Source organism: Calidris pugnax, unplaced genomic scaffold (genome assembly GCF_001431845.1).
Source record: "Calidris pugnax isolate Ruff unplaced genomic scaffold, ASM143184v1 scaffold225, whole genome shotgun sequence".
Classification (NCBI taxonomy): Eukaryota; Metazoa; Chordata; class Aves; order Charadriiformes; family Scolopacidae; genus Calidris; species Calidris pugnax.
Window position 1 is genome coordinate 2169699 of NW_015091072.1, and position 56167 is coordinate 2225865.

At 46.5% G+C, this 56167-nt stretch overlaps 1 protein-coding gene across 2 annotated transcripts; it reads right to left on the reverse strand.

Moving 5' to 3' along the window:
- Positions 1-2728: 2728 nt before the first annotated feature.
- Positions 2729-51831, reverse strand: SIDT1 (SID1 transmembrane family member 1). 2 transcript variants are annotated; one of them, XM_014957175.1, is made up of 26 exons: positions 51579-51767; positions 31721-31842; positions 30549-30719; positions 30056-30101; positions 26997-27098; positions 25748-25831; positions 25037-25130; positions 23737-23808; positions 23233-23326; positions 21773-21816; positions 17127-17198; positions 15758-15906; positions 15018-15091; positions 14402-14468; positions 13658-13731; positions 12974-13097; positions 11915-12032; positions 11094-11230; positions 9276-9384; positions 8850-8864; positions 8336-8412; positions 7135-7181; positions 6217-6322; positions 5786-5896; positions 4932-5045; positions 2729-3990 (listed from the first exon to the last, which is right to left on the reverse strand). In XM_014957175.1, the coding sequence occupies exons 1-26, from the start codon at positions 51765-51767 to the stop codon at positions 3928-3930; spliced, it is 2475 nt and encodes an 824-aa protein (XP_014812661.1). In that variant the 3' UTR covers positions 2729-3927. The 2 variants fall into 2 exon arrangements, with proteins under 2 accessions (XP_014812661.1, XP_014812662.1); XM_014957176.1 differs by lacking the exon at positions 8850-8864 and having other exon boundaries at positions 51579-51831.
- Between the last annotated feature and the right edge of the window lie 4336 nt (positions 51832-56167).

Sequence of the window (56167 nt, forward strand, 5' to 3'; positions counted from 1 at the left end):
CCTGGTTAGAAACAAATCCAAGCTTGGAACAAGGTCTGAGACTACAGAGACTGTGGAAGAAATGGGGAAAAGGAATATCTGTTATGAAATTGTGTGTCCAAAACTGGACAGATTTTGGGGCACACAAGCTGCTCTTCAGTCCAGTAAAGAAGTGATATTCCTCCCACCCCAACACCTTGGCTATGTCCTTGACTTCTGCGCCCTGCAAACTCTTCAGTCCAGTAAAGAAGTCCAGTATTCCTCCCACCCCAACACCTTGGCTATGTCCTTGACTTCTGCACTCTGCAAAGTACACCAAGAGCAGAACATCCTTGTACAAGAGGAAAAGCTGCTCATCTTTCTCCACACCTGACCACAGGGTAAGGGCAGTCCTGCAAGTCAAGAGCCCATCCTGCACCCCTGCACCGGGGGTGTGAAGGCAACACAGTGAGCAAAGAGGACTTGAGGTTAGACTCACAAACAGCAGGATCCAACGCTGGATTCTCCAAGTCTCTCTCCCCTGCAATACCTGCTTGTATTCTGGTGATCTACCAAGATCTGGTGATCTACCAAGATCAGAAGGTTTTTGAACCAGCGTCTCTCTTCTCTCCATTCCACTGGCTCACAGGGACTGAGGGAGGCAGCATTTGCTAATTCTAGCAAAAAACTGCCCTGAGTCTCTGCCAACTAGCCTACTTCATCTAAAAAATATTCAGTGGGCCCCTGGAGTGCTTTGCATGGTGGAATTGCAGCTGCATGGTGTGATCGCAGCGTGGACACCAGAGAAACCAGGCAGTAAAAAATTTAAGGCTGGCAAAGTTCCTACAGGAGGCAGATGCTGTAACCATTGAGCCTCGGGCAACAGCAGGTCAGTATCTCCACTTCAAGCCCCTTTAACGACCCCACCATAGACTGAATCTACACATCTCCCTCCAGGTCCCAGAGGAGCAAGGCAGCCCTTGCCTCAAGTAGAGGGTTCTTTTGATTTAGCACTTCATCAGTGCTGGTGCTCGCAGGCAGTGTTCAAACCCGGAGTGTCCCCTACACTGAGGGATTTATCCTGCCCACTGCAGCACTGCTGTCCTGCAAGCACAGCCCCACACAAAGCCCTGTAACCCACCCTGAAGGGGCACAGAGGGCTTGACCTGAACTTCTCCAGGCACTTACTAGAGCAAGAGACTGTTCACACAAGGCCCATAGTCAGGACTCCTTCAGGAAAATTTTCTCCCCTCCTCCTGCTACCTCCCAATTCCAGCTCCAAAGCACTTGCTCCCTCACTCACCTCAGCAGCAAATGATGTGACCATCACATGAGAACATCACCTCCCAACAAATTTACCACTGCAGCTCTTCATGCGGCTCCCAGGTGGCACCAGGCAGCCATGCCTCAGATCTCTGCTGCTGGGGTGGGGACTAGGGAGGCAGAGAGAAGGGAGGGAATGGATGGTGCTGGCAGCAGTCCTACCACCGTGTTTCCACCTGCCCTCCAAGTAGACCTCTGGAAAGAGCACACCCTGCCCACCCCAGATACTATTATTACAACAAATTTTGGTTTCACTGGTCAGAGAACTGGAAGTGCAGCACGTGGGCACTGCAACCCTTGCATTTGCATGTGTTGCAAAAAAAAAAAAAAAAAGCTGTTGGGTCAAACATTCATACACCTCTGGGTACAAAATCCAAGGTGGTTCCATCTGACAGCTTGTTTATAACCACGCTGGGCAAGACAGAGCACCACAGCCCCTCCAGGAGCCCCCAACGGGGGCGGCTCAGTCTTGGCAGTAAGGATTTGGGGTGAGTTTTTAGCACCTCAGATTTTCTGGCAGCCTTATTTCCTTATGGGAAACAAAAAAGAAGCTGCAGACAAGCCTGTGTAGATGATATTGGATTCTGCCATTTTAGGCAGACCAAGGACATATGGCAAGGCTGCAGGGTGGCTGACTGGAAAATATGGATATCCTCAGCCTGATACTCCTCTCCTGGTGCTACTCAGACAAAAGCAAGTGCCATCTCCTTCCCTACAGCCTATGCTGACGCTGTTAAGGAAGAGGAGCTCATGCTTCTCAACAAGCCTGAGAAACCTACCCCTATTTCTAGCATCACTGAACATTCACAACTCCATCTGCGTGGCAAACCTGCAAGTCAAGCCCAGAGACACAGAGACCACCACCTTCTGCATATTCTGGAGCACTCTGTCTGAAACATGGGCACATCTCCATAGGAGTGCAGCTCTGCTCAGGAAGATAGCATTATTCCTCCTCCAGCCCTCCCTGCTCTCTGCTGAAAGGGCCACAAGTGACAAACAAGAGTGGTGTTCTTTATTCCAGTTAACCCCCAAAAGGCAATTTGGTTAGAAGAACAAGTATATCATCTGTGCCAATGGTCAGGAAACTCTCTGTGAGGCTCATAAGGATGACAGGAGCTGCGTGACACCACTGGGAACACCTCTGCACCTAGTGCAGTGTTCTCTTGCTCAAGCTGAGAGCTGGAACAAGAAGAATTCAGGCCAACCTGCAGAGCAGGAAGGCAAGAGCATTCATTTTATTGACCATCTTGATAAACTCCAACTTAGGAAAAAAAAAACCCAGCTAGTGCAAAATCTTTCTAGGAGATGCAGGCTTCTTGGCGTAGAAAATTTCCATAGTCTTCTGCTTTGGCAAGCGTAACTGGAATGGAGCCTTTGCATCACTGGGTACATCCATACAACCAAAGGAAAAACGCTCAGACAATGACAAGAATAAGGACAGCAGGCCTCAAAGAATACTTTTTAATTCAAAATTAGCAAAACAGGTCACATTTTAGACGCAAGGCCTGAAATAATTCACACCTTATTCTTGTTTTTTAAATAACTGAGAATTCAGGAAGAATGCAGAAACTGTTTAAAAAAATTACTTCAGATGCAGAAAAGTTGGAGAGGAAAGAAGTTTGGTCCAGATCTTTAGCTGAGGAGCTCAACCCCAACTGCCCCAAAGCCTCCTCACACTCCCAGCCCATAAAGGAACCTGCTTTGCCAAGTTTGCCCAAAGCAAGCTTCTGGGAGGAGAAAGCCTGAGGCTGCTGGACAAACCTCCCTGTTCCACCTCACCCCTTGAGCAAGGCCACACAGCGGGAGCCAAGGAGCTGCCAAGGAGCTGCCCAGCACACCAGGCTGTGGCTTCACCACACCATCTCTCTTAGGGTCACTTGAGGACAGCGCTTCTGGCACTGTGAAGGAGACCATCACATTGACAAGCGCTTGCGTAGGAGCCACCAGAGAAGTGAGGCTGTTCAACATGCATAAATGAGAGGCCACAAGAGCAGGGCAGGAGGTTCTGCCTCTGGGAGAGCACTCATGGGCAGCTCCAGTCTACTGTCTCCCTCTGACACTACAGCCCCCAGCCAGCGACAGGAGGAGCCTCTCCAACAACAAAAAAAACGAAGCCAGTCCACCACTGCCACCTCAGCTTCAAGTCCTTTGCTCACTTGGCAGCTGTGGGACAGGAACCAAACACTCTCCCTGTGCTGCTGAAGGGACTCTGAGGGCAGCAGCCTGCTGGGTACAGGCTGCCAATGCTGAAGGAGCTGCATTGCACTTTTCAAGCCTGCTCACCAAAGAGGAAAGGGGGGGAACATCAGCAGGGAGGAAGGGAAGCAAAGGTCTCAAACACACCTCCTTGTTTCCTCCCTCTTCACTGGCTCCAGCACCTGCTGCACCTACGAGCTGTGCACTGGCCGCAGCTGCCGGGTCGTGCCTGCCCCAGAGGATGCAGTGAGAACGGAGCAAACGTAGTCTTCCCTCCTGGTCCCACCTCGGTTACTGCAGAACCCCTTGGTGCTTGCTGTGGGATCTGGCTCCCCTGCTCCCACGGGGTTGTCGGCCACAGAAGCAGGCTCATTCCCCACAGGTGCCAGTGGCCTGGTGCCTTTGGCTGAGCAATTTGGGACGCCCCTGCGCCCTCTGTCCCCTGGGGACTCAGAACACTGGGATCTTGTCCCTGCGCACCACGTCCAGGTCATCATCCAGCGTCAGCAGGACCTGAGGAGGAAAGTGCGAGGCAGCTTCAGGTCTCACTGACCAGCCTACAGCTGCAGAGAATGACCAGCTCCCGATGGCATCTCATCATAGGGCCACCTGGGCCACATTTTCAGCATGTACAAGAGTCATGACGACAACTCATGTAGTCATGCCAGATTAACTTTGTTTCTGTAATGCTCCCAGCAAGTCCTTTTGGCAGCACAGCTGACAGGTAGCTCTGCCAACAGTGCTGCAAGGACCTGAGCAGGCAATCCAGACCCAACCATGACAGAGACACTGCTTGTGAACTGGTCCCTCAACACCAGTCTCCAGGAGGCAGCAGGGTAGGAATTGCTTGACCACTGCTCAGGCATTGCAAGTGGCCAGGCAGCTCCTTCACAAATAGTTTGCACTTTGCACAGCTAGGGTTAAGGTCTCCCCCTCCATGTCCCCAAAACACTATGCTGTGACCCCATCACCGAGGATGCCTCCATCTTTGCCACCACACAGATCGTCAGGCCTGAAAAGAGATATCAAGTGGAGGAGCACAGGAGACAACTACGGAAGTGATGGAAAGCCCAGGAGCAAGCTAAGCTCCACACCAGCACCCAACCACCCAGGTCAAAGGGAGTAGAGTCCCTTTCTGGGAAATGCTCACAAACCCACAAGAGGGTTTGTCACCAGCAGACCCTCAGCTTTTCCACAACAGCTGTGTGAACCGCAGCCCCAGAGGGAATTTCAGGCCAGGAGACACAGGGAGCAACCAGCCAAAGGAGAAAGCCTGATCCCACTGACAAAGAGCGTCCCACCATGAAAGATATCTGAAGGCAGAGCCAAGCAGAGGAATTTGGGCACTTTTGTGGGGTCATCAAGCAGTCACAGCTCCATGTGGATAGAGAGTGACAAGCAGGAAGAAGAGAGGGGGAGGCCATACAGCAGAGTGGAGGTTCAGCAGGACTCACCAGAAAGGAGAAGAACAAGGCAGCCGCGGAGAGGAAGTGCCAGACATCATGGTCATCAAAGAAGCCCAGCAGGATGCACGGCCGGTTCTTTTCCCGGGACTCTGCTGGAGTCTCCTAAGGAAGCAGGCAGGGGGTCAGGACCTGAAATCCACTCACACAAGGCCCTGGCTGGACACATTGGATCCTCTGGAGATCACCCTGTCTTAACCCTCCATCCAGGAGCCAGGAAAAAGCACTGTGCTGACTGGACACGTGGTGAGAGCAGGGCAGGAATGCAATGTCATACTTCGACCTTGAGATGGATCTGGAGCCACAACCCATGGATAGGGGGACCCCGCTGGTCTTCAGATCTAAAGTCTTGCATCACACAAGCTGTGCAGCCTCCACCAGACCACCCTGCAGCAAGCCCCCCACTTCCATGGAGAGGGACACAGTATCATGTTAAAAAGCATCCAGTCAGGATTTAAGAGCCTCCCAGGCCACGGAGAGCCCCTGCAACCTCAGGCAGGTTATTCCCCATTGGCCATCTGCTCCAGGGAGGAGTCTGCCATCCAGCACTAGTCGGGGTTTCCCCAGTTTTACTTTCAGATCCTCAGCTCCTCCTCTGTCCTCTAGTGAGGGCCAGTCACCTCCAGATCACCTGGGTCTCCACAGCTGCACACATACAGTCATTTTTGGCTCATCACAGCTTCCCATACTCCCTTCCCAGGTTCCCAAAAGAGTTAAACCCTTTCAACTCTCCATGAGCAGTCCAAGACTCTTTCCCAGAATATTTTTCATGTAAAACCAACAACAGGGAAGAAATATGACAAGACACAGAGACGGACAGAAGGACAGTAAAAGGGGAACTTTACCTCCCAGCTGCTGAGGGTCTGGAAGAAGAAGTAGAGGGCAGCTGCCCACACCACTGCAGTGGCCACAATGCAGAACAGGGGGATGGGCAGGAGCTTCTCAGAGCTGCGGAGCTGCAGACAGGGACATAGTCTCACAATGTGCCCCAAGTTCTTCCTAGGGGCAGAGCTGTGCACAGGGCTGACATGCCAGCCTGAACCATCATCATCTGCAAAGGGCTGCCCACCCCAGGGAAACACAGCTCAGCCACTGCCAAGATGTCTACACAACATCCCTCCCCAACACCAACACCTTGTCCCACCCTGAGCCCCACATAGGCCCCTCCACATCCCTCTGCAGCACCACAAGAACCCAGACCGCAGCCAAAAAGGAGGCACATCCCTTCCCCTTTGGAGACAGGCACCCCATGGGCAGACACAGCTGCCTCTTTTACCTTCATGATGATGTAGAAAGCCAGATACAGCAACAGGTTACAGATAAAGATCCCCAGTATGTAGGAAGCAAAGTCTCTGGGCCGATACACCAGCCCAAAGATAGCACTGAGAGAGAGAGAGAAAAAGGGACATTAGACAGCCTCTTTCACTGGGGACAGGGTACATCCCCAAACTGACCGCCACCCACCGCTCCTCCCAGACCACAGGACACAGCAATACTGCCACACCCTCCCAGTTCCCTGAAGGAAATGCACCATTTAGATCTGCTCCCTGCTAAGAAGCAAAGAAGAGCAAACTGGGTCATGGTCAGCTGCTGAGAGCAACCAGAGACCCCACAGAACAGGCAACGACACTGGATTGCTTCCAACCCACGGCCAAAAGCATCTCGCTCAGTAGGAGTTGGCTCCAGATCTGTACGTTTAGCAGAAGGCATGTCCCTGAAAGGCAGCTTTAGTGAAAAGCAAGGGTCTGTATTTTAGGTCTCACCAAGAGCTCATCCCTCCATCCATGCAGTTACAGCTGAGCCAGGTCTCTGACTAATGAGCATCTGTCAAGTCTCTTGCACCTTGGCTGCACCAGAAACGTCCCAGCTACCAGGGAAGCACTTGTCCAGCACAATGCAGCACTGTGGTGCTTGGCCAGCCCTGCACAAGCTGGCTCAGACACAAGCCATGAGACAGCACCAGCCGAACCGCTTAGGGATGCCTCATGGAGCTCTGTAGTGCTGCACCGCATCCTATGGATCTGCCTACCATCCTGTGCTCACCAGGTCCAGCTCCTTGCCAAAACATGTCAGAAAGGTCTGTTTCTTAGACACTGCTGCATTTCCTCATCACTTCAGACCACCTGTGTGTCAAGACTGAATCCTGCAGCCCTCGTGCACAAGTATGCATGACACCCAACGCCCCACTACTTACAGGGACCAGTTGACCAGGTTTCCAACAATGAGCAGCACCATCCTGTCCTGAAGAGAAGACACTGACGATCATACAAAAGCATAAGGAAATGCAAAAGGAGGCCTTAGCCTCAGAAATTCGGGGTATCATTATGTGAGGATGAGGAGTCTGGTTCCTGCAAACACACATGCACCTGGCTCTGAAGTTTGCTCTGCAGGAGCTTTTGCCAGGTAGAAACTGCTCTGGCCCTCACAAATTTGAGGAAAGTGTTGTAAGGAGACTAAACACCTGAAAAAGGACAACTCCAGCACATAAGCATCAGCTTCAGGAGTTTCTGCAAATCTTTTGACTGTTTCCACTGTTTTTCCACTTAGATTCCTTCCCTCCCACCATTTTACAGAAAAAAAACCTATTGCACAGAGCAAGGATGTGCTTGAAAGAGGCAGCAGGGAAAGCTTTGGATAACATCCTGACATAGCTACAGAGCCTTTTTTCACCCATCTCATCATCAGCTGGGGAAGCACTGTAACAACAGCAGGCAGAAGGGTGGCATCTGTGGGGCATGTGCATTTATGCTTACAGCTGCTTTCGTGATGTAGCTATTTCAGGCTGGCCAGGCTTACTTTATGCCTGAGTGCACCCAGTTGGCTTGCAAAACTCAATCTGACACTTATCCAAAGATGAAAGAGTAAATAAAATAAAAAGGATGCTCATGGATAAAAACTTCATTTGGCTTCAAGCCTCTATTAGGACTCTATACCAAGAAGAAAGTAATCAGTAGGACACAAGGTAACAGCTACTGTTTCTTACTTCTTTGCTTTCTGCCCCAAGGTGCTGCAGAAACAGCAATAGCTGTTGCTTAAGCCACAGAGCCAAAATTGCCACTGCCTTCCCCAGAGAGGCTGCACTGTACAGACCCTCATACTCATTGCTTTGAACACATGCCCCCAGAGAGGAAAAGCAAAGGCAAATCCTATCATGCTAATATCTCCTTTGCTCTGATGTTTTATTCACCAAGACTGAGATCAGGGGAGGCCTGAGAGTACGGGGCAAACCGCTTCAGTAGAGATCTACACTTACTCAAAAATTCACTGGGGGGACAGAAGGAGAAGAAGGGAAGTAGGGAGCATCACTTTTTCAAATAGCTACACCTCTTTCTTCTGCACATTGTCTAGAAAGTGAGCAATTGCTGAGAGAGGTGCTGAGATGAGAAGCCACCTACCATGTACATTGGTCGACTGCACTGCTGGATACAGTCCGTGTACAGCACCATCGCTGCCCGTCGGAATATCCCCATGTCTGTCAAAGAAGAGGAGAAAAAGCCACAACAGCCAGCAGAGTGAGCGCCAAAATGCCTACAGGGGAAAGATGCAGATACCCACTGGCTGACAACAGAGAACCCAGCCTGCAGATGCTCAGGGTGCCAACAGATTAATTTCTTGCTCTTTCATTGCAGAAGCTTCAGTGGGGAGCCATCAGTGGCGATGGAGGGACATGCATGCACACACGCACACACCCACCCACCCCATAAACACAGAGCTTGAGAAGGCTCCTGCACCAAGATCAGAGCTCTGCTGTACTACACACCCTCCTGCTGCTGGCAAACTGACTTCACTTCTCAATAGCCAACCCCAGGTGGCACACGAGCCTGCCTCCCCACACACATCCATGCATCCCTGGTTACTACGCTGCTGATCAAGCGGTTCGACAGAAAAATGAGAGCTGCTGACAGTTACCTGAGTCAGGGCCATCTGAGGCAGACAGGAGCAGAAGAGGAAGGAGAAATATGTTTGTAAGCAGAGCACAAGAGCCAAGTTCCCCACCAGAACCTCTCCTCCCTCACCCGTTGACAGGGTTTTTACATAGCTCTGAGCACAGCGCTAGGAAGAGCCATAGCTGAAGGGCAGGCTCCCTTAGAGCCCAGCTCTTCTGCCACCACAGAGCAGATGGGTCCTGCTGACTCCCATGCGACTGGGAAGCAGCAGCACAAGGACTTCAGAGGCCAGGAAAAGCATCAGATGGATGAGAGGACAGGAAAAACCAAAACACAAACACAGGCCATGGGACTGTGCTCACAGATGCACTGCATAGGTGACTCCTGCAGGTGAGGACAGGAGGCACCTGCACACCCTAGAGGAAGATGGTTCAGTCCCAGCACTTACCCATCTTGAAGCGGCCCATGTAGTAGATCTGGGTGCTGAGAGCCAGCGAGGCCAAAACATGGATCATTGCGGAAATAACCCAAAACCACATGTCATTTTTGCCAAACACCTGAAAGCAAAGACATATTAAAAGCAAACTGGGCCCTGCGATCAGCAGACTAATCCTTTCCTGTCTTATATCACCATGGGGCATTAGACAACCTACTGAACATGGAAGGGAAACCACTAAGTTTTCCAACCTGAAAACAGATCTATAAATCCAAAACAAAGTCCAGAGAAGCAAGAGGAGCTCAGCATTCTGGAGAGGAAACCATTCTTTCCGAATGCCCCTTCAGACAAGGATGGCAGCTTGGAAGGACAGCAGCTGGTCCAGGGAGCAGAAATGCAGAGAATCCTAGGCCAGGAAAGCTGTCTCTGCTGAGCTGGGCAGAGCTCTCTGGCCAGGAGCTGGATTTTTGGAAAGGCAGTCAGGGAACCAACCCCTACTTTAACAACTGCACTGTAGCAGACCAAAAAGGATAAAAGTGCTCTGTAGGCGATTGCTCCTATTGTACAGTTTTGCTTTATTTAAGGACTGGAAGTAATCTACAAATGCAGGTCAATGCTATATTAAAACCTCAATTCTTCAATTTTACATTAATGAGTCCAGAAACTCTGGTTTGCCATCAGGCTATGACCACACACTTCTCTCCCCTGGGGCATAGCACTTGCCTGAACTTTTCCTTTTGTGTGGGGAAAAAAAAACCAAACAAAAAAAACCCAAAAAAACACAACAGAAAGCAAGCAGAAAAGCCACATCTACTTGAATGGAACAAGGGAGACATGCAGTTTATAAGCTCCACAGAACTACTTGTGGGACACTTTGAAGCTAAGTCACAGTATCCCATGATGAAACCCCACTGTTTTGAACCTGGGTGTGCAAATCTACCACAGCTATCAAGAGACTATTGTAAAGTCTCACGTTCACCAGCTGCTCCTGCATGCTTTTATCTCACAGTCAACTGCCCAGAGACCTTTACAGAATCAACTGGTACTCTGCATTATGTGCGATAGTGAGGGGCTGACAGCCCACTGGGATCTAGCTGCTAGTTCAGAGCAAGAGTTCAATGGATTTTGCCTGCTTACTGCTGAATGAAGAGGTACCTCCAAGGTAAAGCACAGGCTGGGGATTCAGACAAGCCCAGCTCAGTACTTGCAATACAATAAGCAAACGTGCAAAGCCTTGTACCAGTCTGACCTGTCAGTGCTACTGCTGCACAAGAGAGACTCTGGTGACTCCTGCTCCTGCCCTTCTATAGAACTACTCCAGAAACTTGCCTGGGTGCCCCCAAGCCATTATTCTAGCCCTGCACCTCTCCAAAAATAGTAAGTTCAACTTCAGGAGCTGTGCCCAGCAACCCGGAATTTTCCAAAGGGGAGAAAGAGGCACAAGCAATTAGGTAGACAACACTTGCCCTGGAAGCTCAGCCAGTCTCACGCTCCTCCTCCTCCAAGGTGAGCCACCCCACAGGAGACCAGCTGCATGCTTGGACACAGACACCTGGATGCATGAATTTTTCCTCTTGAGCAGGAGGTCATGTAGTGAGCAAAGCCCAAATAGAAGCCCATCTAGAGAAAACTGCTTTGCTCTTCCCTTCACTGCAAGCCCAGGGGAAAGGAGGAGGAAACCCCAAGAGTACTGGAATTCAAGCACTAGCAGCTGCTTAACACACCCTTATCCTACCCTGCTGCTTTCCCCAGTCATTTGCCCACTTAAGCTATGTTCCCAGCCACACCATCTCCTTCTCAGAGAAGCAAGTAGGTAAGAGGGAGCCATACCACTCCAAGGACAGCCAGAGAGATGACCACAGCAAATGAAGCATAGGCAGAGTAGGCGCTGGCATTGATGTCTGGGTGGCGGGTCTGGTAGAGCTTGAGCATGCACAGTCCTGCAATCATGTACATGAAGGAGGTGTCTGTGGAGGGAGCACAACAGAAACAGTGAAAACAGGTACTGCCAGTGGGCTGAGAAAGCTGCTCTGAGTACATATGAAGAAGTGCAGCAGCAGCAGGGCCAAACCCAAGGCTGGCAGGCACAAACCCAGGATGCTGCACTACATTGTGCGGCGCTTTGTGCTTTACCATCTAGCATGTTCTGAAGCAATAAAAACCAAAGGGGCTCAGAAAATAAGCGCCCAACAGAGTCAGCACAGAAACAGGTAGGGAATCATAAAATGGCTGAGGTTAGAAGGGACCTCTGGAGGTTGTCCCGTCCAACACCCCTTGCTCAAGCAGGGCCAGCTATCAGAAGGCTGCTCAGGACAGTTTCCAGTCAGGCTTTGAATATCACCACAGAACAAGGCTTCACAACCTCTTTGGGCAACCTGTTCAGTCTTTGACTTCCTCAAAGTGGAAAAAAAAAAAAATACATTTTTTTTTTCTTGTGCTCATATGGAATCCCAAGGTCAGGAAAGGAGGCTGAAATGTGTTAGTCCACAGCATCCAAAGCCTCATGGCTTCCTAACTGAGCCCTGGAACAGGCAGACTCCAAGGAGGTTTGCAAGGGTTGAGGGATGGGAAAAGCCAGCAACTCAGCAGGAGACAGAACATGACAAATCCTACTACCTTCATCTCAAAATGAGAAAAGCAATGCAGCTTACCAAACTGGAAGTTGGAGTAATTAGGGCAGACATGGTAACAGGCACTGAGGACCCCTTCCATCATCAGAGCGATACCCATAGCGTAAAAGAGACCAAAATGCTTTGGGATCCCATAGTCCTGGAAGAGAGCAGTAGTGTATAGTAACTACCCTTTCCATCACTTCATCCCTCCTCACCCCTACACATGTCCTTCAGTCACCACTGTGTGTCTGGCTGAAGTCTCATCTGAAAGTCCATAAGCAGCAGAACCCTAAAATTGCTAAGGCCTTTACTTGCTATCAACCCAGTGAAAACAGAGCTGTCTCCAGAAAACACCAGCACCACTGCCCATAGGGATGCAGATTTCCTCCATCCTCTCCCAGAAGATACTGAAGAGGCTATAGAGAGTCTGGTTACAAGCAGCTGTTTCCGACAGAGGCAACCAAATTCTTCTGTATTATTATAGGCAGCTGTAACCCCTCTTGCTAACAGAAGAAATAACTCTTTATTGTATAAGGCAAATCAAACTTCACTATAAACAAAAGCATCTCAAGACACTCCTACTTTCCACACACACCCAAAAGAAGTTTCAGCAACAAACATTCACAGAACAGGATACTAATTACCAGGCTGTGCTTTTCACAAGCCCCATTACAATCCTTTGTTCACAGGAACCTCCTTCTGTCCTTTCTAGAAAGCAGACACTACTTCTTACTGCCTGTTTCCTCATAGCATGGGTCAAGGTAGGAATCCATACATGCTCCCACCCAGCTCATCCATCCCAGTTCCTCCACTGTAGGAAAAGCCACAGCCAAAGAAGTCATTCCCTCTACTCATCTCCCTGTCTTTGCAAGACCAGGCTGGGTCACCATGGTAGTATGGACATACCACAAGCAGCAAAGTACTGGGATGTGCAAGAACATAAGTGTCCCACCTACATCCTCTTTTGGGGCAGGAAAGAGAAAGATTTAATCCCCTGGCAAGGAAGACAAATGGAAACCCACTGTGTATCAAACTGGTTTTTAAATTCTCCTTGTCGTTCCCTCCCTCCACCCAGCCCATTGCAAACACGTTTCCTACCAGGGTATAGATATCTTTCATTTCCATGGCCCGACGGTGAAGAATGTCTCTGCGCAAGACAATAAGGAGGAAGAGAAAGCCCAGCAGCATGTGGCCCACATTGCTGAGGATGTTGTTGAAGGCACTGCAGGGAAAAACATTTAAGACAAGGGCAGCACAGCAGCAGGAAGTTGAATCGTGTGCCACAATAAGCTGAATCCATTTTACTGTCATTCCCCACCACCACCCCAGCCTGCATCCTCCACTTTGGCAGCTGCCAAACATCTGCCAGTTTTACACCCTGGATGACAATTTCAAATTAAGTAGTTCACCTGCCCCAGTGGATTTAACACTTTCTCTGCAAGATTCCCAAATCGGGGCTTTCTTTGCACTCAGAAAAATACTGCACTGAAAGGACTAATTTGAACTACTTTGCAGAGCTGCTGCTCCTTGGATTGAAGCACAAGTGTCCAAAAGATCATGGGAGCCCTTCATTGCTGCGTGGGTAGGTTTGCTGGGGGCGCAGAGGTACCATAAATTCATGGGCACATGTGTCTCTGCAACAGAAAGCCGCTGCTGAGCAAAACAGCTCAGAGTCCTAAACTCTCAGTGATCTTATCAAGACTGTTACTCAGAGCCTGGGAAGGGTAAAATCCTGACCTGGGCACAGCATGAACACTCAGGAGGACCGCAGGGCTCACTCACCTCAGCACCCCAAGGGGATGAGCACACAGAAAGTTGTAGTAGCAGATGTCCTGATTGCCCGTCACATTCACTACCTGGACAGAGAGGAGGTGGGAGACCTGGTATTAGCAAATCCTTTCTGTTCTGGGGGGGTTTGCTCCACGCAAACACTGCATGTACACAAGGTATACCAAGACACAGCCTAGCTCTAGCACTGGCACAGGGGAGTGCTGACATCTACAAGTGAGGCTTTTAGCGGGGGACAAGACGTTGCCACAGGCCACAAACCTGATAAATCTTCAGAGGAAACATACTGTGCACTCTCAACCTCACCACTAATATATCTGCTTGCAGGTATCTGATTAACAGCAGGATAGAAAGGATGGGGCAGGGAGAAGGGCGGAGAAATCACTCGTATCACAGCAAACCCTACTTGCTTTCAGTTGTCTTTTAGAGATAACAGCAGATTCCTCCTGCCTCCAAAATGAAACAGGCCCCAAAAGAGACATCAGATGATCAGGAAAACATCTGCACTCCTGCTTCCCAAGCAAAAATAGCAGAACTGCAAGCTCAGTGAGCCAAACCAGCAGCAACACTCAATATAGGGTACAGAGGGAGCAGGTAAGATAAACTGCCCCTCAGACAGAGGAGGTTTCCTGGGTGATCCCAGTTTCACTGTGACTGTAATCCTTACACTGTGCAGCCATGGAACAAGTTTAAAGGCAAGAGGACCCAAGCACAGGGCACAGCCAGAGTCCAACGCACCGTCTGGTAAGTGATGACGAGCTGGATGACTGGCAGGGCATAAAACACTGCAATGGTGATGATGTTCCTGCAGAGGAGATGAAAGCAGCAGTTACACATTACACACACCAAAACAACTGGTGCACACCCAGGACACAGCCCCAAGGTGCTTGTGGAGAAATGTGTACACCTCCACACCTAAGGGTACAGACCCCACTCTCCCAGATGGAGCTTTATACCTCCTGAAGCAGAAGAGCAGATGAGCTAATGCAGACAGGAGGCAAATGCTAGGGGCATAAGAAAAGCCAGGATATGGACCACAAGCTCATGTGTTTGAGTGCTAACTTCTCTCCTTCCTCAGTATGTTCCAGCCCACTGGATGTCACAACACTTAAAAGCAATTATGCAAATTAGAATCCACGTGCCAGGAAATATCCTTATTTGTTCACAAATATCCTTATGTAAGATATGTAGGATCTGTAATTACTAGTTAGAACAGGGTCAGAATGTGTAACATTAAGGCTCAAAGAATATCCTCAGGTCTAAAGTGTGGTTCACAAGAAGGGCATGTGGACAACACTCCACAACCAGAGACTAGGTCCAGAGCTTGGGCCCTGCCAGGTTGTCTTCTCCTTACCAGAAATAGATTTTGTATTTTTTGCTGACAATCCTTCGGTCCTTCCTGGACAGGTCTGATAGATAGAGGAACACCTACAACATTAATGGGTGGGGAAAGAGGGGGGGAAAAAAAACAGAAAAGAACTAATGAATACTGCAGAAGCCAATAGAAGATCTTGAGGTATTTGGACAATATGCAGCTTGGTGCTACGTGGATTTATTCCACACCCCACACACCCCCCCCACATACAGCAAGCTCGTTGTATCCCTTGATTCTGTGGGGAATGAGTTCTGTGAAACCCTCTGATCCCCAGGAATGGCTCTGACCACACAAAGCAGTGCAGGGTGACAACAGGAGGCAGTTTGAATGTTGCTAGCTTAAAACCCCTCTGTACATCCACTGCAGTTATACTACTCATACCAGATAACTACCTACTATTGCACATTATTTTCTCCCTGTGCTGTCCCACCTCCTTGGGCTTTCTGCTACTCTCTGGGCTTCTTCCTCCTTTCTCAAAAGTCCCCAATAGATTCTGATTTTCCATATTAAAATCACTCATTTCAGCAGCAGACTTAGCACAGCTGGAAAACTTTCTAGAACTCTGAAAAAGCATTAGAAAGCACATTCGGCTTTATTAGATTAAATCCACCTAAAAGGGAAGCAGAAACTTAAAAACCCTGGCAAGTGATTAGTGCTGGTCCTAGCCCAGATGTGTCCATGGCCCAGCACCATGGCCACAGCTGCAACGCCAGCCGTACCTTAGTGCGGATGACATTCTTATCACTTTCAATTTCTGGCATGGTGTCAAAGTCACTCTCCTCTTCCACAGAGCTGTCTGTGTCAGAACCAGCTGGTGGCCTGCACCCAGGGGAAGACAACTGATGCCCACCACTGGAGCTTGACTCATCTGGAACAGAGTAGGGAGAAGGAAACAGGCAGGGTAAAGGCTAAATGCCCTCTATACAAAGCAATAAAAGCTGCCCCAGATATCAGCTGCAACATCCTCGGACAAGTCAATACAGCATTTTCAGGGAACAAGTTTTTCCATAATCACAAATCTTCCCAGAAGTCTCAGATTATCAGCTAAGAACATTTTGAAGGACCATATTCCACTCTATGCAGCATTTTGTTTTTTCCCCTGCTTTTATTCTATTACTTCTAATCTCTAATGTTTTCTACTCTTTACTAGCCTGGGATCTGAAATCTGGAAGCCCGAGACAAGCCAGAAAGCTCTGGTGAAAGCAGCAGACTGTTCAGGGGTCAGAAACAGGCTGACCTAGTTAGTGTCCAGATTTTATATAAGCTTTTCTAAAAATATTGTAGAACAAAAGAGGAAGTCGGTCAATTTTTCACAGCAAGCAGAGCATCAGCTTTCTTTCTGTTGCATGCACAGTTTTGGTCACCTGCAGGTCAACAGGACCTGCCTGTACTTCCCACAGGCTGGCCAAGCTCCCAGCCAGCCCACTGCCCATACCAGCATGAGCAGAACACAAGTTTTTCTTATTTCCCAAATGTTTTTAAAGTAATTCCTTGGGTATTGGGAAAGGGAGTAGAGTGGTGTTGAAGCCTTCAACTCTATTCCAGTACTTCAATTCGCCTGATATTTTTCCCAAACCTCATGAAATTTTTTGGGGTTTGTGTTTCTTTGTCGAGCATTCTGAGATAGCACACCTTCACAGTCCAACAACTGGGTGACATCTGGAGTGTCAGGGCTGTCTTTAGAGTGAGCAAATGCATCCTGAGCTGGGATCGAAAAATCACCCAGAGCTGCTCTCCCCTCTCATTTGCCAGGACCTTTGTCAGCCCCTAGTCAACATCCTGCCTGAAGTGGCACTGTCACTAGCACCTATCAGGTGACTGTGGCTTTGGCTAGCTAAGACAAATATTTTCAATGACAGAGTCTCTCTGGGCACCTCTTCCAGAGATTTGCCACCTTTTTGGTGTAGATTTTTTGCCCTAACGTACAACCTTAACCTCCCAAACTGCAATTTCTTTTTCAAGTAGTTACAAGCTGCTCTTAGAGCAACCTGCAGCTATATTATTTTCTGGCTTTAAAATACTTTAAAGTGCCTTCCCCTGCCCCAGACAGAACCCTCCTTGTGTCCCCAGTTCTGGAAGATACTGTACCAATAGCACCGTAGCTGCTTCCCTCAGGGGTGCTGGCTGTGATGGGGTGCGATGACGTCATCATCCCAGATCCTGCAATGGAAACAGACCCATAAGGGACAATTAGTTTCATGTCAGTGCTTCAAAACACATGTCTGAGGTGAATAAAAACAGCATAAAGAGCTGGAGGGGCTTGGGAAAAGCAGCATTTTTCCAAACAGATGGCAGTCTCCCTCTGGAGCATACTGTGCAAAAGGGAAACCCTTGCTTTGCAACGTGAAGCAATCCCATCCCTTCAGCCTCCCCACACAGGCTGCCAGTTCATCTTGCAAAAGCAGGAGCCTCCTTCCAGCACACTGTAAGGATCACATTATGCAAAACTTGGCAAATTCTAGAGCCAGTCTCACAATATTCAGAGCACCCTTATGAATTTCTAATTCTTCTCCTTCCCCTACTCACACTTAAATCTATTCAACAGGAACACAAGGAACAGGATGTGGAACAGGACCACATCTTCCAATGGTGGCAAACAGCGAGACAGATCCAGCTGCTTGTAAAGCTTTACCCTCATAACAACATGGTGTGACCAGTCACCAACAAAGGGAAAAGAGATGGGACAGTATTTAAAGCAAGCAACTTCATTGCAAGCCTGGAAATGGCCGAGCTTCCCAAGCTGCATCTCTGGCTTCCCAGTACCTGATCTGTCCCAAACTGACAGGCACACACAACATCCTCTTTCCACCTAGCAATTCCAGGCACTTCTATAACATCTTATATAGATTTTTATACTATTTCCATTAGCCTCATATGTAAAGAGTCCCAAGACTTTCCCTGCCTGAGCCCGATTCCTAGGCAGGGGAGCACTCACACAGCAATGACAGTTGGTGTTTCAAGTCCAGATTACTGCTTTCCTTTGACACATTCACTGTGCTTGCTGGGCTGTGGGTTAAGACTTGGTCTCCATTTCAGCTTCTCTACCCTCCTGCCCCATTCCTCTGACAGTCCTCCAAGCTGTTTATTGCCCTATCTGAAGTGGATAACACGGCACGGACTGAGCACCAGAAGGAAGGCTCTGGCATACCACAGCCCCCCATATGACACCTCTTCAGTGCTCACCTGGGATTAGCAGATTTTTGTAGGTTGCTGCAAGGTCAAGATCCACCTTCTACTCTTCACCTGCTGTGCAACCCTCCCTCTCTCATGGCAGTTTTTTCTGTTGCTTTAAAATCATTTGGGAATCCAGATCACTGGGAAGAGGGCAAGAGAAGCATTTGCCCACGTTCATGGCACCAAGGCACATGCACACTTCCTTCTCTCATCAGTCCTGTCCCACAGAGATGCTCCCTCCCTATTTTAGACCAGGCTTTACGCTCTCAAGTGACTTGTCAACCTTCTCTCCCAAGTAACCAAGGGAAGATTTAAATCTGGACAAAGCAGGGAGGCCACAGAGAAGAGGTGCTCTGCCCTGTCTCTTACAGCTGCTTCAGACCCAGCTCACCCACTAATTTCAGTCCCACTTCCCAGTGTGCGAGTGAGTCAGCAAAGTATATGTACCTCACTAGGTGTGGTTCCTCCAGCTATTGCCTCTACCAGATAGTGATGTGGAATGGGAGGTAACCCACAGGATTGGGGGAAAAAAAAAAAAAAGTGAGCCACAGAAGCTGAGCATTAGATGGGCAACAGGAGCAAAAGGGCACATGGAGTTGCAGGATATTCAAAGACAACAGGCAGAGACAGATTGCTTAGCATGTGGGAAGGAATAGAGAAAAAAAATAAAGAGAGAAAGCTGGTGTGCCCTGGGTAACCTGGAGGACAAATGGAACATCTGTTCTACAAAGAAAAGTTGAGTGTTGGGGTTGTTCAGCTTGGAGAAGAGAAGGCTCTGGGGAGACCTTAGTATGACTTTTCAATACTTAAAGGGGGCTTATAAGAAAGATGGGAACAGACTTTTTAATAGGGCCTGTAGAGATAGGACAAGGGGTAATGGGTTAAAACAAAAAGAGTATAGATTTAGACTAGATATAAGGAAGAAATTGTTTACAATGAAGGTGATGAAATACTGGAACAGGTTGCACAGAGAGGTGGTAGATGCCCCGTCCCTGGAAACATTCAAGACCAGGTTGGATGCTCCCAAGTAACCAAGGGAAGATTTAAATCTGGACAAAGCAGGGAGGCCACAGAGAAGAGGTGCTCTGCCCTGTCTCTTACAGCTGCTTCAGACCCAGCTCACCCACTAATTTCAGTCCCACTTCCCAGTGTGCGAGTGAGTCAGCAAAGTATATGTACCTCACTAGGTGTGGTTCCTCCAGCTATTGCCTCTACCAGATAGTGATGTGGAATGGGAGGTAACCCACAGGATTGGGGGAAAAAAAAAAAAAAAAGTGAGCCACAGAAGGTGAGCATTAGATGGGCAACAGGAGCAAAAGGGCACATGGAGTTGCAGGATATTCAAAGACAACAGGCAGAGACAGATTGCTTAGCATGTGGGAAGGAATAGAGAAAAAAAATAAAGAGAGAAAGCTGGTGTGCCCTGGGTAACCTGGAGGACAAATGGAACATCTGTTCTACAAAGAAAAGTTGAGTGTTGGGGTTGTTCAGCTTGGAGAAGAGAAGGCTCTGGGGAGACCTTAGTATGACTTTTCAATACTTAAAGGGGGCTTATAAGAAAGATGGGAACAGACTTTTTAATAGGGCCTGTAGAGATAGGACAAGGGGCAATGGGTTAAAACAAAAAGAGTATAGATTTAGACTAGATATAAGGAAGAAATTGTTTACAATGAAGGTGATGAAATACTGGAACAGGTTGCACAGAGAGGTGGTAGATGCCCCGTCCCTGGAAACATTCAAGACCAGGTTGGACAGGGCTCTGAGCAACCTGATCTAGTTGATGTCCCTGCTCATTGCCGGGGAGGTTGGACTAGATGACCTTTAAAGGTCTCTCCCTACCCAAACTATTTTATGAAAGGGAACATGCTAGTTACCATTTTATAGGCATCAGTCAGACACACACCCTGAAGAGACCAATAGAGAAAGAAACAGCACGAGGGTAAAACATGGTTCCTTCCCAGAGGAAAGGACTCTGTGAAGATGACATAGAATACAAGGGAGAGGACAGATCACAGAAGAAGCAGATGTTTTGGAGAAAACATGTACATTCTGAAGGAACTGTGCTCCTCTGCTCTCTCTCAGGGATACTGTTCAACAATCCTTCCTGCCCAGGAAACCAGTTCTCTGCCCTCCAGGTTGTGCTAAGCACAGCATCTGTGCCCTGCAGCTTCTTTGGCAACCATGCACCAGAATTTATCTTCCACCTCTCACCAGTACAGCGTGGAAAGCAGCTTCAAAGCTGCCTTCAGTACTTGAACCCTCAGGTGCAGCACCAGCAGCACTGTCTGGGGCTTCAGTCTCACCCAGCTGAGACTGCCTCCTTGCCTTAGACAGTGATCCCTTGTCACAACCTTGGAGCTCTTCCAGGGCTTCAGACAGGTTCCTTCATCTTCCCCAAACTCCAGAACACACAGGCCCTTCCCATTTCTCCAGTGGCCTAAGATCTGCTGTTGTGTCACAGCAGGGCCCATCCCAAATGACTTAAAATTAGAATGTTTTAAAATACATTTTTACAGTCCCCTATTCATTTGGTTGTGAAGAAAACACCTTTCACACACATTCCACACAGAGGGATGCCTATGTGGATCACAGTGCCTGAAGAAGCCGCTCCTGAGAAACCACATGCCCCCAGGTCCTTAGCAGAAATATTAACCCAAGTAATGCTTGGGTCAGTTCCACTGCTGATCCTTTAAGCATAGCTCAGTTACACTAGTGTGCTTATCTGGTGGTATGTAACAGACTGGAGGGACTGAAGAAGCTGGAGGTTAAAAAAGGGAACACACCAATAACCTTTCAGTGCTGCCAAAACATAACACCCTCCCTTTCCCCAGGAAAGGGGTACAAATGATGATGTCTTTATCCTCAGACCAATGCTTTGAACTACTTTGCAGGCACTAAATATTTAAACAAAATGACACAGCCAGCCTCCCACACTTCTCCAGAAAGCAGAAACTCCCAGTGCTGCCCATCCACATGACAAAAATTTCCATCTTTCACTGATAGCCTTTTAGATGCAGCTATGCTTTTATAATGCAGAAATCTGCAGTATGTTGAAATATGGGTGCAGCATAAAGTAAACTGAATCAAATACCAAAGTAAATAACACAAACACCACAACCTAACTGTATTAGTCATTCATTCACTTGGTAGTGTGCAACTGCAAGTTATAAACAAACTAAAATTTAAATTAAATTTAGAAAATAGAGACTCCATGCTTAAACCAGGCAGAGGAAATCTTAAAGCACAAGAACTGAAACTCAATGTGTCTTGTTTAGAAATGAACAGACGTGGCAGAAGTAACATTAGCCTGTAGCCAGGCCTAGCCAGGGCTTGCCCTTCCTCCACCCTTTTAAAAGCCAGCTCCTCAGGGCAAGGGGTCAGAACAAGGTTCTTGTGAGGAAGCTCCAACATCTTTCATCAGCACTGGAGACTATGTGGTACATATACAGGGAAGAAGGCTTGAAGAGACAGAAGGTACTTGACTGACAGCCTGTCCCTTGCCTGGCCTGGGACTTGTGCTGTTCACTTAAAGCTGCCACACAATAGAAGAGAGACCTTACCATCCCCAGGACTCAATCTCCCAGCTGAAGCCTTCCTTCGAACTCTGAAAAAGAACAGGCAGCACTCATGAGATAGCCAAGAAACCCCATCACCTAGCCATGACAGGATGATCTAGGACAACAACAGATAAACATAGGGCAAGTTCTAAAAAACAAGCACACAAAACCCCATAAAAATAAAGAAACAAACAGAATACTGTTTGGACTAGGCATGGCTCAGCAATGACTGATTGCTGTCCACCCCTCCAGCTTCCAAAGCAGAGGTATTTTTTTTTAACTCCTCAGTTATCCACCAGAGGCAGGACAATCAGTTACGTGACATCAGTTACCATCCCATCCTGCACTGCATGTTGGGAGAGACTCTCACACAACCTTCCTAAATCAAGCTCCCCTGCTCAAAAGACCAAGTGGATAAGAATCTACTGAAAGAGCAGCAGGAGCTAGTGGCATGCATCAGCACAATGCTTAAGAAGCCAACACTACCTCCTTCAATGCAGGTGCCAAGCTGGGGCAGGTAAGAAAAAGAAAACAAAACAAACATATGCTCACAACAAAGAAAATATAACAGCAAAAAGAGCACACACACTTAAGTAATTTCATTTAATTATTCCAATGAATTGTTGTTTCATTGATGTGTCTTGAAGTTAAGCCATGCTCCCATCTTGAGACTGTTTTGTTTCAGAGCACCAAACCTTTAAGATCTCTTCTGAAGCAACTGAAAACTCTGCCACGTTCAGTCTGGGGAGTTGGCTGATAAGTGTGGTTCCCACAAAACCAACCTGCTATTTGCTTAAAGCTTTATATGGCTCTTCTCATGCCAACCTTTGCCCAGTAAGGCAGAAAAGTGTTGAAGGGGCCTCCCTACTCTCAAGCTTCCATGGTTTGGACAAAGGATTTGCTTAACCATTGTCACTGCCTACACAGGCAGCAGTGACGGATCCCAACAAACTCAACCATCCCCAGCACCTTAAGAGCACTTGCCCGCTGCCCTACCAAGGTGATCATCCTGTGTTACCAGTAACCCACCCTACAGGAGCAAATCTTACCTCCATTTTAGGTTGCTATCCCCTTCCTGGCACTCCAGTTCTGCTCTGACTTCAAGAACACCTCCAGCAAGTAATAGAGGACCCTGAGGCAACTGGGAAGAGTTTTGCTTCCCATCCCACCCCCCTCCCAAAAGCAACCTGCCATGGTAGCTGTGCCCAAGTTCACCTCAGATGCAGATATTTCCTTCAACACAAGCCCAAGCAGCAAGATTTGGGGCAGAAAAGGCAGGCCAGGAAGAAAAATCCTGGCTGATGGTCAGTAGGAGCCCACAGACTTGTTTGGCTGCTCTGTTCAGATGCTTGCTGCCCCACTTGCCCTGAATTCACTGCAGGGTGACACATCTCTGAGAAGATGACATCTCAGAGAATGAAGAAACAACAGAAAGGCTGTTCTTGTAAAACCCCTCGACTCACCTGATGTAGTGCACAAAAGCAACCACCACTGAGCCGAGGTAAAAGGAGAGGAAACTCAGGAAGCTGAAGAACATGGCCTGGACATAAACAGACTCTGAGGAAAAAGACGACATTAGTCAACTCAGAGCGGGGACAGTCCCTCTCAGAGCCATTGCTCCTGTCTTGCTCTTCCCAATACCATCTAGTATTGGGAATTGGGCTGGGTATTGGCCCAGCCCCAAACAGTCCTTCAAGACCCATTGGTTTCCTTCAAAATAAACTGCCAGAATCTGTTGTAACGTTTCCCCCCCATTTCTTCACCTCCAGTGGTAGATGGTGTGCCCATGAGACCACCCTGTGCCACACAATATCTCCTGGAAGGAACCAGGACTGCGATGGTTTTACCTCTTATGATGGTGCTTTCTGCACCTCCCCATCAGAGGGCTGCCAGCCCAGTCATACCCTGCTACACAGAACTGCCAAATCCCCCCATAAAGCTTCATTGCTCTGCACAAAGACACTGACTTTTAATAGACGGCACAATTGTCACTTGAAGGCTCTTCGTCCGTTGCAGGTTCCAGGTACGGTTGAATTTCCCTGTGAGATACAAAGTGTACATCAAATGTAAAAACAATCAAACATGAGCGATCTTTAGCCCCTATCTCAGGTCTCTGCACTTGCAATAACACCAGGATCTGCCTTTTCACTAAGATCTGTTTGAGGTTTTGCTCTAAACCTCTCAGACTTGTCAATGTACAGCCTTTTCCATGTATTTCCCCCACCTCCCTCCAATCCACAACCCAATTTCAGACTAGAAATCCCAGCTTGAGTCTTCCACACATTGCTCAAGTCTGGATGCCCGAATCCCACAAACATCTTGTCTCCTATTCATCAGTCCCCAAAGGGCAGTTTGTCACTGCAAATACTGGGACACCATTTTTGCCTTTGGCCAAAACTGTGCTGGCAGAACACTCCCGTGCAGGATGTCATGCTAGTAACTTGTTATGTTTCAGCAGGGCTTAGCACACCCTGCCAGTACAGCTCTGCTGACAGCTTTAGGGTAAAAGAAAGGCACCTGGAAGGTGACAATTCTTCTACAGGGTGGGAACTGGGAGAGGCCACTATATCTGTTGGTTGCGGTCTTGCTTCTCCTACAGGGAGAAAGCCATCCAGCTTTGAGGATAGGAATGGCCCTAATCTGAAATGGGCTCCAGCTGTCGTGAGGAGAGCTGCATACCCACTTCAGTTTCACCCACCACATGAGTGGTGGAAGCTTTGCTTTTACCACTGCCCAGGAGATAGACACAGTGTTTTCTGGCTGGGAAAGGTACTAGAACAAGTCTCTCAAAATTATTGCCCCAGAATCACTAGTTGCTTCTGCTCCTGCCAAGTCATGAGATTGTCATAGATCCCAAGGTAACAGTTGGAGAAGGTGCTCTCTGCAGGAACTACCATCTGTGTCTCCATGCAGGTAGGAGGAAAATAGAGCAGTAGGGGGGAAAAAAAAAATAAAAAGAAAACCACACCAAAATCTGTAAGCAGTATTGTTTGGGTGTCTCCAGTATCTCCCAAGACACCAATGACTCCTCAGAAGAGCACATAACCCCAGCAAGCCAGATATTTTACTAGTCAGCCATTTCCGGGGTTGATCAAGATTTTAACCTACCCAATGATAAAAAGTTTATATTTCGTTCTTCCTCACAACTACCTGGATAAGATAGAGATTTATGACCATGCTGTGTCATTCTACAGGAAGGTTCCCAAGGACTCCTGCTGTTCCACCATCTGGATGCTGCAACCAAATCTGCCTCCCAGCACAACTTACCAGGAAGGGAAGAAGGCATAGAACCCCCACAGGCATAATCCTCTGGCTTGATGACAAATACAACGAAGAACTGCTCCCCTGGGAAGTCCTTTTTCTGCATGGGAGGACAGAAGATGACAGAATCCATGAGAAGCAAAGCAACCTCTCCTTCCAATGCAAAGCAGATGATGATGATTTCCACAGGGCCAGAGATCAGGTTTTTGTTGCTACAGAGTCACTAGCTTTACAGAGATCTGCTTGTTCTGGACAGAGTTTGGTGTTTGGGGTTGCTCCACATCCTTGCTGACAATAAACTCAGTGAGTTCATCAGAATGCAGTACAGCAGTACCCCAGAACAAGGAAACCAATGCTAAAGCATTCATTTATTTTGTGCAAGCCACCCACATAAGTTTTGATTATAAGGCCCTATTACCACCACCCGGTGATAGAAGAGCTAAGGTTCAAAGAGAAGACACCTGGCTGCAGCCACTCTGATCTAGAGCCTCAGCACCTAAGGTATAACACACCTGCCTAAGCAAACATAAGCAAGGTTTTGTGGTAAATGGTAACATCTCCTCTTCTACTTATGTCAGCTTATCTAATAAAAACAAATGATCATAGCCATGCACAAGACAAGCCACTGGGGGGAAAGGGCAGGTTGGAAGAGAAAAACAAACCAACCCACACACCTCTAAACCCCGAGACAAAAGAAAAAAATAGTCAGCATCTCACCTGTACTGTTATAGCTGCCTGCTTTGTCATAGACTGGTAAACACCATTGAACTCCACATTATGGTCCAAGTCATACACTGGGCACTAAAACAGACACAACCAAGGATTAAACCAGGCACAAAATCCTAACTAATTTTGTAGAGAGCCAGCAGGAGAACAGACAGTGCAGGGCAGCAGAAAAAGGCCCTGCTTGGGTTGCCAAAAGGAACAAAACAACGAGCACCCATTCAGAACCCAGAAAAGCTGCTCTGAAGACATCACTTGCAGCCTGCAATCACTGATCTCAGCAGTCTTCACAAGAGGCTGCAGTTTAATCCCAGAAGAGGATTCAGCCACAGTCATCGCTCCACTATTCCCACAGGGCAGTGCATGCACTCAGCTATACACTGGCTGTGTGACATGCTTTATGTGCTGTACTATATGCCAAGTGCTTGTCCTCATCTTAGTCTTTCCCACTACTCTTAGTACCTGACAGGTTGGAAATTCACTTGTCAGTCTCCCCTCCTGCTCTTCTACCATTCAAACATAGGGATATGGGCAGGAGTTGATGTCACCCATTTCTCTCCTCACCCCAAGTATTAAAAGGTGACAGCCAGAACTTCACAGGCAGCAGTCAAGGCATCTTGCACCTCTGTCACCATCTTGCTGCTCCCACACTGCATGTCCCTGCATCACTAAGGGAGGTGGGAAAGGAGGAGCTATTTCCCAGCTGGAAGAAACACCCAACCTCCATGGAAGGGAACAGCTGTTGTCCCCTTCCCAGGAAAGGGAACAAGGAATAGGCTAGAGAGGAAATCAAATTGGAAAGGAGAGATCACATGTCTGGAAATCAGACGTTCCCATGCTGCCCTGAGCCAGGGAAGAGTCAAGGGAACAGCACTGCCCCCTTCCTCAGGCACCAGCATGCCATCCAACACCACTCTGCAGAGACAGACCCATTTCACAAAGGCATCAGGGTATTAAACTGCATGAAGGGAACACAAAAAATGCCCTATGGACAGGCTGGAGGGGAACAGCTTGTTCACCTACTTGCAAGAAAAAATCCCTGTATGAGCTGCTTGAACTCAGCATCTCTGTCTTTGCCTCCTTGCCAGAAGATTTTCATTCCTCTTTCAGGGGCTCCCTTTACCAGCACCACACTAGGATGAAGTCCTTATTAGGGGTTCTCTCTTTGTTGGGACAGAGAGCCCCTCACAGAAGGACACAAAGCTCCAGCAGTAACTCCTTACCCTTCTCTGCTCAGACTTACCACAATATCCTGGACGGAGACAACTGAGCATGGGTAGACTGCATCAGACACCACTTTAATAATGACCGAATCGACATCCTGAGGAAACTTGTACAGAAAATACTGAGGAGAAAGCAGAGTACTGAGAGTTATGGTCCAGAAGTCATCCCTGACAGTAGCTTTAGTCTCCCTAAGGTATCTGTACAGTATCAAGCTGGGCTTCTGGGCTGGATGTGGAGGGCTTTCATAAAAATCCAGATTTCAAATCTTAGGATCTTACACTACAGAAGAGCAGATAAAATATGTACAGACAACTCTTCCCCCTTGCATAGCACACTGTTAGACACAGACATCTTCAACACGCAAGATACAGCATAGCTTCTGTTCACCTTAAGCTTTTTTCCACCTGATCAAGATAAAGTGACTTCATTTCATACCCTACTCCATTTTATATTGCTATGAGCAATTTCCAGATGTTTCCAGACTGCTGGCTGTACTTTATATATGGAACACATTATGGAGTTTATCTCAAATGGGTTGTTGCAAAGACAGACTGTGGGAAGTATTAGGTCAAATGGTTGAAACTCTGTCAAGAGTTTAATAAATAAATGCCTGATATTAGTTGTAGGATTTAGGTTTTTTGGTTTTGTTTCATTTTGAGGGCAAAGGGTAATGGGGATTTTCACTTCTCACTTCAGCTTTGAAAATAATTCACCTATAGCTCTGAAAAAAATTGGGAGAGACTAACATCTGCTAATGTTCCTACTTTTCCTCTGCAGGCAAGGAATAGTGTTTCTTGTGCTTCCATGATTTGAGCAGACCCAGAGGACAGTCTGTGGGGTCAGGAAATGCCCTTCCCTGTCCCAGAAAGGGCCTTTTCAGATTTGGGCAAAAGATGTCCCAGGCAACATCATTATTTGCATATTTTTCCAGTAAAAGTTTGATGTACTACATCTGCCAGTTGCTGGAGAAGTAGCATTTCTGTGCCTGCTTGTTGCAGGGCTCCCATCATCCTACTTGAGGCCCAGACCCTAAGAACTCAGGCTCACAGTCAGAGCTACCATGAGGGGCTGATGGGCACCTCACCGCACAGGCGAGGAGACAGAAGGCTGAGGACTGCTACCAGCCACCTTCCTCCCTTCCTCATGGTCACCTGGCAGCACTGCTGCTCTGGGACAGGCAGAGCCCACAGGGCAGGAAATCACTGAAGCTCCTGCTCTGAATATGTAACCTGAGCCATTCCAAACTGGTGAGCTCCCTTTATGTCACACAGAGCTTAGTGCTGAACAAGGGCCAGCTGTTTCAGATTTCCCTTCGCCCATCCCCTTCCCAAGAAGAAGAGCCCCCAGTTGGAAAGGCAGGGATAAGTAAGAAATCACCAGACTTTTTCCAAGTTTGTCCATTTTTACTAAAGCATTTATTCCCATCCCCCCCCTCTAAGCAGGGTCCCGTCACTGCTGAGGGAGTGCTGGCCCCAACCGCGAGTCCTTACAAACTGAAAACTCACCAAGCAGGTTTCTTCAACAGAGCAAGTTTTATCTCAGCCAAGCAAGGGTGCTGGCAGTCTGAGCTCCTTGGTTTCCCAGGTGTACTACCCTTGGAAAGCTTTGACCTTGAGGAAGTTGCCCATGAGGACCCTTCTATAATTTTCTTTAAGTCACGCTTTTACCAGAGTACAGAATTGACATAAGGGGCATCAAGACCTACAGTTCTCTCCTGCACAGACTACAAGTGGTATAAACACATCCAGGCAACACTCCTGACCTATACGAGTGTTATCTAATTTCTCCTTCTGCCTTCAGGCATGAGCTGGGTTCTGAAGGACAACTCCTTCAGTCGTTATGCTTGTCTTTTTCCAGCCTTCGATTTATTCCAACACAGCTAGCTTTTGCCAGTCAGTCCTTCAGTCGTTATGCTTGTCTTTTTCCAGCCTTCGATTTATTCCAACACAGCTAGCTTTTGAATTGCCTTTTTTTTTCCTCTCCTGTCCCCTGGACTACTTAATACTTTGATTTACAAAAGCCTCAGCATTATACCCATTAAGAATCTCTCATCTTCTACTTGCTACATCTGGCCTATAATTAAAAGTTACCAATCTCATATTCTTAACTGTGACATATAACAGACCAAAGTCACAAAATAAATTCCAGGCCAGATCCTAAACAGTCTACATCAAAATGGTAAGATCCTAAGAAAGGAGGGTTTATAAAGAGGCACCACCATTCCCTATGCTTCTATAGTACAAAATACTGCATGTGTCTGCAAACCAGCTTAAGACATTTGACAGCAAAAAATGTTAGCTGGGATTCCTGGTAATAGGAAACCTAAAATTAAGTGGTGTTACTAACAGTGATAGCAACAAAAAAAATGGAGTTACCAGACAGCCTGGGTATATTACATCCCTTCCCAGCTCTATGAGCTTCTGTATCACCATAGTTACTGCCAACAGCATTTTCATTCAAGACAGGACTTGTAGTATCTGCAGGGCTCTAAACAAGGCTGCTCAGCTGAATGTGCTGTACATGTGTGCTCTCTTCTGAACTAATAACCAGACTTACCAGGCATTTAATTTTTCACCTCGCAACTTGACTTGCTGCCCTGAGCAAGGAATAACAGCCCGAGTTCTGTTGTACCTTTACAGCTTATTTATTTACGTACTTATTTTTCTCCAGTAAAGACCGCATCTTGGCTAGTCACACTAGAGCAACTGAACTAGTGCTGGCTGGAACAAGATGTTGGTGCACTCTCTCATTTCCCATGAAGTGTAGCAGTCCAATAGCCTCTGGACTCCTGTACATTTCTGGAATTTCCTGGACTGCAGATACCATTGATTTGTTCTGGCCATGGTTTTTGGTTCGCTTAATTGCTTTGCAAGAGGACCCAAACAGCCCCTAGATCAGCTGAGGGACTGTAACCTCTTCTGAATATCCACAGAAAATCCCACAGTAAGGACATTTCCTGCATCCTAAGAGGGAAACAAGCTAGACATATATGGCTTTTGCTATCTTTAACAAAGGATCACATCAACCATTTGGATGGGGCAAGACACACAAGCAATGCTACACAGGACTCCCCCTTACCTGAGGCTGGGAAGGGCTGGCAGTGAAGTTAAAGGGCTGGTTGGTCCTAGAAAAGAAATGCCAGAATGTCAGAGTTGGAATGCACACAAAATACCTTCAGATTAAGCAAAAGAAAATGGGTAATGGCTTTAAACTAAAAGAGGGTAGATTCAGACTAGATATAAGGAAGAAATTATTTACAATGAGGGTGGTGAGACACTGGAACACTTTGCCCAAAAAGGTGGCAGATGCCCCATTCCTGGAAATATTCAAAGTCAGGTTTCTCAGAGCTCTGTCCAACCTGATCTAGTTGAAAACATCCCTGCTTATTGCAGGGAAAGTCAGACTAGATGAACTTTAGAGGTCCCTTCCAACCCAAACTATTCTATGAAAAACATAATCTCTTTATTTGTTCTTGAGAAGAAAAAAGAAGGGAAGACTAGGCAGATGGACCAAATCCCTGTAAAACAGATACATGAAGAAGTTACATTTGTATTCTCACAGCCCAGCTTACTCAAGTTGGAAGTTCTGGAGCCTGGTGACTAGCAGCTCATATGCGATATTAAATGGTGCCATGGAAGCGACGTCTACAAATATAATCTGGTCAGAGCGTCCTGTCTCAGGTGCTGGCTCAGAGGGACAAAGGGTCCGACTCACTTCTTGGTAACTGTAGGTCCTCTGATAGCTACAACAGCCAGGGGAAGGAGGGAAGGGAAAGTTGGATGGAAGAGAAAGAGATAGCAGTTAAAAAGTTATTCAGCAGTTTGAAGAATGACATTCTTTTTCCCCTGCTTGCGTAACTGAAATACTAATCTGAAAGGCCAAGACCATTCAGTATTTTATTCACAGCTTAAACCCCACCTCTGTTGCCTCTTGTGGTCTGCACAAGGGACTGACCACCACCAGCATTTTATTTCCCTCAAGGCTGCCTGTGCCATCTGCAGATGTCACACATCTGCTATTTGCTGGAGGCAGAACATGCAACAACATCCCAGAACAGTGACTGCTGTAATTGTCCCCTGGATGAGGCAAGACACTGCAGAGTATCTACTGCCTGGTGCCAGGATTTCTGTCATAGGATGAAGCCTCGTGTCTCAGATGGTCTAAAGTATCTGCAAAGTCTCAGTATTCACAGCCTAATTAGCTCAGAGGTTGCTGAAGCTGCACAGCAACATCACTTTCACAAAAAAATGCATCCCCAAAACAACCACCACCACCCAGGATGGACTCAACTTAAGTGTACCTGAGGTGAGAAACAGAGGAGAGCCCTTATTTCCCAAGTGCACTGTAACACACCAGTTAGGGTGCTCTTTTGAGACCTTGTTCAAAGCCTGCTCCAAACTAGAGCCCAGGAACTGCTTGCACACGCTGTAAAGCAACTGCAGAAATTACAACAATGCCACGTGGTAGATCCACTACCAGTTAGTGACACAGGCTGATCCTCAGCAGACAAGCCTCCTGGTACTCCATGTACTTATTTGAGGAACCAAGAGACAAGAGCAGGCTTCCAAGTAAAAGGTTACCTACCAAATCCTGGTGGTCTTATGTTCGGCTGACAGTGAGCAAGTATGATTTGCAACCAAGCCCTGCAGTCTGCACAAGCAGTAAGATCTAGGACTTGAGGAAGGCTGATGATGGATACAGCTGGCAGACAAGTGTGTTACAGGAAGAGACTTCAGTACTTACAGGCCTCGAAAAATGAGCGGGACCTGCCAGGACAGCACTCCCTTCTGCTGGCGAACTACAAAGAGGACGGGATATCGGAGGTTCTCAGAGCTGCTGTTCACATATACCCGCACTGCATCTACCTGTGGGCAGAGAAAGGAGGGTATAGATAAGTGTTAGCTGAAGACAAAGAACAAGACAAAAGAGAGAACAAGAGAAGGCTGCCCCCTTCCTTGGTCTGACCTAGATGCTGACAATGTCCACAGGGAGATCAGCAGCATTTGTCACCAGACTAGTTATTTAGACCTAATCCAGAATCACAGTCCTGTCCCCAGGTCAGAGGTGACTGTCAGGTAAGACACAGTACACAAATGCAGTATACAGAAGAGGAAGAAAGTTCAGTAGCTTCCACTTACCCAATCGGGAGCAACCTGAGTAACTTCTGTTATAAAATTAAGCAAATACACGCAAAACAGACCCAAGGCCAGAACTGAGAATTTTCTCGCTTGGACTCTCATACACCCAACCCAATTAACATCACTGGGAAAGTTACAAAGGTGACTGAAGATGACATTAATAGTTAGGGATGAAAAAGCAGGTTAGCAGCTAGCACCTGATTCTGCTGTAATGATACCGAGATAACCATAACCAGTATATACCCCACCTAACTAAACAGGAATACACTAATGACTGCCCTCAACCGGCCAAGGAAGACTGCTTTGGTTTGGGAGCAAAGGTTTTAATGCAGCCCACTACATCAGCAACTGAAGTTTCTCCTTACATTATCTGGCCACCACACAGCTGCAGAGGTAGGACAGCTGTGGAGTAGAAGGCCCTGAGTTTACTATTTGCTTTGAGAAGCAAACAAGCAGTTTGCCTTCACCAAATGGGAATGGTACCATTTCCATTTGAAAAGAACATCTCTTCAGCTCCCTCTCCAGAGCTGCATGCATTGTTCAAGAAAACAGATTATGAGAATGCATAACTCATCAAAAGAGACAATACATCTCAGAGGCCTTTAACTGATGAAAGCATATTAAGTAGATAAGACGTATACATTTACTTTTTTCAAGATGTGGTGAGCTTAAAAATGGACTCTCACTAGATCAGTGAAAGACTTTTCACAGATATCTCCACTTTATACCTTCCAAGAAAAGTAAATGTATAAGGGAATGCCACCTTCTGAAAAAACATACAGAGTTAACAAGTTAACAGAAGGGCATCTACCTAAGATGGAAACTTGTGCTTACACTGAGGACACCAGGTTCAGAAAAAGGGCTTGCATCTGCCATCACAAGTCTAAAAGAAAATTTCCTATGTATTCTTGTTTAGTGATTCTATGCTCACATGGAGTTTAGTTTAGTGGAACAAAACACCTTCTTGAAAGCCATAATCATTATGAACTTTCCTGCCATCATCACCATAGTATAGAGGCTACAGCCACCAATTCCTAAAAAAAAATAGTCTTCAGCACAAAACTTCATACATAATTTAATTAAAACCCCTTTGAAACAGAAGGGCAAACACTGGAATCTTTTTCTGTTGCCTTCAGGGTTCTATAACTTTGCAATACACTTTTGGCATGCCCTCCAGCTTTTCCTTCTGACCACAAAAAGCTACATATGCAATTTTGTTCCCAAATAAGTTTCACAGTAGGGTGCTAAAATCAAGTTAAGAAAAACACTATCACAAAGCAAGACTCACAGGTAACACCTCAAGCCTATTAACACAATAGGCCACCGCCACCAGAATGAATTGGAAGGTTACTCTGTGGCTTCCTTGCTCGGCTGGAGGAGCCGAGCCAGCACACGTTGGTATAACTGGGAAATGCAGGGATTGGGCTGAACAAGCTACTGCTTGTTTGTAGGTGTTTGCTGTAGTCACCGTGACAAGGAACAGGAACCCAAATGAAGTGGCATTGGAACTGAACAAAAAAAACAAATCCAAAGAGCATGAAGAGAGAATGTTCAAGCCAGGGTCCTGCAAGCACATGTAGCCATTCCCATCCATGGGGAAACCAACTGTCATCACAAAAAGGACACATTCCAGCTACCTGTCCAGCAGCTTTTTGCCCATGAAACAGTTAAAGCAAGCCCATCTCCATAGGTGATGTACACCACCTTTGGCTGGACACCAGCCTGTGAACCCTCCAGAGCTGGGTGTATCAGCATAGTGTAACAGGGAGCTCACGTCAGACTCACAGCAAATGGGTTATGCATCCTCAACTACTCATAAATACAAGCTGGATATTGGGAAATTCTCTTCTGTACTGAATTCATGAATACAGAAACTACACAGGTTACACATACGTTACAGATAGGTTTACTTTAAATTAGTACAATTCATTTGCATTCATTGGAAGACTTAGAAAGTTGCATCTCTACTTCTAAATTCTCAATTTAAGAAATGCAATGGATGTTTGAAATATATACTCATTTAAGTGGTATTTTTAAAAAAGAGTACTACTTTAATAGTTTGCCTAGGCTTTAGACACAAAAGCAAAAGTTAAGTTGGAGAGGAGGCTGAGGGGAGACCTTATCACTCTCTACAACTACTTGAAAGGACACTGTAGAGAGGTTGGTGCTGGTCTCTTCTCACAGGTAATTAGTGACAGGACGAGAGGAAATGGCTTCAAGCTCCAACAGGGTAGGTTTAGATTGAACAACTGAGAACTGAATACAACTGAGGAGCTTCCCTTGGATCTTCCCTTTCAGCAAAGTAAGCATTTTCAATATTGATTCTAAGAGGAAAAACACAAGCAGAAATTCACAGGCTGTTTAGAAAAAGTCAGCCAAAAAAACCCTGCTCTGAGGTATCCTACAAAACACGAGAGCACTGTACCTTTGTTACAAAATAGGTATAGCTTTTGATATCTATTAAGATACAGTAAGACTAATTATTTTATTTAACCTGAAGCCCCTAAAAAATCCCAGCTTTTCCCACTATTGCATTACAGTGGATATGCAGCAAGTCATTTATCTCCAGTGCCACAGTGTATTCTCCAGGTTTACTATTTTCTCATGCTGTTTGGCTTACACAGGTAAGAATACACACTACCTGCATTCTATAGCATATTATTTGAGGAGCCATAGCCATCTAATCAAATACTCTTTCATAAGCAGACAACACTGCTAACACAAGGATGAAAACTATTTTTAATATCAGGATTTCATAGTCTGAGACCTTCACTAGACATTTTATGTGTTCTTAAGTGTCTGTTGGGCCAATCTGCGGAATGCCTAGACTTTCATATGAAGAGAGGGGGAATACCATGGGAAGACCACATCACTAAACACTTCTACATATTATGTAAGGAAGTGTTTTCTTAATATACACCAGACAAAGCAGAGGTCTCCAAGTGTGCAAAAGCGAAGGATTTTTTCCTCCAATGATGTTTGCAAGGTATTGAAGTTTGTCATTGCATTCTTTCCACGAAGGGAGCTTTGCAAGATCCTCGCCTGCCTTGTGGAGCCCTGCATCAGAGACAGGGAACATGCCCTGCTTCACAAATGAGCAAAGTATCACAAGGGCAGAGAAAAATGACCACCACCTACTGCTTTCATACAGCTCCTATTCAAACAGAGATGAGAAAACAGCCCTCACCTGCTTCAGGAGTTGGGAATACATAGCAGTAAGGGCTGGAGCCTTATGGAGATGTAATCCCAAGCATGCCTTTGGGTGAACGAGATCACTCAGCCAGTGAGGCTGCTCATTGGGACAGCAGCTGGGAGTTTGTGGCTGGAATTATGCTGGTTTACAGATGTACCTGTGCTACACATGCTGCAGCGCTATTAAGTTGACCTCCCTCCCCACTAAACCAGACTGGGCTAAGGGAGCAGGGCAGCAGCTGAAATATTTCCACTCAGACTCCACCTCACACACTATAAATCCCAGCAGAGGACAAGACTTTGTAACCATGCTATGCCTACATCCCAGTCTCGACTCCTACATCAGGTCCTGCCAATGCAGCCCAGAACCTGGGAGCAGCAAGCGCCTGTGTGGCATAACTCACTGCCAGATAGGGCAGGCCTGTAAATCCAAAGAGGACAGGCAAGTTTTGGAGTCTCTTTTCCTTGGGAACCTCTGTTAAGAATTCAATTTGAAATGGCAATTCCTGTCCTTGCAGGAGATAGTAGCTTGCAATGCCTAACAGAACATAAGCATCCCATCCTCACCCTTTGTACCTCTACCACATAGAATCATAGAATCATCTAGGTGGGAAGAGACCCTTGGGATCATCGAGTCCAACCATCTACCCTACTCTACAAAGTCCTCCCTCTTACACCTCACACCAGCTGAGCTGATGGCTTCCCTTCAGGCTGCTCTAACTCAACTACCATTCACTGAAATAGGGCTAAAAGGGGCTTAGTCTAGGACTACAGGGAATATCCGCTCCCAGAGGTCAAGGATGCAGGCAACAACACTACAGAAAGTGTTGTTTACTTAGAAGCAGAAAGTATCAAGATCAGGACCATCACACCTTTATTCCAAAACATTATTCAAACTAAAGTGTTCTCCCTTCCACCTTATGCTTTTCAAAGTAACTTGAACCAGGATAACTGACCTGTTGTACTGAAGTGGAGGGGAGAAGATATACAAGAAGTTAAAAAAAACAACTAAAAGTTTTGTTTGTGGTTTTGTGGTGTTTGTTTTTTGTTTGTTTGTTTGTTTTGTTAAGGGTCATTTAAGCTGTGCCATCACCTTCTAAAACAGCACTAGAAGGTTCTTCAGGAAACAAAGCTGCACTATTAGGTGGGACAAAAAATCTGAGCTACCAGGGAGGACTCAACACATGGTAGCCTAGAAGAACCCACACCCTTCAAAGCTCACACATGAACATATATTCTACGTTGGCTTGCTAGAAGCAGGGATGAGGAGAGTGAAAGCAGGACCAAGACACATCTTACGTGTAAGGAACTGGGATCGCTCTGGAAGGGAGGCAGCAAACGATACCTTCAATTTCAGCACTGTTTGAATTCCTACCCACACAATTTGATAAACTTTCAAGGTTTTGGCAATCATCTGGCATGCGACATTTATTTCAACTAATCCAATAAATGACAGTGATGGCAAGCGAGGTCTTCAGGGCTCCAAGTATTGATTCGTCTCCATAAGGAGACTAGATCCTCCACCCCCAGTTTACAGGCCTGTTACATTTCCTAGGTCCACTTGACATCCCTTGTCCATTTACTTCTTGGCATCTCTGCTTCTTCCCCACAGATGATGTTTTCTAAGGAGCACATAAAGGCTGAAATCCTTTCAAATCTTTGCTGACAAATAAATCAGCCATTAGATAATGGAAGACTCACTTCTGTGTCCTCAGGTTTGGAAGCTTCCACCATTGCCACCTTATAACCCCTCCAAGACTCTTTCTGGACAGCCTGCTTCACATTGGTGAAATTTATACCATGTTGAGTCTCATTTTATGCAGCAATAGGGAAGAATTCACATGGGACCAGTGGATAGAAAAAAGCACTTGGGCAGAAAGGAGACAAGCTACAACTGTGAGGAGTCACTGCCCAACAGCCTTCCCCTCATGCAGCATCTGAATTTGACTGCATTTCCCACAGAAAGTAGCTCTTACTTTCATTGTGCTATATATTTCTTCATCTTCCATTCTAGAAAGCCCAGAAATAGGTTTGTTTTCAGAGTCACAAAATTGTTGTGGTTGGAAGCAACCTCTTGAGACCACCTAGTTCAAGGCCCCTGCTCGGAGCTGGTTGCTCAGACCTCAGTCAGGTTCTGGATATTTCCACAGATGGAGACTCCAGAACCTCTCCGGTAACTTGTTCCAGTTTTTGACTGCCCTCAAAGAAAAAAAAAAATTATATATTCTTTTCCTGTGTTCAGATGAAATTTCTTGTGTTTCAGTTTGTGCCCATTGCCTCTTATCCTGTCACTGGGCATCACTGAGAAGAACCTGGTTGCTGCCTCTTTATTCGATCCCACCAGGTATTTATACACATTGATGAAATCCCTGCTCCAGTCCCTTAATCATCTTTATGGCCCTGCACTGGACTCACTCCAGTAAGCCCATACATTTCTTGTACTGGGGAGACCAGAATTGGACACAGAACTCCAAGTGTGAAACCTCTGCAGCTTTGCAACTGCCCAAGGCATCTTTGTAGGGCATAACTCACCTCCCTTGTTCTACAAGACAAAGCCACCTCTGTAAGAGCTTCCTGGACAAGCCCAAGAGTTAAACTTCTCATACAGTGACTCATTAGCAGTCCATTCACACACATTTTTACCCTGACACCCTCCTGCTAGCCTTAATGTTAATTGCTGAACCTAGCAAAAGATTTAGCATTTTCATTTCCTGCTAAAGGAAAGCTAGTTAAGACCATGGCTGTAGGTTCAATAATGCAGCTGAAAAGTTTTGCAAGCTGGATCCAGTGAAAGTCCTATGCAACACAGGCCTTCTGCTGCCACTCCACATCCCAGTTTGAGCTCCTGCCTGCTCCTCACCTAGGGTAGCTGGAATGTCCTGAGCGAGAGCTACTGCCCTTATGTGCACAGGGTTACAAATTGCCTTCTCTTAGCTGTCAACACGTGTATTTCCTTCTCTCTCCTTAGGCTATAGATGAAAGCACTGACCATATTTTTTGGGGTTTTTTTTGATATCTCAAGGCTCTTACAGATTAGATGCCCTAGTAGTCTAAGAGCAGTCAAGTTTCCTTTAAGGAAAAAGGAGGTGGGAAGTGGTGGGGGAGCTGAAGAAAAAAAACCAAACCTGCCTATGAATCCAAGGCTATTAGATGTTTACTTGACTAACAATAAGCAATGCCAAGATTAATTCATTCTGTTAAGGACTGATGATCTATTTTCAGAAAGACTTGCTGCTGTGGCAACTGCCACTCCAGGAGCCTGCAGAGCCAGCTCAGGTAACCAGAGGCTCTTGCATGTTTTAGCTTCCCCCATACAGTTAATATACAACTACTGAAAGGCCTCCTGGTTTTGCAGTGATATGCTATATGCTCACAGCAGCACACATCTCTGTTTTACAGATGCTGAGGCTCAAGTGTAGAAAAAGAGGCAGAGGGCCTCCAGCAACTCATTTGCAGCTCAACCAAGGATGAAAAGTGACTGAGACATTCAAGACCTGGGATCTGCTCCCTCTTTCTATCCAGGGATGACCTTCAGAAACACCAGGTTAAGAGGGATAGTGTTATAAAGCCTGCAGCTCATGGCACACAGCTCTGTCACCCTCTTGCTGCAGTGGCCAAGAAGCTGTCTCATTTGCAGTACTTGGGGTGCATTCCCCTTTCCCTGCCTCCAAGTCACATCCCTCTGACTTTTTCCAGCAGTTGTCCAACAACACTTCTGCTCCCCAAATGACAGATCTGTAATCTTTTTCCTCTGTCTCCTCTTTGATGCTCTGCTGATATCTCACCTGGAGACCCTAGCCTGTTTTTCAAACTCTGGCAGTCCTCAAAGCTTCAGTCTTCACAAGCAGATCTCAAAGTAATTTTGTTCATGCGATTACATGAATTACTGATCCCAAGGTTATTATAAAATTAGTGGAACTGAGCTCCCCAAGATGACACCTCCATCTAGCCTAATCTTTGATCCTGAAGACCAAAGCTTGTGCAAAATGAGTCTGACAGGATACTAAGTGCATGGCTTACCTGTGCCTCTCGTACCCTTATGCCAGAGAAGGGCTGCAGCATTTTCCTGGTGGTATCAAGAGCAACAGTTGCCACAGAACAAACATTCAGGACTAGAACTTCTGCTCCGCATTTAGGCCAGCATCAAAAGGCAAATCATACAGCCCACACCCTACTACAAGAAAGGTTTAATCACCACCCCTGTGGTACCTCTTCACCACAAAGGCAGAGGTGCAGGCCACTTACATGTTTGGTGCCTACCATGGTATAAAGCTCAACCATACAGCACTCTCAGAAGAACATTGCTATAAATCACAGAATCCCAGAATGGTTGATGTTGGAAGAGACCTCTAGAGATCATCTAGTCCAACCCCACTGCTCAAGCAGGGTCACCTAGAGCCCATTGCATTTTGGATATCTCCATGGGTGGAGACTCCATAACCTCTCTGGACAATCTGTTATGGTGTTTGACCACCATCATAGTAAAACAAAACAAAAACTGTTTCCCATATGTCCCAGAGGAGGGCAAGGGAAGGGAAACATGAACTTTGGTGATTAGCACTTTGATAGGGAAAAGCCTGAGAATGGAGAGAAGATCCCTTCCCTCCGCTGTGATTCAGCAGTTAGATCTCTCATTTGGTTTCCCTCTCTCCATATAACTGAATTGAGCATTCATCATTCACAACATTTAGTCAGCTTTGCTGCCATTTCCATTATCTTATAATATTGCTCATGCTATACTAGTAAGAAATAGGATTAGCATGGAAGCAAGAGTCTCAAGACTCAATATTCTTTAAAACCTAAGCACTTACTCTCATTTCTTACCCACATGAAAACTGGTGTATGCTATATTACCACTGCACATGACTTCTCTTCACCTTCCCTGTGTTGAGTGTTCTGCACTTGCTCCCTGTAACAGCTGGTTAGAGCTCCTCTGCCCTGTTCCCATAAAAGCCCACATTCAGACCCCTTGAGTTCTCTTAGGTCTGATAGTATCCAGGGCAGCATCCAGCTGCATCAAGGCAGGACCACCTCTGGCCTATGTATGGGCTCACAGGTGTGATTCCATTACATTTGCATTCCTCTCTGCACTCTCCACAGGCAAAGCTGCTTCTCAAGCCACATTCAAATAGGTGCTTCAGCCAGAGAGGAACATCAGAAGCAACATTTACAGAGCAGCTCATTAAGAAGATTCCAGTGTACTCTATATTTCACCTCAATATATTAACAGTTCACGTGCAGTGAATACCTCTGATCTGGTCTATGGAAGACTTAGGAAGTCTTAGGACTTAGGAAGAGCACTTCCTAAGTGCTTAGGAAGTACTTCCTAAGTAACTTAGGAAGAATAACCAGAAGCACCACACCACCTAACCCATCAAAATCTTTATAATAAAATTTTAAGGGGAAAAAAAAAGCCAACAAAACCAAAAACAAACAGAGTGATTAAGAAGTTGGACAGATGGTATTTGAGATTCTAATCCATCTAGTTATTTATCCTGCCACCATCACCACAGTAACACAGGGCCTCTTATGGGACTCCGCACTTCCCATGGAGGGGCCGGATCCCAGCTCCAGGATACAGCTCCATTTTCCCCCTCACAAGCCTCAGAGATACAGCAGCAGCTCCCAGCAGCACAAAGTTTGGATGATGGGCCTCTGCCTGACATAATAGCCATTCCTCCAAAACACAGCAATAAGACAGGTGGCATTTGCCAGTGGCCAAACCTGTGCAAGAAGTTCCCAACTAATGGTCCCTCCAGATCCTGCCCACCACTTGCAAATAGGCGTAGGGACACCAGAGCAACAAAGTTCAGCAGCATCTAGGTTCAACTATGAGGAAACTTAGGAAAGTGAAGAGAGGATTAACATTTAACCGCAAGCAGAGCTTCTCTCATTTGCTGTCAAACACTCTCTGATTTTGTGCTCCAGAGTGGAAGGAACCCTAATTAGTGTCTTGGAGAAAGCAGTTTTGCCGGCAGGGTGAACTGTCTAGCAGAAGCGTCGTAAGGGACAGGGATAACAATTTAGCACCTATGAACTGATGTTTGTGCTTTTTTAGGCTTTGTTCCAAGTAACCTACCTCAAACTTGTAATTCATGTTTTGCTTCTAGATTCTGTTGCCTCGATGTAGACAATATGCCCATTTTCATGCAACAGATTTAATGAATTCCTCACTGAGCCAGTGCTAGTATCCCCATCTTTCCCTTTGAAAGTCAGTATTTGGCATTTGCCTCAAGGGCTTCATCCCCAGAAAAACATATTTTTAGAAGAGTAGAAAAAAAAAAAGTGGGAGGTGAAGGAAAAAAAGATTATTTATTTACTTCAAACATCATCCTTCCTCCACACCTTTCCAAAGATTATTTCATTTTAAGAACAAGCAGTTCTGACGAAAGAACCCCTCCCTGCTACAGAATCACTGCTCCCATCACATACAATCCTCCCTCCAAACACAGAAATAAATTCCTACCTATGTTGCATGTAGAGACAAGAGGGACTCCAACTAAAAAGCACAGATTTTATTTAAAATAATAATAATCCCGCACACGAGAGCAAAGGACTATGAGCCTACTCTTCATCCACACCCACTCAATTAGCATTGGTGAGATGAGGAGGTAGTTTTGCCTGGGCAGTAAGAGGGTCAACCAGGCTGCTGTCATACTGTACCACCACCACTGAGGGACTTATTTGGGAGCAGACTGTTTCCAGCACTGTGGAACACCAGTTGCACCTCTCCCTTCCCCTTCCTTGTACACACACACACACAAAAAGGCTGTCTATATTGGTACTATAATCTAGTGCTATGTTTCATCTGTATGTTCCAAGCTGAAATCCTTACCTCCTGCAGATACCTGCAGTTAGGTCTGAGGTGGGACAGTCCAGGCTGGATCTTGGAAACAACCTCATGTATCACTCCCTTTGACAGCCAGGCTCTGCACTAACATTTGTTGGCAATAACTATGCTGATGCCTTCTGCACTGCCAGGCTAAGGCAGGGTCAGGACTGCTTTAAAGACTTCTGCTCCTCACATTCCTTCCCATTGCAATGCCTCTGCCATGTGCATCTCTATTCATTAGCCAAGCTCATGACAGTTTTGTTTCTCAGATGACTGACCTTGAGCTTTTTTCTGCATTTCAAGGTGGACAGAGCAGTTAGACAGCTGAATAAAGAGAGAGCTCTCAGCACTATATAAAAACGTGTTAGACCAGGAAAGACAAATATTTGTACTTCAGTTCTATCACCACCCCGGAGATAGGGGGAGGGGAAAAAAAAAAAAGGAAAGAAATGAGAAAGTGCATCTGAATTCCATTCTCTAGATGGGAACAGGCAGAAGGAGACAGTCCCAAATTCACACAGCTTAAGAGGACCAACATGGCTGCAAACATTAAGAAAAATAAACCAGACTCTTGTTGACATGAAAGAGTCCTTGGACTGATTAATAAGTCTGCATTTCCCACAGAGATTACACATCAGCTTAAGACTGCAGGGATGTGAATTTAAGGGCAGGCAGGAGGTTGCAACAACAGTTTCAGCTGCAAGCAAAGGTTTTCAAGAGCACTAGCGTGGATTCCTTTTCACCATCTCACGCTAAGCAAAAACTTCAAATCACACCAGGGCTTCGCCACGTTCTCTGCCACACCCACACACAAGCTGCTCCTTGCGAGACCATTGGGGTTTATTGGTCCACGTTGCGACAGCACTTGGTCGTGGGCCTGGTAAGGCACCAAGCCAAGCCAGTGGGCAGGGGAACATATCCGGCAAGCAAACACACAGGCTGCTAGTTACAATGGAAGGTCTCAGCGTAGGATACGTCTACAAAAGCCACCGAATTGCTGCTGTCTGCTGTTGCACAAGAAAGACGTACTTCCTTTTTATATAAATCCCGAAATTACATGAAGTAGGATTCGGCCAGATGGGCTAAAGCAATTGAGACAGAGAATAAAGCATGTACCTGTCAGCGCAAAACTTGGCTGCTCCTTCCCATTGACAATGCAATAGGGGGAAGATGAGATGCTAAAGGAAAATAGTTACAAGACAGTGACCGGCATTACAGAACCTCTTTCCTCCTCTCTTATGAGATATGAGTACCACTTCTGTCAGACAACAAAAAAAAGCAGACCTCAAAGGAGCATTCCCCTTCAGCCTTTCTCTGTCTGAATTTGTGCCCCAATGTCAATAAGTCTTAACTGCCAAAAGCAATCTGTCAAATAACCTTGGCCCACAGTTTTCTTCCAGCATTTCTGCCAGGACTATTAAATATCCAAAGCAGCATAACTAAATGACAGACTCTGGGTATGTCAAGCACAGCCTTGGTCACATTACCATAATTGTTCCAGGATTAATATTTTTCATTTAAAAGTTCCACTCTGTGCAAATATGCTGTGTGGACTTAAAGCCTGCTACAGTCATTCCCATGAGTTCACTTGTTTGCAACAGTATCCGTGCAGCATAAATGGAAAATGAATACAAAGCATGTTAATATTTATCTTTTTCCTTTTTTGAAATTTTGTCCTCTAACCAATGTCACTAGGGAGTCTCCAGGACAGCCAAAAAGGAAAACTAGGAGTTGCCATGCTGGATGAAATGGGTACCTGTTTTAGTCCACCCTCAGACTTCAGGAAGACATTAAAAGTAAACAAAGAAATAATTTTTTGAACAGCCAGTTAAGGAACAAACTACGCAAATAGTGTCTTCCTAGCCCACAGCAACTGGAACTCTGGGCTAAGGCAACCTGTGAAACAAGAGTTTTTATAACCTTCCCAAATTTGCTGCCGCCCCAAGCACACAGCAATAACTCCAGGGATTACTGTCACAACACAAATATCTGGTTCTTCATTGGCTCTCAAGTTCTTCACCTCAGTGACACTTCAGATGTGGATTGAATTGCATGTCCCACATGTTTTCTTACTATTTAAAAAAAGAAAAAGAAAGAAAAAAGCATTCTTCAACTGTTTTAAACCATACTGAGGTAGCTATTTCTATGCCCAAAGAACAACATCAGCATAAAGAATGTAAGGAAATCTGTTTCTGAAATCCTCTGTGTTCCTCTAAGTATACACAGCAGAAAATAACGTTTGCTTATGCAAACATACTAAAATATATTCTCAAACTGAGCAGATGGCACACCCTTGCAATACAGCTTTTATAGACTGCACTTTCATTCCCTAAATATCCCCTGAAATAGTAGATGAGGTCTGTATAGGAAAAGCATACCTTCCTACCCAACAACTTTCTCACAAGTTATTTAAGGACATTAAAGCCTCCACTTACAATGTAAATATTTGTATTATAAATTGCTGTGCTGTTTTTGGAAAGATTTCAAACTGAGGAAAGACATTTTTGACAAAGTTACTCTTATTCAGAACATTTTTTCTTTTTTAATCTAAACATCTTGGGGCATGGGGAGGGGCGACAGGGGGAACAACAAAACCTGACCAGGTTTGATTTTAAACAACAGTACAGCCCAACGAGAAGAGAGTCGTTTTAAGATTCACAATTACATCCAAATTCAAAGGAGATGTGTTTTTTTCAATGACCAGTTATCAGGCTTGACAGCATTAGCTTACACATTAGAAATAAAAATAAAATTCTTGCCAGCACTGAAGTCACCATCTGAAGGTCTGCAGGCCACCCTGCAAGAAACCAGAGCAGACCTCTGAGGCTTTTTTTCTAAAGCCTGCAAACTGATAGCCTCCTTCAAGATGTAGTCTCTTTTGCCCCTCTAGGGAGGGAAATCCACAAAGAACAAAATCACAGAAAAACAAAGATTAATTTAAGTTTGAAGGTATCTCAGGTGGACACATGATCCCACCCCCCAGCTCAAAGCAACACCACATATCAAACCATTCTTTGAATTCAGACATCCCATTTTTGTCAGAGCCAAAGCCTTTAAGACTGTATTTTCTGCTGCAGAGAACAGTCAAGCTCGTGTGTTCAGCAGATTCCCACATCATTTCTCTCAGTTTACTTTTGCTTTCTCCTGTAAGCAAGAGCTTTTGGCATGACTCTGGGCAGCGTGATGAATGGCCAAGGGACCCCACTGAGAAGCAGCAAGAGCATACTAAGTGCTGTGTGCTCTACATTGCCTACGCTGTCATCTCCTGGGGTTGTGGGGTTTTTTTGTTTAAAAAAAGATAACTTTTGTATATATAATTTATCTCAAAAGTATTATGTTGAACCTTGATGGGCTTTAGATACCATATACTATTACTTGCTTTGATTTTTCTCGATTTGACATTGTGCCTACATTTCTGCCTTGTAAGAAATCTAGTATTAGGCTCCAGAAATGGTATACTGAGGCTCTTGCAGTATTCTGTGTTGAACAGACTAGAGCCAGCAACCAAAAAGCAACAGTGTTCAGGCCCTGGAGATCCTGCAGTAACAGGAGCTCTACTGACCTTAGGAGATCTCCTTGTTCAAACATTTGTATTTTCCTCAGTTTATTTGGTTTTTACTTGCATCTTTGTGGCTAATAGGGTGGGTTTCCACTCAGCATTAAGGGAAGAGAGAACCTAACCCATTCCCCCCACTATAGCTCAGGTTCAGCCGTCTCCAAACAGGAGGCTAAAGATTTACAGCATGCATGGTGTAGCTGTGGGCTGAAACTTGGGCTGGAGCCAAGACTAACATTACGGAGAAGACTTACAGGAGAGCAAGGGAATACTTGAGTAGCTAAGTTCCAACCTGAAGACTTCTACACATGAAAACCCAAAATTAGCCAAGAAGTAAGAGGTAAAAAAATTGCTGCTAGAGTTGTTACAATAAGCGTGTGCTGCTGGAGTGGGACCTACATGCTCACCTGAGGCAGCACAGAACAGTAAACACAGATTTGATCACTGTCACTTATTAAACCAGGTTGCCCTGTGTGGCAGATCAAGGAGTTTCCCTGCAGCTAGACAGATGGCTTTAGTCTGAGGAAGTGACTCATCACACAATCCCAGAGGGATTGTATGGGTCAATTCCAGTTCTGGCTCCTTGCCTAAAGCAATGCAAGTGCCATCCACACCTAAGAGACCCATTCACTAGGGGACAGAGGAACCCAAATGCATCACACTCTTTGAGCTGGAAAAGGCACTTGGTCTCTCCTAGAGGGTCACAAAGTTTAAGGCATCAGAAGATGACTTCTTGCTAGTGTTGATCTTCTACTTCCCTTAGGTCAGTCAACGTTTTCCCAACAGCATTCATGAAAGAAGAAAAGGTAATGATGTCTGCAAGCCTCTATGGTGGCACACAGCCTCTCTCACTCATTCACCGAAGGTAAATTTTTTTTTACTCATCACCCCTCGGATAGAGTCCACATAGGAAACAGTTACTTCAGGGCTACACATCCTCACATGGCATGACTGCTCAAGAGAAGCCACAGCTCAATCTACTGCCAATCACAGCTTACAGTAAGGCTGGGCCATATGGGAACTGAGATTGGGGCTCTGTTCCTAGTCCTGGCAAGGGAGGAGGAGGAGGAAAATATCACCCACTCTTTCTCCTAAAATAGGTGCAGCCCACTGCTCAGCTTTTGAGCTCATCGTATAGGTGCGCCCACTGCTCAGCCTTTGGGCTCATCATAACCAAGACACACTGCATGAATGTCCAAGAGCTGTATCTGGATTGCACCAGCTTTGCCTACAAATGGGAAATTGAAGACTTGTTCTCCTGAGAGATACTTGGTTTTCTAAAGATAGTCCATGTATCTTCCAAATCACACATTTAGGTGGCCCGAGCTCTGATTAGGAAGAAGAACTTCTGTTATCTCCAACAGTCGTCTTCCTCATGGGACATTCCTACATCACTCAGAACTTTGTACAGGAAATACCCACCAGCACAATATTAGTGGCATTTGTGTGTTCAGCAAATTAACCATTAGCAACTGACAGAGATTACAATTGTGAAAAAGAGTCATTCACTCTGAATTCCCTCAGTATTCTCCCCCACACCTCTTTTCTTTTTGGAAGCCCTTGTATCATTGCAATCATGGAACTAAGCAGGTTCTCTCACTTGTCACATTAAGCCTTCTCCAGTCAACAGTAAATCCAGCAGAAAGATTTTGCAACTCTTTTTCAGTTCTCTGGGTAGGAACACACTGCACAGGCAGCTCCAGCAAATCCGTTCTCCTTCCTGTTTCCCTCCAAGCAGGGTCATGCTAAATATATGGAACTGGAGATGCTCATGAGTGCGCTCATTTCTTTCCCCCTCATCGTGTATGTCTCCAGGTTAAACAATCCTAAAATGAGATAGTCCTGTTTGCTCAACTAATTGGTCACCAGACTTCTAACAGCAAAGGCAGAAGTGCAATATTAGACCATAGGTGCATAGTGACAAGCATAACAGCTGTTTTTAATACTGTATTTTTTACACTCACAGTTAAACATTAAACAAACAGCTGTGCAGTGCAGAAAGTTTCAAAGAGCAGCTAGGGAGAGGAAAGGGAAACTAGAAAAGCAATAAGATGACCCCATAACAAATGAAGACTTTCCACCATGAGGAAGGAGTTTGACACAGCCCTCTGTTCACAGGCCAACTCAAGAATCCCCTTGCAGCAGAGGTGGCTGTGTTACTCCTCAGCACAGTTTTACTTTTACAGCTCCACCTCGGGAATGAAGGTCTAAATCCTAGTTGATAAGTACCAAATGGGCTGACACATCTCCTGCCTCAAGACAAGGTGACGTATTTCCGCACAGCATGTAGAAGGTGTTTTCTCCCTCCACACACAGGGAGAGAAGAGACCTGGCAATGTACACATGCTTAAGAGATTCAGCTAGGTGACTTGGTTAGCATATAAGTACCCTTATTGTCATTTTATACACCCAGGAGCTGGAGAGAAGGGAAGTGACTTGCCTGTCTCAAAGCAGCTCTGCTCCAGAGCCCCGAGTTGTACTTCCTTCACCTTGTATACACATCTGCAATCTCATGGGACTTTCTTTTCCCCTTCCCTTGTACATGCATACCTGTATCCCAGGGAGTAAGAAAAATTATGCGGATGAAGAACATCCTCCAAGATCAGGCAAGTGCAACACTCTTCAGGAAGTGCTAAGTCTCTGAAGCACCAAACGGGAGTAACAGGTCTTGTTCCCTCCTTTCTCTCATCCATCATTCAAGCATCGCTCTATTCAGCTGCTGCATTTTCAGATGTGCTCTGGCAGCCACAGAACGTGAGCAACCACAACATTTACAGAGGGCTGATGGGTCACAAGTCAGACCTCACTTCTTGCCCTTGGCTCCAAGTTGTCCCTTGCTTTGTAGGCCTGCCCTCTTGAGAGAGGGCAGCAGAGAGGGAAAAGCAGCAGAATGAGCAGCATCAAGAAAACAAACCCGTGTTTCAGAGCCAGACCACTGGAGACCTGACTTTGCTTCAGAGAGAAAGCAATTAAACTCACCCACTGCAGCCCTTCCACATGGAAAATGCTCTTATTATTCAATTAAGTTTCTTGTAACTAAGGTTAATGGTCCATGTGGTATCTGCCTCAAGGTATCAGAGGCTTCTGGCTCATCCACCAACAGCACAGAGACAGGAGGAGACTAAAAAGACCAGAAAGAGCAGAGTGGCAGGCAACTGGCAAACACAGGCCGATGCTCCACTTGCTCAGTTCGAGGCTAAAGACTGCAGTGAAAAGCAATGATTAATACACTGAGTTGTTGCAGGACTTGCATTCCTTCAGCTATTCCTTCAGAACAGCATTCCCCTAAGTATCTTCACAGCTCTTGCCCAAGAAAAACCTGCTCACAAGAGAAAAGTCTCAGATTAAAGTCAAGATTTCTACTACCAACCTTCTAAACCTTGAGCAATCCTCATCAACAGGGAGAAGCAAGACCACCAGAACAAATCAACCTCTGTCTCTGACCAGGCTAGCAAGAGGAAACCCAGCCATGTTTGCCTCTCATCAGTTCAGGGCTGCAGTTGGGGAAAGGACTTCACACACCCACAGCCAATTACCCCAATTAGACACCACCTTGAAGGCTTCTGCTGGTTCAGCTCAGGAATAGTATCTGTAGGCCTTCTCAGTGAGGAATCAAAGAATGGTTTGAGTTGGAAGGGACCTTTAAAGATCATCTAGTCCAAACGCTGCCACAGGCAGAAGGACATCTTCACTACACCAAGTTGCTCAAAGCCCCAACCAACCTGACTTTGAACAGTCCCAATGATGGGACATCCACAGATTTTCTGGGCAACCTGTTCCAATGTTTCACCACCCTCATTGTAAAATATTTCTTATATCAAGCCAAAATCTATCCTCTTTCAGTTTAAAACTGTTGCCCCTTGTCCTGTCATTACAGAGTGTTGTAAAAAGCCTCTCTTCATCTTTCTTATAAACCCTCTTTATATATTGAAAGGCCGTAGTAAGGTCTCCCTGGAGCCTTCTATTCTCTAGGACCATGTCTATCCTCAGAACTTGTTCTGGCCATCCCTTGCCAGAAAGCCTCCTAGGACAGTCCATCTTTATTTAAGTGGGTTTTCTTTTCCAAATTAGTTTTCATAGCAGCAGCTGGTTGCATGGCCCTCTAAGCACATTCATGGCAGTGCTCGGAGAGTTCTGCATTAAAAAAATAGTAAGCCTCAAACCTGAAGTTTCCCACCTTAGATATCTTCTTGACCAGCTCAGTACCTCTGCAGAGATTTCACATTCCAGCATACAGGAACATGGAGATTAGTCCACTAAAGTTTCCAGTTAAATGCAGCAGTAACCTGGACTGGGTGGCTCTTCACTGCCATGGGAATGGCCTAATGTCCAAAAGTAACCATCAAGCAGAAGATGCATTTAAATACCTGCAAATACCACCAAGCAGTCGTGTAATCCCTCCCTGCCTCCTCCCACTCTACTATCACCCTAGTTCTCCAGGAGAGAAAACTTCTTTGTGGAAGGTGTCTGGCAAAACACATATCTTCAAAAAGCACGTGAAATTTAAGGAACTAGATTCATTTTAACTGAAGTTAGTACGCATGCTGCCTCTGCTAACAAGCCCCAGACAACATCTGATCTGCCAACAGGCCCTCATCATAATACCTATAATACCTGAAGAAGCCTAACTTCTTCACGACCAGCTTCTACAAGGAAGCTCATGCCCAAAGCATGCTTTTGGCCTCATGGGTTCACTGGTGACACCCAACAGTTAAGTAATGCTGGGTTCAGTTGCATCATAGCCCTGACACACACCTCCTGCCCCATAAATACCAGGTGCATTTTATTACATAGTAACACACATAAGAGAAGAAAGACAAGTTTTTGAAGGTCTGGATCTTTTACAGTGTCAGAGTAAAGCAAAGCAAGAGATAGTTAACACCACCTCCCCCAACTTCCCCCCACCTTTTTATCATTGTCTCTACCAACTCCCTACACATTGAAGCATTAGAAATATAGCATGGAAAAAAAAAGCAACACAGTGTTTTCCCTTTTCTCTTGTCCTGTGCAACCAAGGACAGGAGGGAAGGTTCATTCGCCTGGTTCACCATCTTTTGGTACATCAGAACATCTCATCCAGCAATTAACACCCAATCCAAACAACGGGGGCAGAGTTTCCAAGGTACCACTTAGCTATTGAGATAAACACGACATTAAAAAGGGGGGAGGGGGAAAACCAGCAATAGCTAGGCATACATAAATGACAGGCTTCCTTCCCCATCACAAGCAGCCATGGGTTTAGCAGTGCTGCCCCGCAGCCTCCTCATATCACCCCTCACCTGCGCTGCCCCCTCTCACCTCCTGGGCTCCCAGGGGCACCCTGATCCCAGTGAAGTGTGAAGAAGGGTATTTAAAAAGGCTCATTAAGTGCAACATTCCCCGTCCCCTCTCTTATTTTTTTAGGTAGTACTATTATCCATCCGCATAATTCCCTTCTAGACTTTAAACCCGTTTTGCTACTAAAAGCACTGGATGGCAAACCCCCGTCCGGGGCAGGAGGACACCAAAGCTCCTGCCCACCCCACGCCCGCCGGGACACCACCACCCTGTCGCCGCGCAGCCCCAGGGTGCCCCGGCCGTGCCGGGGAAGCCCATGGGAGGGTGAGGGAAGCCCGCAGGTGCACCGCGGCTCCCGGCCCCCGCGGCGGCAAGAGGATGCGGGCAGGACCGCGGGCGCGGAGGGAGAGCCCGACCCGTTCCCGCACAGCGTCGGGGGGGCCGCAGCGGCACCGGTGTGTCCCCCCCACTTCCATCCCCAGCCACACCGGTGCCGGTGTCCCCCCCTTTCCCTCCCCAGCCACACCGGCGGAGGGAAGGAAGGTGACGGGGACACGGTGCGTTTCCCCGCCGCAGGGAAACCGGCGCTCCGGGGGACGCTCCTACCTGCCCGGGCTCGCTGCTGTAGGCGAAGGCGTAGACCCGCTCCGCGCTGATGTTCACAGCTCCCCGGTAGACGCGGCCGAAGGTACCGGGCGCGGGGCTGCCCCCGGGATCGTCCCCCGTCGCCACCCCCACCGCCCAGAGCAGGGCGCAGAGCAGAGCCCCGGCAACCGGGGCTATCCCTCCGGCCATGGGCTCGTCCCTGCCGCTACCGGCCCCGCGGGGCCGCCTCACGCCCGCCGGCCGGCTGGCCGCCCGGTGCGGCACCCGGGCTGTCTCTACCCGGCAGGGAGGGCGCTGAGGCGCTTTATTTGCAATTGAAATAAATAGCTCGACGACACGCACAGGCGCCGGGGGAGGCGGGGAGGCAGCCCCGGACACCTCCGCCCCTCGATCGGGGGGAGCCGAGCAACTTTCCCCGGGGAAGGACCCTCCGCTGACCCGGAGGGAAGGGGAAGGAAAGAGAGGAGGGTCTCCTCCCTGTGCCCAGCCCCAAATCCTGAGCTGGCCTCGGCGAAGGGTTGTCTTTTCTGACAACCTTTGGCAGACGGTTGGGACCTTGGGAAGCTTCGCTGTGAGCTTAGGGGCACGCCAGCTTCATCAGCCACATGGGGACGGCATCTGCAGGGCTTCGACACCTTTATCTTTGGCTGCTGGTGATTTTGGTATAAAAGCCCTCCTCTTTTAGTTCAGGCCAAAGGTGTGAAAGGTTGCAGCAAAAAAAAATGTCATTTTGTTACTTCAAGCACAGCTTGGTGCATCTTACATTCTTTGAGTCCTTCATGAAACTGCTACAAACAATACTGTGATATTATTAACCTTTTCAGCAAGATGAGAGCGATGCTATCGGGCTGGGAAAGGGCCAAGGGTCTCTCTCTCACAGCTTGCCCCTTCTATGTTCTTCTCTTGAAAACACACCTGGGATATATGTCAGATCCCATGATGAAAGGAGACACTTTTAAGTCAGAGAAGAGAGAGTATTACTAGAAAGCAATCAGAAATGTTCTTCAGACTAAGGATGAACTTGTAGGAGCCACAGTTTTATAAAGCCAGCCTGTAGTCTCCAACTGCAGTGACTCTGGCCACAGAAGCTTTCCAAGTTGTGGGTTTTGTTTTCAAGACTGAGAGATTTCCTGGGGGTCACTTGTCATCTTTGGAGGAAAAGTTGCAAAGCTCAGCAAAACGTGTCAGCGTGCATTATGCCGTCATTTTGATCTTCGGGCCTTTGAGTGATCTCTGCCAAGAGAAAAAAAACAAACAATTGTTAGTGATTTCTGTGCTCGCCTTGAAGCAGGCTGCCATTCAAGTCACCCTGCCTTTTGTCAGAGTCCCAAGAAGTGGCATTGAGGGCAAAAAAACCAACATTTGAGATCTGCTGGAAGATGGACATTGCAACACAAAGAGTTTGCCTTTCAGCCTGGAGCATCATGCTGTGCAGACCAGGAGGAAACCTATGCAATGCCACCTCTGAGCTCTTGTGACTCTGTCTTGCCTCTTACGGGACATGGTGTGACCCGTCCTGGAGGACTTTCAAGCAGTGGTGGCAATGGGAGACTTGTGGTTTCCCCCCCACACGCTGTAGAGCCCAGGGCTCCTGAACCCTACAGCTCCCTTCTCACCCACTGCCCTATGCAGACCCACAGGTCCCTCTGGCAGGGAGGGACCTGTGGCCATGTCTTCTCCCAAAGAAGAGGAGCTTCAGGGAACAGGAGGAGGTACAGCAAAGCAAAAGCATGTCTGGGCCATACCAGGTTGCTCAGAGCAATATGACAGATGGCACAAGGCTGGTGTTCTGCAAACCAAGGTAGCTCTGGCAGCTGCAAATAACTTTTTGTGGCATTTGGTGCCGTGCGCATTTCACATTGGGAGATCAGTGTGGTGTCAGGGTGTTGTCCCTCCCTAGTCATGTCTCCTCATGACAAAGAGGTGGCTTTCCATAGAGTTTACACTTTCCAGTGCAGAATTAAGGATTTCTTAAAGCACTTGCCCTGAGTGGTAGTATGTTTTGGTATCCTACTCAAGACTACACATTTTTTCCTCATATTGATTTTGAGAATTCAGTATTTTTTTTCAAAGTGTAATACTTTGTACTTGTCTTCATTGAATTTCATCTCACTGTTTTGAGGTTCTTTCTGTGATTTAGCAATGCTAAACCTTTGTTCAAATCTTTGCCTACAAAGTGCGGTACTGCCCGAGTCAGTATTATTTGCAGAAATTTGAAGTCAAAGGTCAATTCCACCGTTTAAGTCACTAATTAAACTAATCAATCCTAGCAGACAGATCAGATCTCTTAATTTGATATACTTTTCTATTGATAGGAAAATATCCACTGCTACAGTTTGGGAATTGCTTTTCAATCACGCCCCACTCTTATGTGAATTCCACCTGAGCCCTATTTGCCTTTATGAGCCTGGTGCACAATGTTAAAAGCCTTGCTGAAGTCAAAATATGTTTCATCTATTCCTTTCAGCACCTACGAAGTCAGTTATCTCAGCAAAGAAATAAATTAGGTTACTTTGACATGATTTGTTCTGGACAAATGCACGCTGCCTGTTTCTCATCACTTTGTTGTTATTTAGTTGCTTGCACACTGATTGCTTGTTTCATTATCTTTCCAGATAACAAATGGAGGTTGGCTGATTTATTACTCTTCACTCAGCCCCTTTGACAAAGATGAGTAGCCCGTTTTCCCTTTTGACTTCCACCCGGATCTTATTCTTGAATGGCAGCATGTATTTTGGAATAAAGAACTAGTCCCTGCAAGAGACAAGGTGCTGATCTAGACAGACCATGGGTCTGGGTCAGTGGAAGTGCTCTGGTTTTCTTGTATGTGCCACAGTACTCTACTGTCAAGGGGCCAGGTATTCCCTAAGGAACAGGGAGTTGAGTGCCATAATACCACGAATGGAGCAGGGACCTCACTGGCCAGGGCCCCATCACACAGGACCTGAATCAGGTGAGCAGGGAGGTGTACCTGAAGGTGGCAGCTGAGGTTAACCATGAGTCCAGATCGCCAGACAAGTCCACAGTCTGAGGTCAAGACAGGAACTTAAATTAGCAAGTCAGGTCCAGTGATGGCAACTAGGGATGGACACAGCCCTGTGGTCAGCAGGTAAGTCCACAGCTATGAGAGAAGTCTGTCTAGCCAGCAAGTTGCTGAACAGGTCCGGGCCGATGGGGAGACAGGCATGGCTGTCACACAGCTGTAGCCACAGCTCAGGTGGGGCCAAGCACTGGAGCCTCAGCCTAACTGCAGCTCCCATGGGAAGGGGGATGTCAACCCTCACTGAAGTGTCACCACAGACCTGCATCCAAGGCCACCAGAGGGAAGGAGGGCTGCCCTCAGTCGTTCTGTCTCCAGCTTGGCAGTGAGATGGGGTGCCAGACCTCCATGATGATGCCCTCAGGGCCCCCTGGCAGTGTGTGGGGCACATATTTCCTAATAAGGCCCATTTTTCCAGCGTGAAGCTATGAACTAGAAGCAATGAACTATGAAGCCTGAACTAGAAGCTCATAAGAGTGTGCTTTTGGGTTGGGGTTTTTTTTTGCTATAGCACAGAAGTAGAAATCTCATTGCTATTGGGAAAACAACACAGCAAAGAAATTATATTTCTCCTGGTAACCAGCGCTGCAAAAGCATCCAGGATACAAGAAAGATCTTAATTACAAAGGAATTCCCCAAATCATACTAGCTTGGAAAGGAAAAGAGTATAAATGTATAACAAATCAAAGTGATTGGAAACTTGATGGTTTTAGAACACTGCCGTTTGAATATGTAGTCTCCATCTTATGTAAGCTCCACTGCGAGTAAATAGATGCTGTAGATGCTCAGCTGGCTTCTGCAGAGATAGCGCAATATTTTCAGGCTCTGCTGCAGACGCAGTGTGAAGAACAACAAGAACTGAAAGGTAGACAGGCTTTTAAGACAAATGATAGAACCTGCTCCCCATTTTCTTATAGGTGCCTAAAGTGTTTGAGAGTTGGCTGGTTGAACGAAAATTGTCTCTGGCTTGTATTATATTACCTTATATTGGACATTTAACATTTATATTTGATTCTAATTAATAATAGCAGAGAGGTATAAGAGGTTTCGAAGTGGGTGATATATTGATCCAATTGCGCTTTTATCACTTTCTTCTCTCTTCAGTTGTTCAAGACAATTTAAAACCATGTCAGAAAGTAATTCCAGGTGCACCCTTAATTTATGCTTTCAGGTTCCAAATTTTCAAGTAATCAGAAAGCAATGAATGCAGTGCATTGCCATGCACATGTGCCTAGGATCAAGGATTTGTTTTACCACAGACTGAACTCTTTCAGTCTGTTCAGTTTCAGGTTGCGTATATTTATCTATGTTTAGTGCCTAGATGGAAACTGAAGTTCAGGTGCAACTTCTGGGATAAAAAAAACCCTCAGCCACGCTTGCAGCACTTCAGCAGAGGCAATTGATGATAGTATTTCTGTCACTTTTTTCCCCCTTCATAATCTCAATCTTCGTTTTCTTTTTGTAACACAGGCAACGGAATTGCTTCCTTCAGCACATTAACCATTACCATCTGCATCTTCACATGAATCTTTTTACAGTGATGTTGGTA

What these genes read in the sequence shown, in the direction of transcription:
- SIDT1 (XM_014957175.1), bottom strand. Translation starts at nt 51,767, where the DNA reads ATGGCCGGAGGGATAGCCCCGGTTGCCGGGGCTCTGCTCTGCGCCCTG. An exon ending in AGGCAGCTATAACAGTACAG is followed by an intron (nt 25,131 to 25,747) that starts GTGAGATGCTGA and finishes CCTCCCATGCAG; the next exon opens with AAAAAGGACTTCCCAGGGGA. An exon ending in TTACTCCAACTTCCAGTTTG is followed by an intron (nt 11,231 to 11,914) that starts GTAAGCTGCATT and finishes CTCCCTCCACAG; the next exon opens with ACACCTCCTTCATGTACATG.